This window comes from Lemur catta, chromosome 4, assembly GCF_020740605.2.
Source record: "Lemur catta isolate mLemCat1 chromosome 4, mLemCat1.pri, whole genome shotgun sequence".
NCBI lineage: Eukaryota > Metazoa > Chordata > Mammalia > Primates > Lemuridae > Lemur > Lemur catta.
The window spans coordinates 97,070,784-97,142,872 of NC_059131.1; positions in this window are offsets into that span (position 1 = coordinate 97,070,784).

The window sequence follows — 72,089 nt, forward strand, 5'->3', positions numbered from 1 at the left end:
CTTCCTAACACTACAAATAACTTGGCTGAATTCAACAAAGCTTCAATTAATGGTTGAATGCTCAGTGTGACTGTAGCTGCTTTAGAATCCTAGCTAGATTTCTTAGGGTCTCCCTACCTCTGGAGAGCCAAGGCAAGCTTAAGGGACTGGTAAAATGCTTTATAGATTTGTTTCTAAAAGGCCTATACATGAAATGATTAGCTTAACACAGCATGTAAAAAGTGGGTCATACTCACTTTTTCATGTTAGTTCAATTCAACCAATATATGTTAAACATTTGCTATATGTAAGACACTAATAGGCACTTGGTATCCTAATGTAGTTCAGTTTATTCAAATGCAAGAGATGAATACATCAATGGGGACTTCCAATTCACATTAAATTACACAGTATAAATGCATGCCAGGTATGAGGGAGTGGAGTGGAGCCTAGCCTAAGGAGTCAGGGACAGTTTCCTGGATGAGATGATGCCTGAGGAGAAGCACTGAACAATGCAGATGGGTAGCCTTTCAATTACTGGAATTAACTGCTTTTGCCATTTTCTTAATTATTCCTATGACTACCATTCTACAATAAAACCTTGGCATTTGCAGATTTACTGTGTGTAAGTCCAGCTGTTGAAGAGTGACCTTAATGTTTAAAACCATGAAATATCTAATTCTCCTTAAATAAGGTTAAATTGCTTTCTGTTAGAAATACAGGTAATATTAGAAAAAAAAGTGAAACCTGTTTAAATAATAAAGAGAACTTTAACTTCAAAGTATCATATATGCTCTAGAATTTTGGTTTTTATCTTGCTTTATTTAGTTCTGTGCTTTGACTCTGTTTTGCTGTATCATCTGATGTTGCCTTTGTCCTTATGTATGTTTCAGACTCAGGTGGCTTTTCCTATGGCAGTGAAATGATTTCAGGTGCTTCAGTCCACACCCTTTGTAGTAAACCATTCAGACAAAGAAATAATTTCTCTATTCCAACCATCAAATACAAATCCTGAACATCAAGATAAATGTTGTAAGTTGGGTCCACCAGTGAACCAATCTCTTTTGAAGGAGGAACTCACAGAGAGATCACATCAAGTCTTGATTAGTGCCATCCGTCACAGAGACAAAAGAATGGGTTTACATCATTGGTTAGAAGACTCAGGGTTCAGTTCTAGGCCAGAAGATGGGGAGGTGCAATCTGACTGAAATGGAGGGTAGCGGGACAGAGAGAATGTTTTGGCCCCTGGAAGAACCTAGAAAATTGCCCAGCATCTATATCACAATTCCTTTTTAATATTCTCTACCAATTTTAAATTCAACACCTATCAACAAGATATATTCTAAATGTTTGACTGTGGAATGTGATATGATGTTTTGCTGTATATGAATGAGGAATTTTTGAAGGTCTTCAGTTGTATCACTTATAAGTCTCCATGAAATTCAGTACTTATATTCAATTTGAGAAAATTGACTTCTAAGATGAAGATGGCATAAATTCCAATATTGAAACCTTTATTAGGTTATCACTTGATGCCCCAATAAAATACCTCAAGTTTAATGGCTAAAAGAATACATTTATTTTATTTATTTTTTTTTTTACTTAGAACTTCATGGGCCAGAAGTTAGAAAGGTATGTACGCAGGCTAAAATAAAGGTATCTGCAGGGCTGTCCTTTTTTTATAGGGCTGCTAGGGACCAATACATTTTCTGCTCATTTCCTTGTAGTTGTTGGACCAAGGTCCCCATTTTCTTGTGGAGGTGGGGCCTGGTGGGAGGTGTTTGGGTCATGGGGGTACATCCCTCATGAGTAGATTAATGCACTCCCATGGGGGTGAGTGAGTTCTCTCCAGTTAGTGACCTCCAGACCAGGGTGTTAAAAAAGAGCTTGGCTTCCTCACTCTCTCTTGCTTCCTCTCTCACCATGTGGTCTCTTTGTACATGCCCATTTCCCTCACACTTTTCATCATGAGTTGAAACAGCCTGAAACCTTCACCAGATTCAGCTGCCCAATCTTGAACTTTCTAGTACCAGAATCATGAGCCAAATAAATCTCTTTTTTCAATGAATTACCCAGCCTTGTATATTCTTTTATAGCAGCACTAGATGGACTAAGATGTCTTAATCACATCTGCAAATACCCTTTTGCTATATTCACATGTTTTAAGGAGTATGACATGAACATCTTTCAGGGAGCATTATTCTGTCCACCATAATACAGTAATTTCCACTTTATTTCCAGAACGATTGCCTTAAAATCATTAGTTACCGTGTTAGGGTTCTTTAGAGAAACAGAGCAAATGAAACGTGTGTGTGTATGTAGAGAGGCAGGGGATTTATTTTAAGGAATTGCACATGTGATTGTGGAGTCTGGAATGTCCAAAATCCGCAGGGCAGGCCAGCAGGCTGGAAACCCAGGGAACAAAGGATGCTTCATTCTTGAGTCCAAAGGCTGTGTAGAGGCAGAATTCTCTTTCTCAAGCTACTTCAGTCTTTTCTCTTAAGGTTTGTAATAGACACAGGATATGCTTTGTTTCCTATGATTCTTTGTATTATTTTCCTATGGCTGCTATAACAAATTACCAAAAATTTGGTGGTTTAAGACAGCAGAATTTATTCTCTTACATTTCTGGAGGCCAGAAGTCCAAAATCATTTTCACTGAGTTGAAATCAAGCTGTTTGCAGTGCCAGTGCCTCCTTTGGAGACTTCAGGGGAGAATCCACTCCTTCTGGTAACTAGTAGCTGCTGGCAATTCTTGCATTGTGGCAGTATTGCTCCTCTTTCTGCCTCTTCTTCTCTGATTGTGGGTCAAGTCTTCCTCTGCATCCCTTTTGTAAGGATAGGTATATAGCATTTAGCACCATCTGACAATTTCCTTTTTATAATTAACAAATAAAAATAGTATATATTTATGGTGTACCACATGATATTTTGTGGAATGGCTACATCAAGCTAATTAGCATTACCTCATGTACCTATTTTTTTGTGGTAAGAACATTTTAAATTTATTCTCTCAGCAATTTTCAAATATGCAATATATTAACTATAGTCACTGTGATGTATAATAGATCTTTTTCTAATTAGTCTATCCAGTCTAATAGATTTCCTCCTGTCTAAGTGAAATTTTGTATCCTTTTGGCTAAAAGCAAGTGTGGAGCCATTTGCATAATCCAAAATAATCTTCCCATTGAAGCCCTATTTCCTACTCTGGCTGCACTCGTATAAATACACATACTTTTCAGTTACTACAACAGCTTCTTTCTTGCAGCCCTGTTTATTTTTAACCTTAAATTTCTTTTTCCTACTTCCTCTCAGTGCATGTTAGAGCTTTGCAGGGAATATGGAAAGAAGGTTGTTGTGACATCCACACTGCCTCTCTCTGTTTATTACAGCTTCTTCATCTGATATTGGAAGAGTGCAGAGGACAGTGGCAAAACATAGACCCTTTCCTTGTCTGGGTAAGTATGCAGCTCACCTTCAGTGCAGTTCAAGTTTATTATCTATGATTTCAATGTGTATAGATCATGGTCTTCATGGGTCTAAACATGGTACACAGACAAAAGACTTGGTCCTGGGTACAAGCATTCTGAAATTTGTCTAGAAGATTATATTAGGGTTCTCCAGAGAAGCAGTACAATAAGAATATATATATATATATATTTAATATAATATAAATAAAATCTCCTCTCTCTATATATATAGGTAGAGAGAGAGAATTAGAGAATTGGTTCATTATGGAGGCTAAGTCCCACAACCTGCTGTCTGCAAGCTGGAGACCCAGGGAAGCTGCTGGTATAATATAGTCTGAATCTGAATGCCTGAGAACCAGGGAAGTCAATGGTATAGATCCTAGTCCAAGGGAAGAAAAATAGAAGATGAGATGTTTCAACTACAGCAGTGATGAAGAAACAATAAAGGGCAAATTTCTTCTTCTTCTGCCTTTTGCTCTATTTATGCCATCAAAAGACTAGATGATGCCCATGCATACTGTGGAGGGCAATCTGCTACTTTACTGAGTGCACTGATTCAAATGCTAATCTCATCTGGAAACACCCTCACAAACACACTCAGAAACATTACTTAATGCGGCCTTTGTCAAGGTGTCACATATAATTAACCATCACACACACCCTCAGTTCATGACATGAAAACAGATTTACCCTTAGGTAAAGGTGATCCCCTTTTTCATGCTAATTGTGGGTTTCCTGAAATATTATGGGCTCCAAACACACCTTCCATGGTCAAATATCAGACCTATATATGCATGCATAATCTATATTCCATACCCATTTGGAGCTAAAGATTCAATGGGAGCTCATCCATCAGCCTGGTTATTCCCCCACAACATACTTCTCCCTAATTTTCATTTCTCTTACTTTATTAGCACAAGCTGTAGGTGTACAATTATACTAGGTAAGAAATCATAAAATCAGAGAATCAAATGCCAATTTTTCCATCTCAAAGGAACTCCCAATAATCTTCCCATTGGATAGCAATGCAGTTTTAAGAGCTCCTGGAATAGCTGACAAAAAGGGCATTCTAGGCTTGCTAGTATTTGATAGATACGGTGTCGTCTAGAAGCATATCATGACCAAAATGCAGGACAGTGATAGGAGTGGACAGTTTGACTTACCTTGTTCTAGTAAATTTCTCTAAGAAATCAAATTCAGAATTTTTTTTTAATTCTCATTGTTCTTGTATTCCCACATTTTTCATTTCCACACAAAGTTTTCAATTAATGTAATTTTTGCAGTTGCAGCTCATAAATAATTTCCTGTACAATTCTGTTTTCATTGTTTACCATGTTTCCTATTGTTCTAAAATCTTCTCTATAGAAAGGAGAGAAACCAGCCCGTGTCAGGGCTCCCAGCTTTGTACTTATTTTTTCCTTTCATATTTTTACAGATTTAAGGACATATTTCAAATATAAATCATGTATGTTCATCTTATATACTGCTGCCTAATAAATCCAAGGATTTATATACCTTTGATTATGATCCCGTCAATCAATTGGTACTCACAACTATTCTTCAGAAAACGTATAGTGAAGAATTAAACTTGTGATATATAGAGCCTAATTTTACTGCATGTGACCATAGGGTGTATGTAACATATATATTTACTTACAATGCATGTGCAGAGCCCCCTTCATGAATATTCATAGTTCCCACTATAACCTATTAAATATGTATTTTAGCCAATCCGTTTATCATAAAACTCCTGCAACACCTTCCTGCCTACTTTCGGTCCCAGCTAGAGGCTCCATTTAGCAGCCTGGAGGTTGTAACCAATCATGGGAAATAAAGTTCTCCTTTCTGAATTTATAGCTGTTATGATTTTAAGTCAACATCTGGTTGGCAGTAATCGGTTATAGTCACACATCCTGGATGGGAAGGTACTGCTGTCTACAACTCCACAGGGAGAGAACAACTGGAAGTTCCATGGCTGGAAATTTCCAGGACTCTGCTGTATGCAGTTTTTTCCTTGGCTGATTTAAATTTGTATCTTCTAATGTAATAAACCATAACTACAGGTATAACATCTTTTTCTCCTAACCACTAGATAATCAAGGAGCAGCTTTTACTGAATTCTGAGAGTTGTTCTGACAAATTAATGAAAATAAGGATAATTCTGGGGACCCTTAACCTTGCAGTTAGGAATCAGAAGTAAGGACAGCCTTGTAGACTGCGCTCCTTCTAGCTTTGCTGCTCCCTGTTTATAAACTTTACATTATTTAATCCAATATTTTACCATCTAGTTTCTATATGTAGCCCCAATCTTATTTCCAGGTTTTCCCAGACATGCATCCTCTATTCTAGACAAAATGCTTTAGTCAAAGTGATTCTAAGCCTTCTGCTCTGGTATATTATTACAGTAATGTCCTATGTTGTTTATATCTCTTTTTATTCACACCTTGGGTAACTATTTCCCATACTAGCTCAGGGTTTGGCATATGCTTTGATAATGCTAATGGGCGGACAGCCAATATAATTTAAGTTGAGATGTTAAAAAAAGTGCTCACACATTGGGACTTGTCCTCTTGATGCTCTTAAAACCCCTGTGCTGCCTTGTTAATAAGCCCGCTCTAGCCTGCTGGATGAGGAGAGGCATATGGTGACCCAGTGGCCCCTACTGCCCCAGCTGACAGCCTGCCAACCACCAGACCTATGAATGAGGCCACATTAGATTCTCTAGTAGTCAGCTGACCTGCCAGCTAAACATAGATGCATAAGCAAGCTCAGCTGACAGTATTTAATCACATCTTAAATCTCAGGAAAGGGAGTGGAATTGATTAGTTCTGACACAGGAATATATTACTTATAAGGGACAAGGAGTATAAAGAGGATGATCTGTTTCTGGGTCATGTTGTCCTCACAGAGATTATTCGAGGAATGGAGAAGGAAGGAGCTGACTTCAGTTTCATTGACCGAACAGAATTTGTATTCAGTGGAAGATGTGCATGAATGAAAGAGGTACTAGATAAATGTGTTACTTATCCATTACAGTTATTGATACCTTTGGAATTGGATTTATGGTTTCTAGGGTACACTATAGTGCAGTATTTTTTCAAGGAAGACATGTTAAGAAAACTGGTTGTTCCACGAGGTCTAGTCATATTCTCATTAGACCCATAATCTATTAAATTTTTTTATTGGCTCTTCTAAATAGGGGCCATGCTTGCAACCCTTTAGAGGGCAATAGAAAAGTAGTAGTTTCTTGCTAATGGGCTATTGCATCAGTGAATATATTAAGAATGGTGAGGTACATAAAACACATTAAAGTATAGATGTGTTTTATCTAGTGCAATCTGTAACATTTTAAGTTTATGTTTAAAATTATAATGCAAGGCTTTCTAAAATTTAAATATTCAAGACTATTGCATGATATCAAAACCTCCTTCTTATGGACTGAATTGTGTTCCTAATTAAATTCATACTTTAAAGGCTTAAACCCAATGTGACTGTACTTTGACGTAGAGTTTTTAAAAAGGTAGTTAAGGTTAGATGAGTTCTTGAGGATGGTTTCTTAATCCAATATGACTCGTGTCCTTCTAAGAAGATGAAAAGACAACACAGACCTCTCTCTCCCTACAGAAGCAGAGAGGACAGGCCACGTGAAGATACAACAAGAAGGTGCCCAACTGCAACTCAAGGAAAGAGGCCTCAAAAGACATCAACCCTGCTGGTACTTTGATCTTGGACTCTAGCCTTCAGAACCATGAAAAAATAAATTCTTGTTGTTTAAACTACACAGTCTGTGATATTTTGTTACAGCAGGGTAAATACTCTGTATTGGTTAAAGTGAATCTTTAGACTTTCCTCATCATGGCTTCTTGCTTTTTACCCATCCAATTTTACTTTGTTGTTGTTAGGAACTGATGATTCTTGCCTTCCTAGAAACTAATTGAAGTCTGTACATCATTTTAATTAGAGCTTTCCATGAAATATTGAATAATGGAAAATTCATTATCACCAGCCTCTTTAAAAATGATAATTAAAACTTTGCTAATCCTTTAATTATATTTATGCTTGTTTTATGTGCTTAAAATAAAATAAATGATAAATACTATTTTTCAAACTCCACGTACATTCTGAACATTTGTATCTGGACTTAGAAAAACAAAAGGAAAATTGAAATAAAGACTGATTTCTATGTGTGGCACATTACATTTGCATGGTTTTGCTTTTCATATACTTCAAAATTAATATCCCACAAGTAAAAGGTAATGGGTACTATAATATTACCATACAAATTAGTGAATTAACTATTATTCCTAAATCTGCTTTGCCATTTTGTTCATTCTAAAACATATATAAAGCACTGAGGAAGTGATATCTTCATATCATAAATGTAAATTGCTGAGGTGTCTGACTAGACCTTAGTAGGAAAGAGGATGAAATGGGTTAAAAAAGATTTGCTGCTCAGAATAATTAAAAAAAAATGTTATGAATTAATGAGAATAGTACATCATTTGAATGAATCAACAAAGAAATATTAAAAATATATTTTTATTCAGGAATCTGGATATAGTAAAGGGCTTCTAAGAGGCAAAAAATATCTGTGACTTGGTTAATGTATTAAAACAACAAATAAGATGTGGAAAATTTGTTCGAAGAGATTTTCTTTTTAGAGCAGAAAAACCTATAGGCAAGGAATTTATATGTTAGAAGAAGAAAACAGAACTTTGCCTAAGTTTTTGACTTCCTGGATAATAGGAATAAGGTAGATCACTAGTATTATAAAACCACTCCACTACTTTCAGGCTCTAAGGGCTTGTTAAAATCTTGTCAAGAAAGGCTCTCCCCATTGGGACCTATCTTAATCTGGTTTGTGGTGCTACAACAAAGTACTACACACTGAGTAATTTATAATTAACAGAAATTTATTGGCTCTTGCTTCCGGAGGCTGGGAAATCCAAGATGGAGAGGCCAGCATTTTGCAAGGGCCTCCATGCTGTATCATTACATGGCAGAGGGCAGAGAGAGCAAGAGAAAAAGAGAGAAAGACAAAAAGGGGCTGAATTCATTCTCCTATAAGGAACACACACCCATGATAAAGGCATTAATCCATTTACGAGAGCATAGCCTTCATGGCCGAATCATCCTGTCAAGGTTCCACAGCTTGATACAGTTACAATGGCAATTAAATTTCAACATGAGTTTGGGAGAGAAAAATCATTTTAACCATAGTAGGACCCTATGATTCTTATCTGAAGTAAGTTTTTCTCCTCTGTATTTACAAACCATTTTGTGTAAAAAGTCTTATGTCTTCTGCAACATTGCATGAAAATAATCTTTTTAAATATCTGTATTTATCATAACATCAAATATCCGTAAATATTAATGATTAGGGTTGATCTCATCTTTCCTGGCACATGGTCTTAAGCCGAGTAAGTGTTCAGTGTCTATAGAAATAAACTTTGAATCTATCATATGATTAACTAAAATACTTTTTACCAACAATGGACATGGTACACTGAAATAGTATTTTAACAGAATTTTAAAGACATATTTAAATAATCTGTACAACTAAAATCCAAAATGACCCTAGAAAGACAAAGGAAATCTACTTTTTCAGTTTGAGAATTTTTAAGTCACTTTATTTTATACCATTTTGCTTATTACTCTATTAATTAGATTTCTTTGATTTCTGAATTCTTAAAAATTTCTGCACTAACAATTGATTTAACTATTGCTTTTTATATGTATGTTTTCCTATAAACAAACATAAATCTCTATTTGTGTTCTGAACTCCCAGCACTTACTATTTTGTTGTTAATACATTGAGTGAATTATCAAACTGCTGAAGTACTTAAATGTCAGTATCAAGTACTTCAATGGCATTAATTAACATTTTTTAAAAGCTCTGATCATGTAATTTGTTTTGATTGCAATTTGCTCTGAGATGCAAACAAACTCAGTTATTTTTTATAATCTAAGTTATAAGTGAATGGAAAAATAGATACTATGACTATATTCAAAAATAAAGAAATTTATTGATAGCTAAAATTAAATACACTATAAATAAAGAAAAGGTTTTCAATATGAAATAGAATATACAATATGATGATTTAAAATATTTTAATTGTTGAAGATTTAAAAGTAACACTGAAGAGGTTGAATATTTTTTTTTTTTTTGCCAAAAATATACAGTTATGATTCTGCTTTTAACTAAAAAGGGATTGTGGAATGAGCCGGGAATGCACTGAATGGATTCTCACAGATTTAGGAAAGATTTTTACAGGGAGCAAACACACACACACACTCTTGCAAATACATATAAAAGCCTTTTTACTTTAAACATTTTGTTTTGTATTATGCAATTTTTCTTCTTGTATAGAAAAAATAAATCTGCTATTAAGGAAAATATTTGGCTTGTGTTAATTATTCCTCAATATAACAGTTTCCTTAGAGCATTGCACATAGAATAAATTAGACAGATTTTAAAAATGAACTATCAAATCATATCATTAGAAAAGGATATAGATATACATTCTTTTACCTTCATTTATTTATTCAAACACATATTTGTTGAGTGCAGAAGCCACGCATTCTCTTGAGCATGCATGGACAGCAGAGTACAACATTTAAAAAATTTACAAAATTAATACAAATTTATGTGTTCATAAATATACATTGTATTGTTTTCATAATTTTGAAATCTTTTAAATGATGATAGAGACTTAATACATACTTCTATTTTCAGCAACTTTTAACATTTTATTAAATATACCAGTTTTGAGAAAACTTATGTTAATAGGTAATCCATGTAGCAGAATGTATAGAATTCCCATGTAAGAATAGATCACATGTATACACCTACTAATAGAATATACTACATGTATTCATATATTATGTATCCTTATTAATTAGTCTTTTTTTTTGTAATTAAAACCATGCCGCGATGAATATTTTAAACATGACTTTCCAGACACACAAACTTTAGTTGTATATATAGGAGAGAAATTCCTGGCTCAAAGGACATATAGCTCTTCTACCTTAGCTAATATTGATAAAATGCTCATCAAAGTCTTTGTACCAATTTATTCTCCAGATAACAGTGTGAGGGTCCTTCCTCCACCATGTGTTTATTGTCTGTTATTCTTCTCAGTTTTTCCATTGTGTAACTTTGATAACACAAAATGCTGTTTTAATTTGATTTTGAATTGGACTTTATTGATTGCAAGTGTAATGAGCATTTTTCATATATTTATTGGCATATTATCCATAAATTGGATAAACCCTTGCTTATTTTGGTAGTTTCCCTTTTGTTATTAGTATTTAGCTGTTACAGGCATTGTATACCATTAGTTAGTTTAAATTTTCACTTTGTTTTCTATATGCTTTTTGGAATATAAGTTTTAATTTTAATAATGTCAAATTAATTTTTTATGCTTTGTGCTCTTCATGCCTTGCTAAACCAAGATTATAAATATATTATCTAACATTTTATTCTGGATATTTAAAATTGTTGCTTTTCTTAATTAAATAATTTATTAGCCAGACTAATAATTTAATTTTTGTGAGAAGTAAAAGATAAGAAATTAAGTCCTTTGTTATATGCATGGATAATTCATTGGCTTAGTGCTAGTTGTTAAACAAATAGTGATTACCTCCTAGATCTCATTCTATATCAATAAGCCATCAAATGTCAATGCATAGATTGTCTATAATCACTGTATATTTTTTTCCATTTATCTATTAATCTATCCCCGAGTGTCTTGCAAAATTCTCTTATCTATCCAAATAAATGTTCTAATATTTTCTTACATTTTTTGCATGGTGAATCCTCTGTGCTTCGGATGTTCTGGGGTTACTGCGTTGGCTACCCAGGGCAATTTTGGACATACTCAGCAATACATGACAGCATATAGGCCTCAGTAACACATTTTGAATACAGAACCATCTTAGAATCCTGGGATAAAACCCATGAGGTCATGATATATTTTTTAAAATTAATTGCTTGATTTTGAAGACATCTTTAAATTTTTAAAAAATATTTCATTAAGAATATTTGCATTTGCAAGTGAGAATGACAAAGTTTTATTTCCATTAACACTTTTATGCAGTTTTGTGCTATCACAGTTAGGCTAGAATGATACATTAAATTAGATAATTTGCTTTGTCTTTCCTACTAGTGAAACATTTTAGTAGGATAGAAGCTATTAATATCACTCATAAAACTACTTGGTCTGCTAATTTTTTAAATTTTGGGGTTAAATGTATAAGAAATTGCTATTCCTTATCCAAATACTTTTCTGTTTGTTGTTATGTATAAATATTAAGAATTCTGCATGGAAATTAATTCACTTATTCAACAAATATCAAGAGAGAGAGAGCGAGAGAGAGACTTTAAATATCAAGAATAAGGAATGCCTGAAACATATTTGATGCTCAATATTCATTGAAAAACAAAAAAGAAAAAATAGCAAATCATGGAACAATGAAACTGGAGGAATAAACAGAGAAAATTGAGGACTTTATTTCAAATAGAGTTCATAGTTCATTACATAGAAATGATAAACTATTGAAGGGCAATAGGCTAGTAATGACATTGCTAGATTTTTACTTCAGATATAATATTTGGATAGTTTTTGGATTGTAGAGTTAACAACTAAGATGGTATTATGATCATCTTAGCAAGAGTTTTATCACCTAAACTTGGTCCTAGTAGTTGAGATAGGGAATAGGGTGTACACTTTATATATACGCACATAAATGTAGAGACAACATCTATAAATAGGAATTAAAATAGCTAAGCTTATTATGTGATTAGATTTAGGGAATGAGAGAGAAAAATGAATCAAGAACCTGTGCCAGGAGTTCTAGTTGGAGTGACTGAGTGGAAGATGGCAATATTATCAAATGGAAAAATAATGAAGTAGGATCAGAAAGAGATCATTATAAGTTCAGTTTGGGACATAGTGATTTTGAGACTACTCTAACTAACCATATGCCCATATGTTAGAAAAATCAAATGGGTTAAGGAATGTGAAATATATTCAGGAAATTTAAGAAATTAAAATAATTTGGCTATATAAAAGATGTCATTATTGTTATTATCAGAAAAGGGAACTATGTATATCATAAGTAATGAAAATTATTTTCTTTTTACCTGGGCAGAATGGACTATAGAGGTGAGATGTATTATCTAATTAAATTAAGATGGAATCTATACATGATGATAAATTATATATATATATAAAATATATATGTAAATTTTATATATATATAAATACACTTTAAAAAGTCTTTTTTTATTTTATAAAGAAAAGAGGCTTATTTGGCTCGTGGTTCTGCAGGCTGTACAAGAAGCACGATGACAACATCTGCTTCTGATGAGAGCCCCCGGAAGCTTCCACTCATGGTGGAAGGGGAAGGGGAGCTGGCATGCTCACAGATAACATGGTGAGAGAGGAGGTAAGATGGAGGGGGGAGGTGCCAAGTCATTAAATCTTGATTAATTATTTTCTCATGAAGTTCACTTCTATGGTAAAATTACCACACTTTGACGAGAAGCCATCAGACTATATCAACGGTAAAAACATAAAATACTATTACGAAACTCATCATTATATCTACTATAATGTAAGGAAACTACTTTGGTTGCTAATTACGGTACCCAAGGTCATGCTTATCAGTTTCCTTAAGGAAAAAGTTTCATCAACCCTTAGAAATAATAATATTTCACATTTGTTGAACAGGTTCAGAATCTTAGATTAATGCTAAATTGTTTACAAGAATTATCTCACAAGGCAGATGATATTAGTATACTCATGTTAAGATGATGAGACAAAGCTTAGAAACAATATTTTGGAAATCCACTTGAAACCTCAGAGTTGGTATGAGGATATTTTGTACTGAAGACACTTGAGCAGAAAGAAGCCTTCTAGAAGCTTCTCTTGTCTGACTAGAGACTAAAGCAGGAATTTCTTAATCCATTCAGGATGCTACAATAAAATACCATAGACTAAGTGGCTTATAAACAATAGAAAATATATTTCTCACATTCTGAAAGCTAGAAAGTCCAAGATCAGGGTGCCAGCAGATTCAGTGTCTGATGAGGGTCTGCTCTCTGATCCATAGGTGGCACCTTCTTCTCTGTGTCCTTGCATGGTGGAAGAGAGAAGGCAACTATCTGGGGCCTTTTTAGTAAGGCCACTAAACTTGTTCAAGAGGGCTCCACTCTCATGATCTAATCAACTAATAAGGTTTCCACCTCTTGATGTCATAACAATGGTGATTTATGTTTTTAACATATGTGTATTGTGGGGACATAAACATTTAGTCAATAGCAAGCAAATTCTGGGAAATGAGGTTGCCATAAATTACCTATTCAGGGTGGATCTACTTCATCAGAGGAAGAACAAGAATAAATGTATTATAAATTCCTTCTCAAGGGAGTTTTATGGCCCTAAAGAAGGTGGAAAGACCACTCGTACCTGTACCAGCATTATCACACATTTTCTTATCTTCTGTTTCTTATACTAAAAAAAATATATATATTTATGTTTTCAAAAACAAGAAGTCTTTTCTCCATCATTCCTTTCTCATACTGTTAGTTATATAAACCTCTAACTTTAAACATTTAATATTCCAGCCACTTATTTTGCCGGCTCCTGTATGTGTATGTATAAAGCTTTTCTCCTGTTAATCTGCCTGCTGTCAGTTTAATTTGCAGGCCCCAGCCACTGAAATAAGAGGTCAGAAGAAAAGTTTTTTTGTCTTCCCTATTGTTCCAATATACAAAACTAACAATTAGTGGTAGTAAGTCTTGAAAACTTTCTGATTTTAGTTTGTGTCTTCAAGTGGCCACATTCTAATATTTTATTTATTTATCTTCTTATCTTTTAAATTTCAGCTTTTATGGCTCCTGGGAATGGTGTCACAGACTCACTGATTACTAGAATGGTTTGAAATAATTGTGTAATCTATTACCAATAAAATATTTAGGTCAGTAATCTAAATCTCAAATTCCCGTGAGCATATTATCTCAGTAGTCTCTGTTTCCTTAAGAGCAAAAAAAAAAAAAAAATACTAAAAATTAGTACTTGACAGCAGGTATGTGAGATTGGTAGTTAACTCTGACAATGCAGGTAATCCCTGTTCATGGGATAAAGCTAGGGAATTTTCAACTATAATGAAGGCAGACTTTTATGTAATAAAATATCAGCAATATTGAAAGTTTTTTGTGAAAATAAATAGCACTTCAAGGTTTACAGGTAAAAACCATTCCTTTGAGGAGTTAATATATAAAGAAAATGAATGATTCTGGCCATATACATGTTCCTATGTGTATATTTTGTCAGTGATAAGGAATAAACACACCAGCATGGAGAGAGGGGCTGGGCTAATCAATTTCAAACTTACATTTCTTGGCCTCAATTCTGGTACTACATTTGTGTATATATATAGATATATATATATGTATATTTTATTTCAAAGTATTATGGGGGTACATAATACTTTGGTTTTTGGTTACATGGATCACTTTGTAATGCTCAAGTCAGGGTTAAAAGTGTGTCCGTCATCCAGGTAGTGTTCATTGTACCCATTAGGTATACTTTAACCCGTCCCCTACTACCCCCTCCCCCCTGCTTGATTTCCTTTGCAATTTACTTCCCCCTATGCACGTGTATGCTCATCATGAATATAGATGTAAAAATCCTCAATAAAATACTAGCAAACTTAGCAGCAAAGCAAAAAAAATAATCAAGCATGATCAAGTGGGCTTCCTCTCAGGAATGCAACTATGGTTCAACATATGTTAATAACTGTTATTTACCACATAAACAGAAGCAAAAACAAAGATCACAAGATCATCTCAATAGATGCAGAAAAAGCATTTGACAACATTCAGCACCCTTTCACATTAAAAATCCTCAACAAACTAGGCATACAAGAAACATATCTCAAAATTATGAAAAGCCATACGACATATGAAAGCCCTTATGACAAACCCATAGCCAGCATCATACTGAATGAGGAAAAGTTGAAAGTATTCCCACTAAGAACTATTTATATTTTTTTATTTTCACTTGTAACTTTGGTTATTTTATTATATTTTAAGTTTCTTTACAAGAAAACTTAAACATTTCCTAAAAGTAGGTTGGAGAGAAAAATTAATGAATTAACAAATTAAATGCATGTTATGTGTGTATATATGTTATATTGATTAGGGAAACTCCCATCTATTACTTGACACAGCAGCCGCCTGAGACCCCCACCCCGCACGGAGGACCCGCATTAGCATATCACTAACCTGACACCTGGTACATTAACATATCACTAACCTAACATTTGGCGCATCAGCATAACACTAATCCTATTGTCTAGTTCAGACACTAAACTTATTACCTGGCGGGCATTGTCACCTGAGACACCCCCTCCCCTTGGATCACCCCAACTTAATAAAAATGGGAAAAATTAGGTAGACGGGGCTCCGAATTTGGTGGCGAGACCCCTCTGAGCCCGCTGGCGAATAAACGTTGATTCTCTGACTCTCCGTGTGCCACTCGGTTTGTCCTCGGGACCACTCGCTGTAACACTTGCAGTAACAATATATACTATACATATATGTATGCATATATATGTATATGTATATGCATACATATGTATGCATACACCTACATAAATATATGTATATATTTTTTTCCCTTTTTCTTGCCCATAATTGGGACCATTTCCACCATGGAGACCCACACTACACAGGAATATATAAAGAACAGACAAGATCATCGTAATTGATTTTTATTATCATCTTATTATTTTGTTAATCCTCTACTGGAATGTGATGAGTATCAAAATAATTCTCAGGGACTCTTGGATGCTAATAAACAAGAGATGGATCATATAATATATAAATTCTTTAAAATATGCAGGCTGATGTCTGGCGCTATTGGGAACAAAGACATTTTAAAATTTTTAATATTTTTAAGTTTCATAGGCTCTTTTCTATAACATTTTATAGATTTTTTTCATGCTTTCAGAATTAAATCACTAATACGATTTTATTTAAAATAATTCTTGAGCTTTTAAATCTACTCTTTAAACAGTACAAATTCATATTCAGGATAATAAGCAGGTAAAAAAGGCATAAGAAGGAAATTGCTAATTTCTGTGTTATATTGGAGGTTCCTTAATTATATAAATATGAAACAAGAAGAATTGTTTTATGTTTTTTTCTTTTGTAGGGAAATTTCGAGAATCAAAACCAGTAACTGCTTTTGCAAAACAAAGAACCTATTACATGTTTAGTCAATAAGTAAAGAATGGCTGGTTACATACTTTGTTTTGTTCATTTATTTCCCCAGCTGCGTTTACAAGATTTTCTTTGAAATTGCAATAAAATGAGATGGTCTCTGGGTAGAGAAAAGAGAAAATAGTGTTTCCTGTTTTTCATAATGGTCCAGCAGTGCCGTGTATGATGCAGAAGCAGGCTCTGAATTGCAAAGGAAGCTTTCCTCCGGTGGTGGTTATAATCTATTTAGCAGGTTCACTGCGAGAGGAACTGGCCTATACATGTGCAAAGCGGGTGAGTCTGGGGAGGTGTTAAGGCAAGAAGAGTTGCTAGGAAATATGCACATTGGACAAAAAGAGGAAGAAAGGCTATGACCTTTAAAAATTCCCCCTTTTCAGTGATCCTCTCCATTGTCTTCTTACATACACTTTGGCTATACTTTCCAGGCCATTTGTACAAGGAAATCGGCTTAACAAAGCTCATGGACCTAATCAGGAAAAGCACGTAGTCCAGAACAGGAGCTCACACCAGCTCCCACAGTCACTAGTCACCAGAACAGAGCTCCAGGCTGTCACCCTTGCTGCTTTGGGGCTTGAATATCGCAGTATTTGTGTTTGGGAAGAAAGGATCCTGACCCGGCGGTTTTGCAGCAAAGAGCACTATGCTTGGATGTTATGCTAGAAAACCTACTGGTTTTCAGCTACTGGCTGAGTTTAAAGTTGTGACTGAGCTCCCAACAACTGTTGTCATCTGAAGTTCCACTAAAGCGAGAAAGTGTCATTTTACCAAACTGACTTTAGTCCTACCACAAATCTATAGTTTCTACATGAAATATTAAGACTCAACACTGAAGGTACGGTCTGCCCTGGAGAAAAGACCGGGGAAGTTAACTCCATTAGAGCTGCCAGGGAGAGAATAATGGACACAGCTTACTTCTTCCTGGTTTAGAGAAGGCATCAAAAAACCAAAAAGTTTTTGAGGTGGTCTCAGAGTGGATGGGACGGTGGAAGAATACAGGTTAGCAGCTTGTTTGACAAAAAAAGCCTAGAAATTAAGTTAGCAGATTGTAAGCACAACCTTCCCCCCACACACACACATTTATGCAGTTTAAAGATTGTTGTAGTGGTTTAATACATATTCACCAACCTCTTTGGGGGTAACTCAAAACCGAAAAAATGAAAACATACACACATATCCAAAATAATATGTCAAAATTTTAACCGAATATTCTCAATATTCTTATTATCAGAAAATATGAGAAAATAACAATTTCTGGATTTCTTTTGTTTCATCTTTTTTTCTTTTTCTTGTTTGGATAAGAAATGTGCTTTTTTGTACTATAGCTTCTGTAAGAATAGCCTGACATATTTATCCAAGTATAACCAAAAATTGTTTTGGTAATATGGTATTAGATTTTTATATTTACACAAACACATATATATGGATATATATGTGGAGATATATACACACATTGAATACCCATATATACCCATATTGAATAGATATGATGGCATGTTTGTAAAATATAAAGGATTTAGAATTGCACTGGATTATTTTACATCGATAGTACTTTTAAAAACTGATTTTGAACAAAAACCATTGTATCAAAGAGGCTTGCGAAGTTGGGACCTGATATTTCAAACAAAAACATTTTTCTACATTTTTGAGAGAATGAAAGGGTTTCACTGTGATTCAAACGGAATGACAAAGGTGACTTAAGGATTTCTTTTTTGATTTTATAGGGAGTGCTCTCTTTGTTATCACATCCTTAAAGATCTCAAGTTCCATAAATCCGACAGTAGATAATTTGCCTTAAATCTAAGAAGCTTAACCATTTGGAGTTTAAAACTCCTGCATCAATCTGCCCTGCAGTCACACTGGGATGAGTCAAATGGTCAGACACTATCTCATTGGGAAAGAAAAATGATCATGTCTGAGTACCAGGAATAATGATTCTAAAAATGGACAGGACTATTTCATTCAACTTTTCAATAATGGCAAAGTGACACATGCTGGGAGGGCTCAACCTTTACAGCTGGGAGCTTAGCTCTTTGGAAATACGTGGCAATGCAAATTTGTTGAAGATGAATGACTTATCTCTTTTCTGGAATGAATGGATGGCTAGTCAGACAGAGACCTTTTGGAAATCTTAAAAATTATGCCACTTTTACCCCCTTAACTGTTTCTCTTCATCCAACAAAAGTACTGGGCCCTGCTCATTCTCCTATCACATATTTATTCTTGATATTAATTTTTTAAGTTTTGTCATTTAAATATATTACTATAAATACCCATATTTTTTCTCCATTGGGCAATTACATTTTCCTTCTTGTTCAAGAACTATAAAACCGAATGAAAAAAATGTTTTAAACAAAAATTATATGAACATATATATTAAAGAGACTTTCAGAACTACACAAAATAATGTAATATCTTCCATTTATCCTTCCTCACCAAGGCAACAGGTTAAGAGCTAATCATAGAGTCAACAAAAGCAAGATTATATATTGCTGTTGGCAATATCTCTGGTGTTGCCTAATTGGCTGTGCTTCAAACCATTTTCAGAGAAGAAACATCTTTAAATGTACAGTTCTCCACCTCTTTCTGCCACAGAGGCCAATAAGGCACAACTGATGAAAATTAATGTGCAGGGAAAAGAATGGCCTGACAAAATCAACAACACATCTGGATTTTTTACATGTTCTAAGAAAATAGGAGATGTGTTCAATTTTTAGTGAATTTTGGTGTCTCCTTGGTTGATCACAAAATAAATTCTGTAACACTCTCTCTGCAATCCTTCTAAGCAGAGACTTGTGAGAGGACAAATGAAAGTATATGTAGATGAAGAATGCACACACCAAGTACAGCTAAACTTTTAAAACCAAAGTTGCAAGTTCAATACATTTATAAAAATGGAAATTTCATGGAAAAAATTGCTATGCCTTATTATCCTCCTATATTTGTAGGCATCATAAAAATTGTTTCTGACTGTGTGTGCATTTTATAACAATGAAAGGATCAACCATTCCCTAATGTCTAAAAAAGAGGTGAACTACTAGCTGGAAAAAGACTTTGGGAAAATTTTGTTTTGACTAAAACAGTTCATTAGTGGACTTGAATGAACAGACTATTTAGATTTCTTTATGAGTTTAGACTACTTATCATAAGTTTTTGTCATAGGAATATAGTCAGATATTATTTCTAATGTATTTAACATGCTTTTGTTTAGCATCTACTATATGTTTGGCACAGTGAAAGATACTGGGTATGCAGCAATAAACAAAATATAATTTGTTTCTATGTGATTTGATTATATTAATTTTTACTTAATTTAATACTTATGAAAATTTGTTAATATAAAATTTTTGATTTACAAAATACTTTTTATAAGCCTTATCTCTTTGCTATTTTTTATGATTCTATGAAAAAGTGTAAATAGTTATTATCACTATTTCCATTTAACATAAGAAGGAATACAGCTCTAAAACCTTAAGTAATTTAAAAATAGTTTTTGTCTTGTAAGCAGTGGAGTTAGGACTTAAACATAATTCTGTACTCATTGCATCATACTTTGTAGTTGCTCTCTAAAATGTAAAGAAATGTTTGTTCATTTTCTAGATCCCCTTTTTTCCTTTTATTCTTCTTTAGTGGAAAGTTCCAGTAATATCTCCCATGATAACATGTTATTAGTTATATATTAAATAGAATTTTAATTAATATGCAAAATTATTTATAGTATCATAGGGTAAGAAAGGATTGCATTAAATATGGTCTAACTCACTTCCTCAAAATAAGTAAAAACATCAATAGTCCCAGATCCTATATAATTCATCTTTATTAATATTTTTAATTTTAGTCTTTGGTATACCCATTAACTGCCTGTTCTAGGACTTAGTCATCTTTGGAGTAAAGAAGTAGATATTCTGAACAAAATTTGCCCTGGATACAATTGACATCTATTACTTCCTCACTTAAAGTTGAGAACAATTGGTAAAATCTTACTAGAGCAAGATAAATTTCATCTCTGTCACTCCAAATGCCAATAATCTAACTTCTTTAACTCTAAGTATTAATAATTTTTAAAAGTCTGTACTACATAAATAACAGTTTAAGTTGTATCCTATTTTACTTTCATCATTTGAGTCTCATATGCTTAAATTCCATAAATTGCAAACTTGTTAATGCATTATATTTTGCTGTATATTTCTGTACTTAGTGGCATAGCATGCAGAAATGAGGTTTTATTTAGATGGGTCCTCAGCAGATTATATAGAGTCTGAAATCCAGAATTATATTTAATTTCCATTTTTCTATTTTGGCCTTCGGCTAAGATCCATTATGTCTAATGGCTAATGAGGAAATCTGTGGGCAATGCCTCATTCTAACTAATAAACTCAACTACAGCTATTCTCAAAAGCTCCTTTGGATTAACATCGTTTAATTTCATTTACTAGGCATACAGATTTCCAAAATCAGTGTCATCTTTCCCAAAGTGGAAACTGAAACTTTTACAGTTGTTTGGCAAACACCATTTCGTACACTCGAGCAATTAGACAATAAATGAGAGATATTAGATAGCAGAAAAACCTTAAACGTCATCACAGTAGAAGCATCCAATTTTAGAATGGAAAAATGCATATGTTGCATTGATTAGAGAAGATTTATTGGAAAAACGTTGAGGCATCCTTGAAGGATAACTAGGGCTTGGGTGCGTATTAATAGAACCACGGCAGCTGTGAGAGATCTGCAAGACAAGAAATAGCTGTCATTGAATTCACTGGTGTGGACAGGATTACACTATTTTATGCTTGTTTACTCTTTGGGGGTAACTTCACCATCTAAAAAATAAAAAGCTACCCTTGCCCTACATGTTAGAGGGACAGTAATGTAGAGGAAAGCATTTTAAAAAGTAAAAAGAATTAGGTTATCTTCCTTATTTTATTTCTAATTACTTAGTTTTTTTTATTAAAACTGTGTGGGTTCTCCAAAACTCATTTTTCACTTCTGCAAAATAAATGCTTTTTTAAAAAATCTAACCTGATTTTGAAATTTCAGGCTCTTTTTCATTGCTCTTTGCGTATGTTCTCAATAATCCTAGATTTAACAATGATGGATATTCACTTCACACTATTCCAATTTGACTCATTGGAACCTGGGCCAATAGAAAACAGGTAAAAGCAAAAAGGTGAGAAAATCAAGGTGAATTCTGATAACTGGAAATATTTTTGAGTGCCTGGCTTGTAAGACTTTAGGCAGAGATGTGTAAAAGCCGTGACAGGCAAGAAGGGATATGCCACGTCTTGCTAAAGAGGTTGGATTTAATTCTCCAGAAACCAAAACCCATTGAAATGTGTTAAGTGGAGAAAATGGCGTGATAATGTTTACATTTGAAAAGCTAACTTAGGACTTCTTGTTTCCAGTTTGGCTTGTAAGGAACTTTGAAGTCACCAGTCCATCCCAATGGTTAAAAAACTGAACAAACTGAAAAATCAAGTCTTCTTAGATCTATGAGAGAAGTGAAATGATAGGACAAATCACTGCCCCTCCCCCCAAAACTGGAACAAGGGAGAGGTAGATACAGAAAATCACAACTTACCAGAGCAGAAACCTCCATGGGAACCAGGGCCAGGGTAGAGAAACCGAACTGTAATTGATGAATTTCTGAAGGCTCGGTGCAGCCAAGTCTGAGCACCTAAAACTCCAGGGTTACACAGATATAGGGGGCTTTACACTTTTGTGAATTTTGCCTCAAGGAGCTCGACCAGGTTCTCATGTTGAATATCAGAAAAAAATCCCCTCCTCCTTCAAGCAAGGAAGAAGGGGAAAGTAATCATTTTGAAATATACCAGAGATTTCTGTTCTCTTAACAAGGTTTGGTCACAGAAGAAACTATTTAGCCGGAGCCTGTTCTGCTGGAGTATTATCACAGTCTAACTGAACTGGGGGAAGGGAAATACCTAACTCCAGCCCCGTCGTATCCAATCCCACCTATGTGAGTGGGGCTGGAGGAGTGAAAATTACTTTTTAAGTTTATAGTCCAAAGATGCACATACACTACCATACCAAGACCTACAGGATTATAAAATACTTCCTGTGCCCCTATACCTTCCCACCACATTACTAACAGTTTATTTACAGCAGTTTCTTTTTAACCTAGTACATCATGTATGGGTATCAAGAAAACATTATAAGACACACTAAGTGGCCAAAAATAGTTTGAAGAGAGAGAGAAAGCATCAGAAGCAAGACTCGGATATGGCAAAGGTGTTGGAATTAAGAGAATAGGAATTTAAAACAACTATGATTAATCTGCTAAGAGCTCTAATGTATAAAATTGATAGCATGGCAGCACAGATAGGCAATACTAGCAGAGAGATGGAAATTCTAAGAAAGAATAAAAAAGCAAATCTAGAGATCCAAAGCACTGTACCAGAAATAAAGAATGCCTTTGATAATGTTCATTAGTAGACTAGACAAGGCTGAGAAAAGAATCTGTGAGGTTAAGGATATTTTTATAGATACTTTCACCAACAGTGCATAAGTGTTCCTTTCTCTCTGCATCCATGCCAGCATCTATGGTTTTGGGGCTTTTTAATAAAAGCCTTTCTGACTGTGGTTTTGATTTGTATTTCCCTAATGATTTGTGACGTTGAGCATTTCTTGACATGTTTATTGGCCATTTGTCTGTCTTCTTTTGAGAAGCTTCTATACATGTCTTTTGCCTACTTTTTAATGGGGTTGTTTGATTTTTTTTCTTGCTGATTTGCTTGAGTTCTTTGTAGATTCTGGTTATTAGTCCTTTATCATATGTATAGCTTGTGAATATTTTCTCTCATTCTGTAGGTTGTCTATTTGCTTTGCTGTAAAAGAAGCTTTTTAATTTAATCAATGCCCAAGTATTTATATTTGTTGTTGCTGTGATTGCCATTGGGATCTTCTTCATAAATTCTTTGCCTAGGCCAATATCTAGAAAGTTTTTCCAACATTTTCTTTTAGAAGTCTTGTGGTTTCATGCCTTACATTTAAGTCTTTTATGGTGGGACTGCAAATTAGTACAAACTCTATGAAAAATATGGAGATTCCTCAAAGAAATAAAAGTTCACCCTCCATTTGATCCAGCAATCCCACTACTTGGTATTTACCCAAAGAAAAATAAGTCATTTTATCAAAAAGACACCTGCACTCCAATGTGTACTGCAGCACATTTCACAATTGCAAAGTTGTGGAATCAACCCAAATGCCCATCAGTTCATGAGTAGATTAACAAAGTGACAAAGTGTGATATATGTATAGCATAGAATACTATTCAGCCATGAAGAAGAATGACCTAATACCTTTTGGAACAATTTGGATGGAACTGGAGACCATTATCCTAAGTGAAATATCTAAAGAATGGAAAAAATATAATACGTGCACTCACTATTAAATTGGAACTAACTGATGAGCACACATGTACATAAAGTGAAATAAATCTCAAAGGAAATCAAGCAGACGGGGGGGGAGAAGATAGGAGAAAACTTACCTAACAGGTACAATGAACACTATCTGAGGAACAGGTATACTTTTAACCCTGACTCAAGCATTACAAAAGCAATCCATGTAGCCAAAAACATTTGTACCCCCATAATACATTAAAAAAATAATAGATACTTCCCAAACTGAAAATCAAAGAGAAGCAATACTGAAAAAAAACCCATAGGACAAAAAATATATTACATGTAAATGTCTTTTATATTTGAAGATATAAAATATAGAAGAGAAAAAAACATATAAATATGAAAGAACTGTGGGATAACCACAAAAATTTCAAAATACCTATAATCGGAATATCAGAAGAGAAGGAAGAGAAAAGGGAACAGAAGACTTATTTGGAGAAAATAATGGCTGGGCATTTTCCTCAAATTGATGTCAGCCACCAAATCAAAGATCAAGAAAGCTTGGAGAACACCAAGCAGGAAAATACCAAAACAAACAAACAAACAAACAAACAAAACAACAAAACAATGCTGCACTTAAGCACATCATATTTAAATTGCAGAAAATCAAACATAAAAAGACATCCTGAAAGATGCCAGAGGAAAAACACCTTATCCATAGAGGAAAAAGATAAAAATTATATCAAGCTTCTCAGAAGCCATGAAAGTAAGAAAAAGTGGAGTAAGATATTTAAAGTATTGAGAGGGAAAGAAAGCATAAACCTAATATTGTGTACCTTGCAAAATTATCCATTAAAAGTAGAGGAGAAACAGCATTTGTGAGACATTGAATCATTGAAGAAACTTGGTGCCAGCAGACTTGCCTTTAATGAAATGTTTTAAGCAAGTTTTTTAGAGAAACTAAAGGAAAACAATATGAGTCAGAAACTCAGATGCACACAAAGGAAGAATAATGTAAAAAGAGTGAAGGTAACATAAAAGCTCATGTTTTTATTATTAGTTGATTTTCCAGATAGTTATTTTCTAAATAATAACAGAATAATTGTTTACGTGTGCTTATCTGTCTATATTTATATATGCTTTTGTAGAACTGAAATTAAAGGAATTGCAGTAATGAGACAAGAAACAGCAGAGAGAAATTAGAAATATATGTCATTATAAAACCCTTGCACTAAGTGTGAATTGGTATCATGTTAAGAAAGTGGACTTGGATTAGTTGTAAATGTCTGCTACAAACTCTAGAACAACCGTGAAAATGTAATACAAAACAAAACAAAACAAGTATAACTCATATGCCAAGAAAGGAGAGAAAATGAAATGCTCAATTAAAATCTCAAAGGGCATAAAAAGAGTAGAAGACAAAAATAGAAACAAAGGACAAGAGCAACAATGACAGTGCAGTAATAAATATGGTAGATATTAATCTAACCATATCAATAAATAACTTTAAGTGTCAGTGGTCCCAATGCACCAATTAAAAGCCAGTGATTGACACAGTGGATCAAAAAACAAGACCCAACTGTATGTTGTCTACAGGAAAAAAACTTTTAACACATTAACTCCCACGTGAGTTGTATTTAACTCATGCTAGTTTTGATCCCTGGGCCTTATGAAGCATGTGTAACAGTTTGTATCGAGTTTTTTTTTTTTTAATGTATATGTGGTATATAGAAATGGAGATTTCAAATATTCCAAAGACTAAATTAATTTTCAATTAAAGAGAGTGTTTTTATGTGTGAATGTAAATTGGGGATTCTTCCAATAAAAGTGATATATGAAGGCACGATCATAAAATTACCATTTAGAGAGATAAATTGAACGAAAAATCATATCATTGAATTTGCCATTTAATTCCATGTAATTCCAAATATTCCAAAAATAATTCCAATGAACAGAATGGAATAATGAGTAATTCAAATATTTATGGGAAATGTACAGGATGAGGGAAATGCTATTCTTTTCCCATGTCCCATCAATATTAATTTCTACCAAACAAACTCCTATTAAGTTTATTGGTCCCACTTGCCTCAGTCCCAGTGGCTTAAATTGTGTCTCTTGGCACTTTTCCTGCACCACTTCCCAAAATCCTCTTCTTCCATTTCTTACACATTATAAATCTCCTTTTATTTCCTTCTCCTTCATTTAAAATCCTCTGAGACGTTTTTTATGCCTGTCCTACTCATCAACTGATTGTGTAAACCAACACAGCCTTTTTCTCCCCACAAGAAGAGATGAGAGAGAACAAGGAAGGAAGCACTCAGGAACTGTCCCCTCTTTTTTAACCATGCAGGGGAGACAGAATGGTTTTAAATAATCACATTTATAATATGTGTGCTCAAACTGAGATCATTCATTAGTTAATGTACTTCTAAGTATTTATTCAATATCAGACATGTATGAGGAACTCCCGTTTTCATTCCTTTAAAAATTTTTTTTATTACACATTGACAAACTATAGTTTTACATATTTATGGGATACAAAGTGATGTCATGATTTTTAATACAATGCAGATTGATTAAATCAGGCTAATTAACATATCTATGTTATTTATATATACTTATATATAAAATTATATCTATATTTTATATATAATTATTATAATGTCACATATTTAACATTCATTTCTTTACCTGGAAGCTATTTACTAAAATACTTTCCTTTATTAAACTTTTATTTATTTCACCTAATGAAATTAAGCTAATCCCTAGCCTTGACTATCCTAAACACTAACTTTTACTGAAGACTCTACACGTTGAAAACTTGAACCATTATCAGTGTCTACCCCGTGAATACCAGATGTGGAGTTGAGGTTTGTGATTACTTTTTTCTTATTAAGAAGTTGCTACGGAGTTCTAGGTATCTTGATAGTGCCTTCTTTCTGTGTTTTACATCATTGATTTCCTTTCAAAATTTTGGCTTAGTTTTATTCCCTGCATGACTTTTCTATTTTTTCTTACTGATCTTCCTTTATTCATCATCCTATTAGAATATTTTGTTATACTGCACCATCTCAGTACTTCATTCATGGACTCACTGAGTTGTTCAACACACGTATCAAATGCCTACCATGTGCCATTCACTCTTATGCCAAGGGCTGACAATTCACCAGAGATGACGAGAAATCATGTCTGCTTTCTCAAGTAGCTTGCATTAACTCATTGACTAAAATATAGTAAAAAGACAAAAAGCAAACAAAGAGACAAAAAGCAAATGAAATATGTGTCAAATTTTAGAAAAAAAATAAAGAAGAAGAAACTCACATGGACTTCATTACATAATAGAGAAAACCCAGAGAATTTTTACAAAACATTAATAATAAACCTAAGTGTGCTGAATTATATAACAGAAATACATAAAATATACATGGTAAGGTGAAGAGGGAACAGTGGACTCTTTTTAGGTGCTGTATATAGGGGGTGATGGAGTTGAAATAGGAAAACTTTCATGGAACCTTAAGATGGATTATGAAAGATAGCTTGATGCTACAAATATTTTCTATTCACTTTTTCATTCTCCATTATCATAATGCTTAGTACAGAAATGGTATTCAGAAAATGTGTAATGGTTGAGGAATTCACATCTCCCAGATCCATGTGTATTTCAACTAAATGTGGACATTGTTGATGACTCAGTACTGATATTCTTGATGTCCTCTTCACTAATGTGACATAGAGATTTATCAATGAGGAAAGCTTTCATGTTTTATTATTTCATTTTTAAAGTTTTCAAATAAGAACTAAATAAAATAAGATTAGCTTGCTTCTAGAAAACATTTTTAAGTTATTAAAAGAAACTCAGTCAAGCCCCTAATTAATAAGGAGTTAACACTGGATAATATGCTGTTTATAGATGAATTAATAAGTCAATCTATTTTCCATTGAATTGATAAATATTTTCTTCTGACTCTGCTTTGGAAACAATTCTGCATTCTCTCTGTCTCCCAGCAAGAATTCTGTTAGTTACAGGTCATCCCACTAGTTAAGGGACCCCCAACTGTCACACATTATAATTAGCTATTGAATTTTTACTGATCCACCTTTTAATCCCATGCTTCATTAGTATGAAATTATCTCTCTATAAGTGAGTGGAATTCTCAAGGTCCCCCAGAAAATGTTCAGACATCTAATCAAAGAAGCTTCATTTTTTCATGGAGTCAATGGTACTTTTTATTTATGCCTTCAAATTTTGGCTCAGATGGACTTGGAAAATGGATAAGATATTCTCAGGAGTAGAAAGTACAACCACAACTCCACTACAAGGAGAATACTTGTAGACAAAAAGGGCTTATAGCCAAAAAAAAAAAAAAAAAAAAAAAACCCACAATATTGAGACTTTCTTAAAACTAACCAGTCTTTTAAATTACAGAAGTGATTAATCAAAATCAGGGCATTATGGAGAAAAATTTGTAAATATTATTGAAAACTCATGTTTTGAAATTTTATAAGATCTCATATTGTATATATGCATTTATTGACATAAAGGTGATTCATAATGGATTGTTACATGATAAAAACAGGTTATAGATAAGTCCTCTTCTCATTCTTTGAAAATAGGGTGTATATGCACAAGAGAAAGAAAGAATGAGAAAGAAAGGTAGAATCTACAAAAACAAGAGTTTCATCTGTTTAGTGATTTTCCCCTAAGTACTGTATAAGTCCAGAGTTCTTGTATAATAATTGCAAAATCATAATTTAATAAGAAAAATGGTTTCCAGTAATTTTAGTTAATATTTATAATAATAATTGAAATTCTGCTTTCAAAAAATTGTTTAAATATGTTTTATTGTAATTTAGAAACTCCATAAGGCAAGGAACTTTCTAGATGATGCCCATAAATATCAGAGGAGCAAGTTGCAGATAGAAATAATATTTGCCCCAAGACATCTGAATTATTTTCGTCTTAACATGTCAAATCAAACACTGAGGTTAACATGGGCAAACCTAAGCTTAGGAAGTGAATCTGAGCAGTGGAAGCCACACATTTATCTGAGAGCAATAGCTGAGGATCTCTAACAGGTGAAATAAACTCTTGAAACAATCCAACTATTTCTGATGCTTTTTGGTGTGTGTGTGTGTGTGTGTGTGTGTGTGTGTGTGATAGGCATCAAAACATTCAGTCTTTCCAAGACACAAGAGTTAGATGAAATTAACCAGGCTGGTCTATAAATGGCTTTCTAGTTCTACAGCAGTGCTTTGCAAAGTGAAGTCCCCTTTGTAGCAGTTATATTTCATGGGAATGTTAGACATGCAGATTCTTTGGCGTCAACCCAGACCTACTGAGTTGGAAATACACCAAGCCTTCCAGATAATTCGATACATAGTTAAGTTTGAGAATCTCTGATCTACAGGATGAATTTAGATGCTAAATTTCCTGTATGTGATTTTTTCCCCTTTTGTTTGTTGTTATTTTACTTACAATTCTACTTAATATAGATGTCCAATAATTTTCCCATTATTCTATTCCTGTTTCCCTTACCTGTGCAAAGATATCATAAACCATTTAAGGGTTGGAACATAACATGTATATCTTTTATATCCATTCATGGCCGAGGGTAGTGCTGCTAAAAAATATTCAGTAAATCCTTAGTGAAAGAAAAGAAAAGTATGTGACACACCTACTAGTTGAAGCTGGTTTTTGCAGACAGTCTGACCTGGATAGAGCACTTCTTTCTAGATGATGCTGAATATAAACATGAGACCACTAAGTTCTATTACCTGAAATGGTTCCCATTTATCCAGAGACATACTGTCCCATTTATGATTATGCCAGGAACTCTTGTTCTCACCCCAGCTACTATATTGCAAGTGTACAAAAAAGAGGAAAGGAAATAAGCTGTTTTATAGGAATGTTGCTATTTAGTATCAGTTCTGGTACAAAGTTTCATGGAGGAGGAGCTATGAATATTTGATAAAAACTAAGGATTCTAAATAAGCAATTGGTACATTTCGTTTATGAGAGTTATTTCTGTAGCCCATTGGAGCTGACAATGAAAAATTGACTGAATATAATTCATGTTATCATGAGGGAAAAAAAAAAGAGTGCAGGCAAATCCTACCTTTATTCTGAAGTACCCAAAGAGTATGTACTTGGATCTTACCCAGAACTTGTTCATTTCTCTAACTCACTTTTGGCTGTGGAGAGCCTGAGACCTGTAAGAACCAAAGAAACCTGCTTTCCTGTTGGAATGAGTCATTTATAATTTTGTGAACCTTCAAAATAACAATCCAAATCTATGCTCAGATCATGCTTTCTTCTGGTTTACCAACCATGAAAACACTCTGAATTTAATAATCTAGTATTTTAGGAAGCAAACTACAATTTGTTAAGGTTTTATTACGTATGTTCCCGTTCTCAGAAATTTTCATGCATTTAATCTACATCTATGTGATGACCTGATAAGTGATATATAGTTATTGATTTATGAAAAATGGAGGCTCAGAAAGGTGTTTTAACTTTCAACAGGGCACACAGCTAGTAAAGAGCAAAAAATAAATAAAACTCTCACCTCTATTATGGAAGAGAACATGATTTTTCAAAAATATCTCAGACTTTATGAGAATATTTATTTCATTAGAAATTTAGGGAATCGAGCCTCAGGTGCCTTCATGTGATTTTTAAACATAAAATTCCCTTTTGGTGGAAATCTCTTTTTTTTTTTTTTTTTTGGATTGCAAGTAGCAATTGTATTTACTGTTTCTTTACTGATCTAGTCTTCTGTGAATTTGCTATTTACATCTCTGACCAGGGGAGAGAGGGTTGTTTGCTAACCTGGTTATGTGCTTCATTCACTGACCTTTTAGTACCACTTCAAATTCTGGTTGCTGGACATTGTCCCCTTCCTACCTGCCTTTGTTTGTACTCCCTGAACCACTGTTTGCATTTAATCTTAGAACGTTTCCTTCTATTATCTTCTCTAGTTTTTGAGGTTTTTATGCTACTTTCATTTATATTTCTCATACTTTCCATTCTATCTAAAACATTTTTTAAAAATATAGCCAAAAGTATAAGGGAAGATGTCAACTGGGAGTGAATTCATGAAAGAGAAAAAGAAGAAAAAAGCTAAAGTGGCAGAAATGTAAAAGAGACTGAAACACAACACATGTTGAGTTTACACAAGATGTTTGGACCTGAAAATGTTCTTAAGCAGAAGTAAATGCAATAAAGTGAAAGTGTGGAAAATGACATGGTAAAGGGTTTGGTACAGCAGTTGCATGGATAAAATTGCAATAGATAGGCCATTGAATCCTAGAAACCTAAATTGTGGATCAAACTGTGTCTATGTAAACAGGAAAGAATGATATAAATTGACTTTCTGTTTAAATGCGAGAATGAACAAAAATATACACAGACATAGCTATTATCTGTAATTTCTTATAATCCTGTAAAATGGGAGTTTGACCTAAATAAATTTACCCAATACTGTATACATTAAGGAGATTCTCCCATTCATTCTCATTTATTGAGGTTGGTGGAGATGATAGGGCTAATTTCTGTCTCACACTGACCTAATCCAGCACAAAATTGTGTAATCAGTTTCCATACTTTTTATTTTTCAGTTTTGTACTTTCCTTCTCTTTGTTACTATTCCATAGGATTCCAGTGACTTCATATTTTCCCTTTTAACCAAATTCCCCTGGGCCTCTATCTTAGTTCTTTCCTGCTGCAATAACAAAATAACTATGACAGATTGTATAATTTATAAATAATAGGAATTTATTTCTCACAGTTTTGTTTGTTTGTTTTGTGAGAGAGTCTCACTCTGTCACCGAGGGTAGAGTGTAATGGCATCATCATAGCTCACTGCAACCTCAAACTCTTGAGCTTAGGCGATCCTCCTGCCTCAGCCTCCCAAGTAGCTGGAACTACAGGTCCCAACTACAACGCTCAGCTAATGTTTTCTATTTTTGATAGAAATGGGGCCCTGCTCTTGCTCGGGCTGGTCTTGAACTCCTGACCTCAAGTGATTCTCCCACCTGCGCCTCTCAGAGTGCTAGGATTATAGGCATGAGGCACGGTGCTCTGCCTCTCACATTTCTAAAGCCTGGGAAATCCAAGATCAAGGCACCAGCAGATTCAGTGTCTGGTGAGGATTTGCTCTCTGCTTCCAAGATGATGCTTTGTTTCTGCATCTTCAGAAGGGAACCAACACCGTGTCCTCATATGCTGGAACACAGAAGGGGAAAAGGGAAAAAAAAAAGGACTAGCTAGTTCTCCAGAGAACTTTTGTAAGGGCACTAATCCCCTTATGCGGTTGGAGCCCTCATGACCTAATCACCTCCTAAAGACCCCATCACTTAATACTATTACCTTGAGTTTAAATTTCAACACATGAATTTTGGAAGGACACATGGCAGTCTAACTTTATTAGGAGCCTCAACAGTTCATTAAAAATATATTAATAAATGTTTATTGTTCAGTTTTTTCGTAATATATTATTTAGCCTAAATGCATATATAGTCAGTCAAGAATCCCATAATAATGCTTTGCTCAATTACAGTAATTCCATATGATCATAATGGAGTTGCCCTAAATAGGTGCACTATTTTTTATCTTTTAAACCATAGTTTTACTGTACCTTGTTTAGATATGGTTAGCTATATAAATACTTACCATTGTGTTACAATTGCCTACAGTGTCTAGTTCAGTAACATGCTCTACAGGTTTGTAGCCTAGGAACAATAGGCTGTATCATACAACCTAGGTATGTAGTAGGCTATATTATCTAGGTTTGTGTAAGTGCACTCCATGATGTTCACACAATGACAATATTGCCTAACAAAGCATTTCAGAATATATCCCTATAATTAAGCAATATGTGATTATATACAGAAAATAGAGTTACACTTGTTGGAGTTGGGGTACAATATTTTGGTGCCTACCAAATAAGGGTATGAGAAACACTCTCCTTTGTATTTTATGTCTGTCATGCCATTTACTTAACACAAAAATTTCACATAGTAGATATTGTTATAAAAAACCTAATTCCTTTGAAATATTTCCCAAGTTAAAGACAGTGAAGGCTAAAGCTGTGTGTAGATTCAGGTCATTCTGGCTTCAAAGCCTGAACTTTTAGCAGGGGTAGATCCAGGTTACGTAAACCCTGAAGCCTACCCAATCTGAAGAGGCTACTTTATTTTAAAAATTTATATTATCATTGTCTATAGAGATAATAGATATAATTCACACTTTTCACTATCAAGGTTGATCATATTTGACATTTTATAAAGATTTTTTAAAAGCTTTCAGCTTCACAACTCATTATTGGTATATTAATCTGCTCGGGCTGCCATAATAAAATACCACAGACTGGGTGGCTTAAACAATAAAACTTTATTTCTCACACTTCTGGAGGCTGAAAGTCTAAGATCAAGGTGTTGGCTGGTTTGGTTTCTCCTGAGGCCTCTCTCCTTGGCTTGCAGACAGAAGCCTTCTTGCTGTATCCTTGCATGGCGTTTCCTCTGTGCATGTCCACTTGACACCTCTTCTTCTTATAAGGACACAAGCCCTATCAGATTATAGGCCCACTCTTATTACTTCATTTAACCCTAATTACATCCTCAAAGATCTTATTTCCAAATACAGTCACATTGGGAGTTAGAGCTTCAACCTATACATGTGCAGGGCACAATTCAGTCAATGACAATTGGTATTGTTATGCAAATATTTCAACTTGTCAAACTTTGAAAAATTAGTAAGTTTCTTATAAGTAGGAGAATCATATAAAGATATTTCTTTCATAGTAATGCTAGAAATTTGTGCTCTATGAAAACAGGAATTTCAGGAAAGAAAAAATTATTTATGGTACACTTATAGTAACATACGGGACATTATCAAGTAGACTACATATAGAAGATATGTGTTTAGCATAGTCATAAAAATAACCAAGAAAATTCATAAATTACTTAATCTAATCTCTCTGGGACAATAACAAGTGGTACAAAATTTACTCGTAGGAAAGGTACTACTTAATTTTACTTATACACTGGCCCACATCTCTTAGCATGTTCTCGGCACATTATCTCATTTCATCTCATTCTCTTTTCATCAATTGCTTATAGGTCCCAGTTATGCTGCTTTTTTTCTTCCTCAAACATAAATCCTCTATCAACTTCTGAACTTCTCACTAATTGTTTTTTCTATGTGGAATGTTCTTCCCCCAGATCTTCATATGGAACTTCAACAAGACGTTTTCAAGTAATCTCTACTTTCAGGAAAGTTGGGGTAATGGGGATCTGATTTACTCAGTGCTTAAACATATACTTCAGACAAAATATATAAATAATTTTTAGATATTAGATCAAGTAGGACAGTGTTCACTTAGATAAGGAGATGAAATGAAGTTATTCCTAAAATTGACTCAACTTACTAACTAAAGAATAACAGTAACTAACTTAACAGTCTGCTTGATCTGAGAATTTGGAGATGGATATCTAGGGAAGTCAAAGCCACCAGAATATTTAGGGGATAGTGCCAAATTGGAACAAATTAGCTATTCTGGTCACATCTAACAAAGTTCAAAAGCACACATGTCTCAAACGAGCAAACAAATTTTATGTAAATTAACTGCATCATAGAGCAAAGCTCAAGAAATTTATAGAAATATAAAAATGTCCTACTGCCAACATAGTAAAATTCACAGTTTCTATAACCCAACAATATTTACAAAGTATAAAAAAAGAAAAATATATACCATATTAGGAGAAATTAGTGTATACATATACACCCAGAAATTAAACATATGATAGAATTAGCTAAAAAGTATATTAAAATCATAATTGTAACAATAATCCATACGTTTAGGAAAGAAGAAAAATTAATATATTAATTAGAGATATGGAAGAAATTACAAAAATCCTCTTCTAGAGAAGAAAATAATGCCAAAGATTTGCAAAATTACAAGGCTTGGATTGTGTGGTCAGGAGATTATACACTGTAAAAGAAAAGATTATTTAACTTTAAAACATAACAATATAAGGTATCTAAAACAAAATAAGAGACAAAAGACAGAAAAAATAGTCAGAAAGCTAAGAAACAACTTTACATATCTTAATATATGTTTAATTGAAATTTCTAAAAGAGGGACAGGAACGGAAAAAATATATGAAGATAGAATGCCTGAGAATACTCCAAATTTGATGGAAATGACAAAACTACAGGTCCAAGAAGTTAAAATACCCCTAGTACAAAAAATAAAAAGAAAACTGCATGAAACACAGTAAGAATAAACATAGAAGATACACACACACACACATAAACACACACACACACACACACACTATATACAGAGGAACAAAAATGAGGGTGACAATAGATTTCTTTACAGAAACAATGCAAATCAGAAGACAATAGAATAACAAAGGATGGAGAGAAAAAAGACAACCCAGAATTCCATAATAAGAAAAAATATTTTAAAAAATTAAAAGGAAAAAATAACTTTTAAGACATAATAAAAGCTGAAATAATTCAGCTCTGTAGTCTGATGTAGAAAATGTTAAGGGGATTCTATAGACAGAAATAAAATTATAAGAGATGGAAATCTATACCTGTATCAGGTAAAAAAAACACTAAAATGGTATACATATGGATAAAAAAGTACTTAAAAACAAAGCTAAATATAAAATATTTCACACATATTTTTAAAATCACTCTTGAAAAGATATTTGACCTTTTCAAGCAAAATAATAATGTTGTATTGTGGGGGCTTAAGATATGTGGAAGTGAAATATAAATATCAATATCAGAAAACCAGGGAATGAGGAAATGGAGTTAGCACTCTATGGTAATATCTTCATACTATAACCAAAGCAATGTAAATTTACTTGAAGGTAGACTGCCTGAAGTTAAATATGTATGCTACAAATTATAAAGCACCCAATAAAAGAATAAAAAATAAAGAGATGGCTATAATCCAACAGAGAGGATAAAATAAAATCATAAAAAATAAGCCAAAACAAGGAAGGAAAAGACAATTAAAAACAATTAAAAATATGGAACAAGTAGGAAAAATCTTGCAAAATGGTACATTAAAGGCCAGCCACACCAATAATCAAAATTAACATGAATGGCCTAAACTTGTTACTTAATGGAAGAATTGTCAGTATTGATAATAAAACAGTACCTAATTATGTGTTTCCTACAAGAAAACAAATATATATAAAGACACAAGTTGGTCAAAAGTAAATGGCTGAAAATGATATACCATGCTAACATTAATGAAAAGAGGACTGAAGTGTTTGAAATAATCAAACAAAGCACATTTCAGAGGAAGGCATATTACCAGGGATAAAGAATAACATCTCATACTGATAAACAGGTCATGTGATCCAGAGGACAAAAAAATTTCTGTGTTTTATACCTAATGAAAAAATCCAGAATATCTGAAGAAAAATGTTATAGAATTTTGATATTAAATAGACAAACCCACAAGTAACATATTTCAGCATCTCTTTCACCAAAATTGATTTAAAAAACAGACAAAATATCAATAATGATAGAGGATTTGAACTTTACTAATGAGTTTGATCTAATTGACATTTATAAAACAATCCATTCAGCCATAGCAGAATATGTATCATTTTTAAATGCACTTGGAACATTTAGTATTACAGTGAATATATTAGCCATAATAAAAATCTTGTAGACTTGAAATGATTCAAATAACACACAATATGATCTTGACCACCATAGATGGCTGAAATCAACAACAGAAGTTCTCTGAAAAATTTCTGAATATTTGGAAATTTAATAACATAAATCTAAATAAATGATATGTCAAAAAATAAAGAGGAAATAAGGAAATAGTTTGAACTGAATGAAAATGAAAATATAACATGTCAAAACTTGTGACATCAACCAAAGCACTATGGAGGAGAAAATTGATGGTCCTAAATATCTACATTATGAATGGTTACAGGTCTCAAATCAATAATCTCACTTCACTTAATGTTTTTCAAACTTATATTTATCACCACATATCAGGACTTCATGTCTTTATTTCTGGACTGTCAATTTTATTCTACTAAACTACATGTCTATCATATGTCAGTATCAAACTGTTTTGATTACTGTCAATTTTTAGCAGGTTTGGAAATCCAGAAGTGTGAGATTTCCTATGTTGTTCTTTTCCACGATTGTTTTGGCTGATATGGGTTCCTTGCAATTCCATGTGAGTTTTAGGATCACCTTTCCATTTCTGAAAAGTAGATCAATGGATTTTTGATAGAGATTATGTTAAATTTGTAGATTTCTTTAAGTAACACTGTCATTTTAAAAATATTAAATTTTCCAACCCATGAACACAAAGTATCCTTCCATTTACTTAGGTTGTCTAAGTCATCATAGGATGCCATAACAAAGTACCATAGAGTTGGTGGCCAGAATGATAGAAATGCATTTTCTTACAGTTCTGGAGGCTGGAGGTCTGAAATCAGCATTCCAGCACAACAGTTGGGTTCTGGTGAAGGCTGTCTTCCAGGCTTACAAAGGCTATCTTCTCTTTATTTCCTCATAAGGTCAGGGGGCGGGGGCGGGGAGAGAGAGAGAGAGAGAGAGAGAGAGAAAAGCATTAATTCCATCATGAGGGCCCCAGCCTCATGACCTCATCTAAACCTAATTATCTCTCAAAAACCCCAGCTCCTAATACCATCCACACTGGGGGTTATGGCTTAAAAATATAAATTTTGGAAAAAACACAAAGCAATCTATAGCCTAAGTCTATAATTTTTTTCAGTAATGTTTTAAAATTCCAGTGTTAAAGTCTTGCATCTCCTTGTTTAAATTTATCCCTTAGTATTTTATATTTTAATGCTATTGTAAATGGAATCTTTTTTATTTTCAGATTTTTCTTTGCTAGTATATAGAAATACAAATGATTTTTATGTGTCAAAGTTGTATCCGGCAACTTTTCTGAATTGATTTATTAGTCTTAATAATTTTTTTAATAGATTCTTTAGGATTTTTCTTTATATAATGTCATCTGGGGACAGAGTTTTACTTTTTTGCTTCCAAAGTGGATGCCTTTTGTTTCTTTTTCTTTCCTAATTGTTCTGGCCAGAACTTTTAATGCAATGTTAAATAGAAGTCACAAAAGCAGGCACTCTTGTCTTGTTTCTTCTTAGGGGGAAAGATTTCAGTTTTCTTACTATTGAATATTTTGTTTGCTTTGTTTTTTTTTTTAATCAATGATGTTTATCATGTTAGAGAAGTTTACTTTTATTTCTGCTTTACTGAATTCATTTATAATGAGATAATATTGAATTTTAACAAATAGGAGATATCTCACTGGAGAACTGGAGGTGAAGGGGAAAAAGTAATCACCGGAATAAGATAGCATCAATGAATCAGAAGGAGGAATATATTAGCTTCTAAGAATCATTCCCCACTAAAAAGAAAAAACACAAGTGCTCTTTGGAAAAATGATTACTTCCTAGACCAGAAAAGAAAAATATTATTGTAATGCTGGGACACCTTATATCAGAAAGTAAACAAGAACTCAAATACTTCATGCAAACATGCTGAACAACAAAAAAGTCTGACACAGTTGAAAACCAACACTAGTATTTTATTACTATCATTTCTGTAATTGATTGTAAAAGATTAAGTAAAAAAGAATCTATGAGTCTTTTATATACAGGGGAGTGTGTGTGTGTGTGTGTGTGTGTGTGTGTGTGTGAGAGAGAGAGAGAGAGAGAGGGCGAGAGAGAGAGAGAGAGAAAGAGAGATAAAAAGGGAGAAAGAGACAGAAATTGGTGCTAAAACCAATGACTCAAGGAGCGCAGAAAACAGAATTTTAGAAAGTAACAAAGGACCACAGCATAGATATCTAAGAATTGTAAAGGGGAAAAATAAGAGGGCCCTTTTCTTTAAAAGATAGGGGGTTAATTGTTTTAAAAAGTGAGTGAATTTAGCATCATTAACAGTTGGATTCTGGTATAGGAAAAAAACTATAAATTTTGAGAATAAAAAGAGAAAATTGGATATGGATTGATAGTAGATGGTATTAGGGAATTATTGCTGATTTCCTGTGTAAAATGAACCAACCCTTTGAATAAACTACTGAAAATTGTTCATAGTTTAGGAGATGCATGTAAAGTATTTTTGGGTAAAATCTCAAGATTTCTATAACTTACTTTCAATATTTTTTTCAAAGAAAATCTATTTAGATAGATATATAAATAAACAAAGAAAATGTAGAAAAATATTAACAGTTATTGAATCTAGATCTTTCAAATCAGGGCGATCATTGTATTATTATTTTTTAAACTTGAAGGTACTAAAAAGTTTTTTCATAATAAGTGTTGGAAAAATTAACATTTAAATTAAAAAATAAGAAAATATTGATGTATTCTTGAGTTTTAAAAACTTAATATTAAGGAACCACAGAGTAAAATAGTCATATATGACTCTGTAAAATAAAAATATTTGTATAGTACAGAAGTTAAATATAGCAATAATAAACCAATTTTTTAACTTACAAACATGAAGAATTTTTGGAAACTCATTAAAAATATCAAAATCCAATAAAAGTTAACACTTTATAAATTGGTAGTTCACAAAAACAAAGAAAAGAAAAGAAAGAAAAACCCAAATGGCCAAAAGGTCATAATAGACATCTGTTCAACATTATTGACATTATGGGGAATGAAAATGGAAACAGTAAAAACAGTACCATTTTTTAATGTATTCTATTGGAAAATATTTTAAAAATTGATAGTACTCATGGCTTTTAAATGTGTGAGGGAAAAACACACTTATACACTGTTGATAGATGTGTATATAGAAATAACATTTTGTGAAAGAAAAATACCAATATCTACTAAAAGTACACTTTGCTAAAAAATAAAGAAAAACAAAAAAAATGCTAATGTTATTTGTACAAGGATAATTATTGAAGCAAGTTATCTAACAAAAGCAACCTGAGTGACCAAAAAAAGTAATTATTAAATAAATTACACTGTATCCATAGTTAGAAAATGCAGTAGTTAAATAAATTAGTTTGTTATTTATGTTATTATTGACCTAGAATTGTGCCTATAATATATTAATATTATTCAGCAGTGGATAATTCAGCTTTTAAAAAATATAAAAATGTAGTAAAATAAAATAAACCATATATCTGTATATATTCATACAATCATTAAAGAAAAAAATATAAAGTTTGAAAGTAGGAATATCAAATTGCTGACACTGCTTAGCACATCTCAAGGTGGAAGGAGACACAAGGAGGGGGAAATGAAACACTATTGACAATTTATGAATGTCTGTATTCTTTGAATTTTTACAAATATGTATTGATCTTCTAATTAAAAAATAAGAATAAAGATAAAAAGAAAACCACATAACAATAGCATCAAAAGAAATTACTGTTGAATGAATTATATCCATTCAGGCACAAATTACTATTTTCTAACGTGCAGAAGTTTGACTGCAGGCAGATAGCAAAGAGAAAGGATTTATGAATCTTTTCATGTAAAATTAATGATGCAGTATAATATGTGGCATTTTTCCTTTAAAAGAAGGTATCACAATGTGATACTTTATTGCTATGTCATTTTAATTGCTATATCTCTGTGTGCTTTACTGTGAATATTTTGGTTTTGCATTTTTGACCTTAGGCAACTTCATTATGAAGTAAGTTTCCTTTTCAAAGATTAGAAAATGTTACAGATCAAAGGAATAAATTATAAACAAAATGAATTAAAACTCACCCACTTAAATTTTCTCACAATTTCTTCTTTATGCTGGTGGAACAAAGTGAACATTCAGTAAGTTAGTGTGAAATGAATTAATGAAAGAAAGAGCTCCAAAGTTTTATTAGAAAGAAGTTTAGGGGAACTATTGCTTCAATTAGCAAATTAGAGAAATCAAGAAGCATATTATCTCTTTAAGGCTAAACCATCAAATATAACCCAGGGCCTAGAAAAACACAACGTTATGATATCATATAATAACTAAATAAGTGTAATTTATAAAATTAGTAGTTCTTCAAATCCCACAATATAAACATTAGGGTAGCATTTTAAGAATAATATTTATATGAAAGCCTCTTAAATCAGGCCTTCTTATTCCTCTATTATCCTTCTCACCCTTCAAGATCCAGCTAACATTTTAATCTCTTCTGTCAATTTTCTCCTTTGCGCTGGGTTAGTAAATAAATTATGGTTGAGTTCTTTCTTCTCCTGGATGTCACAAGACACAGGATCCATAAATCCTATTTGCAGTTACTTTTTCACTTGATATACTGACCATCAAACTAAGAAATTTTGAGAGCAATAGTCATGTCATTGATCTTGGTAACCCCAAGATTTAGCATGGCACCCAGCTCGTATCACGTGTTGGGTAATTGTTGAGTTCAATGAATCTATCATCTATCAACACTGGATATTGAGTATTTATATAAAATGGAGAATTAGTAGATTCTGCTTAGTAGTCCTTGATTTGATGTATGGGATGCAAATATTTTCTCTCTTTCGGTAGGTTGTCTATTCATTCTACTGATTGTTTCCTTAGCTGTGCAGAACCTTTTTAATTTAGTCAGGTCCTATTTATTTATCTCTGTTGTTGCTGTGATTGCTTTTGGGGTCTTCATAAATTCTTTGCTCAGGCTGATACCTAGAAGGAGTTTTCCAACATTTTTTTCGATAATTCTTATAGTTTCATGTCTTAGTTTAAGTCTGTTATCCATAGTGAATTCATTTTTGTAAGTGGTGAGAGGTGTAGATCCTGTTTCAGTCCTCTACACGTGCCTATCCAATTTTCACAGCACCATTTATTAGACAGGGATTCTTTTCCCCAGTGTATGTTTTTGTCTGCTTTGTCAGAAATCAGATGGCAATATGAAGATGGTTGTATATCTGGATTCTCTGTTCTGATCCATTGGTCTGTGTCTCTGTTCTTGTGCCCATACCATGCCATTTCAGTTACTCTATTCATATAGTATAGCTTGAAGTCTGGTAAAGTGATGCCTCCTAATTTGCTCTTTTTGCTTAAAGTTGTTTTGCCTATTTGGGGTCTTTTGTATTTCCATGTGAAACACATTGTCATTTTTTTTTCTAGATCTGCAAAAAATGATGTTGGAATTTGAAAGGGGATTGCATTGAATCTATAAATCATTTTGGGTAATGTAGACATTTTAACAAAGTTGGTTCTGCCAATGCATGAGCATGATATGTTTTCTTTATATCCTCTGTGATTTCTCTCCTCAGTGTTTCATAGTTCTCCCTGTATAGGACTTTTACCTCCTTGGCTAAGCGTATTCCTAGGTATTTTATTTTCTTTGTAGCTATTGTGAAAGGTATTGAATCTTTGATTTGATTCTCAGCTTGACTGTTGTTGGTGTATAGGAATGCTACTGATTTGTTTACATTGATTTTGTAACCTAAGACTTTGCTGAATTTATTTATCAATTCCAGGAGTCTCTTGGCAGAATCTTTGGGATTTTCTAGATATAAGATCATATCATCAGCAAAGAGCAATAGATTGACTTCTTATTTTACCATTTGGGTACCATTGATTTCCTTCTCTTGCCTGATTGCTCTGACTAGGACTTCCAGCACTATGTTGAATAGAAATGGTGATAATGGATATCTTGGCTGGTGCCAGTTTTAAGCAGGAATTCTTTCAATTTTTCCTGGTTCAGTATGATATTGGCTATGAATTTGTCATAGACGGCTTTTATAATTTTCAGCTGTGTTCCATCTATGTCTATTTTGTTAAGTGTTCTTGTTGTAAAAGGGTGCTGAATTTTGTCAGATGCTTTCTCTGCATCTATTAAGGGGATCCTAAGAGGATCTTTGTTTTTGCTTCTATTTATGTGGTGAAAGACATTTATAGATTTGCATACATTGAATCATCCTTGCATCTCTGGAATGAAGCCCACTTGATTGTGGTGGATTATATTTTTAATATGCTCCTAAATTCAGTTTGCTAGAATTTTATTGAGACTTTTCATGTCCATCTTCATAAGGGATATTGGTCTGTGGTTTTCTATTTTTGTTGTGTCCTTTCCTTGCTCTAGCAAATCAGCAAGACTTGTATATGAGCCCATTAAAAAGTGGCCAAAAGACATGAACAGAAGCTTTTCAAAAGAAGGTAGACTAATGGCCAATAAACATATGCAAAAAAGCTCAAAATCTCTAATCATCAGGGCATTTCACATCAAAACCACAATGAGTTACCACTTAACTCCAGTGAAAATGGTTTTTATCAAAAAGTCCCAAAACAACAGATGTTGGCATGGATGCGGAGAGAAAAAAACACTTATACACTGTTGGTGGGACTGCAATCCAGTACAACTTCTATGGACAGTATTATGGAGATACATCAAAGAACTAAAAGTAGATCTACCATTTGATATAACAATCCTATTATTGAGTATTTACCCAAAGAATAAAAGACATTCTATAAAAAAGATATCTGCACTCAGATGTTCATAGCAGCACAATTCACAATTGCAAAGATGTGGATATAACCCAAGTGCCCATCAATACATGAGTAGATTAATAAAATGTGGTATCTGCATACCATGGAGTACTACTCAGCCATGGGAAAAATGGTGAACTAATACCTTTTCTAACCTGAATGGAACTGGAGATCATCCTTCTAAGTGAAGTATTGCAAAAATGGAAAAACAAACACCATGTGTACTCAGTATTAAATTGGAACTAATTGACCAACACTTAGGTTCACATATTGTAGTAAAACTGAATAGAAATCAAGTAGAGGGGAGCAGGGAGGACGTGATAGCTAAATTTACACCTAAGGGTACAATGCACACTATCTTGGTGATGGACACAGTTATAACTTTGACTCAAACTGTACAAAAGCAATTCGTGTAGCCAAAACATTTGTAGCCCTGTAATATTCTGAAATTTAGAAAAAATTAAAAAGTAAAATAGAGAATTAAATGAAATATCTTAATGCTAAACCAAATGTGACAATTCTTTTCTCCTTGGGAAAAACAAACCTACTAATTTCTCTTAGTATGATATCTTTCCTACACTGTAAAATGATAAGCTCATACCTACTCTTCTCTCTTCAGTTATCTCTTTATCCCCTTTGCCCCTCATTCTCAGCATATGACTTTGTGTATATGTCATGAGAAAAATTAATGCATTCCAACTGGAACTCTCAAATCTTTCTACATGTAAACATGCTTTCTGGTTTCTTCTCTTTACACTGGATGAAATGTCCTTATTCTTATCAAAGGCTATTTCTGTAATTTACTTTGAATCTCCTCCCCATTTATCTTCACAGGATTTTTGTTAATGTAGTTATTACCTGTTAGACATCATTAATACCCCAACTATACTGCATTATGCTGTTAGCTTCCTATTGTTTCTGTAATGCATTTCTACAAATGTAATGTCTTAAAACAGCAGAAATTTATTATCTCATATTTGTGAAGATCAGAAGTTCAGAAAGAATTTCACTGGACTAAAATCAAAGTAAAATCTGGTGGTGTTAGGGAAGAATATGTTTCTCTACCTTATCCTACTTAGAAAGGTTGTCCATAAATCTTGATTCATGACTACATCACTCCAATATCTATTTCACAATCACATTTTCTTCTTTGACGCTGACCCTCTGCTTTCCTCCTATAAGGACACTTGAAATTTTGTTGGCCCCATAGAGATAATCCAAGTTAACTTCTGCTCCTCAAGATCCTTAAATTAATTGCATCTGCAAAGTTCCTTTTGCCATTGAAGTAACACATTCACAGGAAATTAGGATGTAGACATGTTTGGAGGACCATTATTCAGCCTACCATGATTTCTATCAACATAAAACATCCTTTAGCATAATTGTCTTAAATAAGCTCTCCACTGATGCTATATTCTCTTCCAGTTTACTCCATTTAAATCTTCTCCATACATGTGAACTTGAAAAACTTCTTAACATTCTCTCAAGCTTTCTGATTCAGTTCTCCAATTGACCCCCAATAAGTGCTATTTGGGTTCCTCCACTTCTCTCATTTATCATACACGAAGGGCACAATAAACCTGCATGTTGCCGTACGTAATGACCAATTCTCCATTCTAATCTTACTAGACATCTCAAACCTCTGTCTTAGGCTCTCTTCTCTTTGATTTTTACACAGCTAACTTCAGGTTTCTATTTGAGTGTAACATAAAAGAGTTTCCTTTTTTGACACTTAAATTAGCACCCTCACCAACTCTCTATTCTAGCCTTCAGTTTTTAACACTCTTTGAAATTACCTTTATTACTCATTTGTTTACTTAATTATCATCTCCTGTGTCCTCCTACAATAGAATTGAAGGTCTATAAAAGAACAAAACTACATCTACTTTCATTACTGCTTTATCCCAAGTGTCAAGTTGTGCAAATATCTTAAAAAGTGAATGACTGTCCCTTATAATTCACAAGAAATTACTATCAAATTTTTTTATAATGGATATATTAAAATTTGAACTTTAGTAATCAAGAAACGATGGTTTTTCTTCATTTTTTTCTTATTCTTTCTCAATAAGGATGAACTTGTCTTTTTTTCTTTTTCTGTTTTTTATTTTCAAAATTTTTCAATAAATATGTATTTAAATTAGAGTGGTGTTTCCCACAACTAAAATTAATTATATAAATTAAAAGTTAATTACATAAATTACTTGATTCCAGAAAAGTTTGTGTAAAATTAAAAATAGACTCCAATGATTAAAAGAAATGTGATAGCCAAAAGAGAATGATTATATATATATTTATTTATTTATTATATGTACATACACAGATACCTGCATGTGAGTGTACACATGCATATGTTTGTGTGTATATATATACATATATATATGCATATAATGCATACACATATATAACCACATACATGTACATATATACTGATGTAATTTTTTGTGGCCATCATGTAATATTGTCAACTTGTAATGGTTTTCTGAGGTTAACTGTAAATATATTTAACTATTTAAGATACATTGATTTTTTGTGTGTGCCTGGATTTGCTGCTGGAATAATATGCATTGAGTACTAAGGTTATCACTACTTGAACTTAAGCTAAATTTAAATCTTTGGAAGGAATTAATATTATAATCTGACAGTTCAGGTTACAAAATTACCATACATTTTTTAATAGATGTTCAAATGTCAAGAAAAATTTCTGCCTGATCTCCTATGGGTTAAAATCATGGCGAGAACTTCTGCAGTTAGCAATGACAAGAGAGAAAATGAGCTGAAGTTTCAAATTGCTACCAGTACATAGTGATTAGGATAATGGGCAAAAAGGCATATACATAACTGAGGCTTGTCAAGTAAAGGCTTTCTAAGTGTCCTATATCATAGAATTTCTAGAAAATATGTTTAATTTGTGCCTTTTTGTATCACAATTTGGAAAATATTGAACATAGGGAAAATAATGTAGTTAAAGGCATCTGAAACATTAATAAAAAGACAAAATGTTTAAACCAGAAATGTATTTTAGAAAGAGCAACTTTGATTTAATAGGAAGTATAGTTTAATATTTTAAATATATAAATACAATCAGGAAGTATGGGTTTCATTTTACTTGCTGTAAGGACTACCAGTCTATGCAGTGATTCTCAAAGTGTGCTCCGTTGAACTCCTGGTGCTTTCAGTACCCTTTCAGAGAGTACGCAAGGTGATGTCAAAACTATGTTGAAATCAGCACTAAGACATTATTTGTCTTTATCACTGTATTAACATTTTCCCTGACGATGCAGAAGCAATTAGTAAGCAAGACTTCTGGTGCCTCAGCATGGATTAAAGCAGTGGCACTAAACTGTACTAGGACTCAATCTATTCTTCACTGCCATGTTCTTACAGAAACACATCCTTGCAGATGCATGTTCACACACACACACTCACACACATACACTGACAACAGTCTCACTTAACAATTTTCTGCAAGAAGCAGTAAATGTTTATTTATAAGACCTCGACCCTTCAGATACTCTCTGTGATGAAATGGGAAGTACATAGAAAGCATTTCCGCTCCTGACCAAAGAACATTGTTTATTCAATGAAAATTACTTTGTAGTTGTTTGTATTCCAAGCTGTACTAGCTACTCTTTTCAAGGAATACCATTTTTGGAAAACAAAACTGACAAAACATATGGTTATTTGGGCTTAGGTATTTGGCAGACATTATTTATAGATGAACATAGTGAACCTAGCACGTTTTAAGACAAACAACTGACAATATGTATTACCAATGATAAAATTCAAGATTTGAAGCAACAATTAAAGTTTTGGAAAACTTGTATTGCCAATCGGAACTTGACAGATTCCCAACAGTTACAAGATTTTTCTGCTAAGGTCAGTGGTAGTATCAGTAATTTTTATATTCTATAAAAACACAACTTCTTTTGGAAAATCCACATAAGTCAGTGAAAAATGTTGTAATTTCATGCTTGGGTAAAATATCCATTTTAAGTTCAAGGTAAACCAATGGATTTTAATGCTATGTAGTGTGAGAAGAAGTTTATTAACATAGTTTCAGATTCCACATTGCAAGCAACTTTAAGAAATTATCATAGCATAGTTTTGGTATAATATCAAAAAAAACATTCAAAATTATCTAAAAATGCCATTAAAATATCCCTCCATTTTCAAAATATGTATTAATATCTATATGAGGCTTCTTTTTTATATACTTCAACCAAAACATTTTATTCCACATTGCATGCAGATGCAGATGTGAAAATCCAGCTATTTTCTATTGATATTAATTCAGAAATTAAGGTGTTTTAGAAAAACAGGGAACAGGGTCCTCCTTACTTTTTCTTTGTTAAATATAGTTATTATTTTATGACATATATTATTTATATTATCATATTATGGGTTTATTACTATTTGTAAATAATAAATGTATATATATATGTAAATTTAAAAACAATTTAAAATTTTTAAATCAGATTTAATTTCAAATTCAACAAATATCAGTAAATATAATACATACAAACAAAAGCTCCTTGGGGTCTTTAATAATTTTAAGAAATGTATACAGATCTTGAGAACAAAAATATGTGAGATATTGTTCTTAACAATAATAGTTTTAAAACATTGTTGAAGTTTAAAGAAAAATCAATATTCCTAAAAGTTTCAGCAACAAAAAAAGATTGTGAAGCTGCTCTTCTGGAAGTAAGTCCTACCAGATAATTACACACACACACACACACACACATTTACTAAGTAGGAAGATACAGGTTTATATGGATATATTTCATTCAACTTTGTTCAAAAATGGTTAAAGGGATTTGATAGCAGGGCAAGTACTTGTAAATTTGTAAGGATTATATGAACTATTATGTATATTACATGAAACTTCTTACTGGAATATAGCGATACTTACATTCACTGTGAATATCAAAAGGCATTTATTCCACATCGGCCTGATTACAGAGAGGTCAACCATGTAGTATATAGGCAGAACGAAACCATCTGAGCACAGGCAACAGATTGATGAAGGATTTGCATAATTAGTTTAACAAACGGAAATACAACATACTTTTACTTAGTGAAAAAACAGTAAATTCAAAGAATTAAGTTAGTAAACAATCTTATTTTGAAATCAGATGAGATTCTTTCTACATTAACTCACTCTCCACATAATGTTTCTCTTTTAATATAATCCTTGGTGGGGGGAATACAATATGTATTATGTTAAGATCCTAGATTTTTAAGTTCTTAATCAGATTGCAAGTTTCTTACCAGAGAATTTGTAAATTTCTAAGCATGGATAATAAAGAATATACACAAAGGTATGCAACTAGGTAATATCTTATTCGATTTTGGCATGATGCTTTCTTTTGGCTCACAGAGGATTTTGCTCTACTGATCTGACGGTAGGTTGGTCTAGGTCACATTTTAACAAGTTTTATTTCTGCTAACAGACGTGTTATCATTCTCTAGAGCTTTCTTCTCTGCACAGTGTTTTCCAGGGGAAATGTGTGCATGTTTGTGTGTGTGTATGTGTATAAAATGCTACTCTTATACTGCTGAGTATTCAATAAGCAAGGTCACTTTTAAAAGCAGCCCCTGTAGTATTGATAGAGCTGTCTCTTCTGGCTTGTGGATGAATACAGGTGATTTTTAAAGTAAGAACATTAGTCAGGGATTAAAGTGCTATAGCTTCCCTTACCTGTGTGAGAAGATGCCAGTCTGATGCGTGATGAATGGCCTTACTAACTTTAGGAGCATCTCTCTCTCTCTTTGTATGCAATGTTCTTGACCACATGAGAAATAAAATCAATATATGAGGACATGGTGTATAGCATAGGGCTATTAGAATAACTTGTAGACTTAATAGTTTTAAAATGGTCGCTATATAACAAATGCCACAAAGCAATACTAATAGTGTAATTTCTAGTTTTCACAATGTCATTCAGGTGACTGGGGAAGCTCTGTGTGGTTTGAGGGGGTGTGGGAAGAGAGCTCAGAGAGCTCAACTCTTCAGAGGAGCCATTTGGGGAGATTTCTTCTGAATGGGGTGTTACTGGTGAATTGTATCATCCCAAAGTACATATTAAAGACTTGTCCACCAGTATCACATAATGTGACTTTAGAGATAAGATCATTTCAGATGTAATTAGTGAAGTTAATATGACCTGAGTAGGATGGGCTCCTATGTCTGTGTGACTAGTGTCCTTGTAAGAGACGATATGAAGAGACGTGGTGAGAATGCCATGTAAAGGCAGAGGCAGAAGATAGAGGGTTGAATCTATAAGCCAAGGAACGCCAAGGATTGCCAGCATTCACCAGAAGCTGGGAGAGAGACATGGAAAACCTTCTCCTTTAGAACCCTCAGAAGGAGCTAACACTGCTGACATCTTCATTTCACACTTCTAGCCTTCAGAACAGGTTAAGTTCTATGGCCTTAAGCCACCCAGTTTGTGGTACTTTGTGACAGCAGCCCTAGGAAACTAATAGATGTGTTTTCTGAGAGGATTATGTGCTCTAAAATGTGGAAAGAGAAATGAGATGCATAATTTATTAACACAATCATCAATTAAGTTATGACTTCAATATAACCTTTTGGTATAGATGAGCAATGAGGGTCCTATGGAGCAATTTTCCTCTAAAGACCTAACAGTGCAATCTAGATTAAAATTCAGAAGTACTGAAGATTTTTGCACTTGTATGTACATATATTGGCATAAAATCTATATATAAAGAAAAATATAGTGCAAACAGGGCATGGAAAACCTTGTAGCATGTTTTAATTCATTAAGTGATAGAATATATTGTCTCCCTACTCTGAGAGGAGAAATAAGTGTTGAGAAAAATAGCTAAAATTAACTTCGAGCGGATGGTTGCCAGGCCTTTTATAGCCAACGTGACCCAGAATAAAATGTGACACTAGAATTCTATGATTCAAAAGCTATAGATAATGAGAAATGTATTCTTTTTTCCTAGGTATCAGTAATCTCATATATGAGTTCTCTGAAAGGTCATCAGCCAGCACTGTGGCCAGAGTAGGAAGACTCCCTTCTCCTAGCAGAGCTTTTACCTTTACCCATTAAACTGACCTTTTTCTCACTGGTGCATGGATGAAAAGGACTCATGAGAAGATGAGTAAGAGTGGGAAAACATTCAGAAGTCTATTTTCATTGGAAAATGCAAAAGTAGAACATAACTTGTAAATTGACAAAAATCTTTGATTCTGACACTTGACTTACAGAAATTATTTAGAGGAATAAATAAATTACTTCCTTGATTCAACTAATTTTTTTCTATTGTAAATTTGTACATTTCTTCAATGTTTTGTGATTTCATTTTTCTAAGGTTATTCCAAAAGGGTGGCATTTATTATGAATAATTATTTGAATCACCAGGTCTCCATATCAGCCGTGGCTTTTCATTTATTTTTACTTTCAGCAGTTTGATGAAGAAAATCTCATAGTCCCCTGGAAATGTAGTATCATTAATTTTTTTTGATACCATATAGATCTCACAAAAAATGTGAATACCTCATTCTTAACATGCTTAATATTATAAAATATGCTGTAATAGAAATGTTAACTATAGATGGAAAGATACTTTGGAGATCATCCAATTCATTCCCTCCACATTCTAGATGGGTGAACAAACGGGCTGAGAGAGGAATTCATGCAAACTAAAATTTGTTGATTATCCATGATGTAGCAGGGTGTGGTCCAGGAAATTTACTCATATGATTTCAAGTAATCCTTAGGACAAATTTAATTATCTGCAATTTATGAATGTGTGAATGGAAATTCACATAAGTTAAGTGACATATCAAGGGAGTGCAAAAAGTAGTGCAAATTGCAGTAGTGGCAAAATACAGTTTCCTGTTTCTCCATACTATGACCATGGCAAACATTTAAAAAAATTAAAAAGTAAAAGAATTAAAATTTCCAGCAGTAACAACATTGGTAATTGCTTTTCTATCCAGATGCCCTTTTACAGATATTTAGATAATTGTAAATCTAGTGATTTTGTGGTTTTTATTTTCTGCTTTTAGGTTACATGCCTTTTCAATTCAAATAAATATGCTTTCATATTTCATACAATTATAACTTTTCATTTTTACATGTTTCCTTTTTATCAATGTGCCATAATTTTTCTACCTATACTAAAATGAGATAATTAATCTATTTGATATTTTCATTTATATAGTTAATTCACATACATACTAGTATAAAGTGTCTATATTTCATAGTATTTTTATGATTGAGATTATCATGCTAAAAATATAAAATATTTAAGGATCATATTATTTCTAAAATGATAGCATCAATGTACAAAATTATTTATTTATTTATTTATTTTGAGACAGAGTGTCACTTTGTTGCCCTGGCTAGAGTGAGTGCCGTGGCGTCAGCCTAGCTCACAGCAACCTCAAACTCCTGGGCTTAAGCAATCCTACTGCCTCAGCCTCCCGAGTAGCGGGGACTGCAGGCATGCACCACTATGCCCGGCTAATTTTTTCTATATATATTTTAGTTGGCCAGCTAATTTCTTTCTATTTTTAGCAGAGACAGGGTCTCACTCTTGCTGAGGCTGGTCTCAAACTCCTGACCTCGAGCGATCCACCCATCTCGGCCTCCCAGAGTGCTAGGATTACAGGCGTGAGCCACTGCGCCCAGCCTACAAAGCTATTATTAAATAGTTACAAAACAAATCTTTTATATTATATATTACATTAATGAAATTCTTACAATTATTTCATGAGATAGGCATTATTTTGTATATATATGTATAAAATTATATATATATATTATCTCAAACTGACATGTAATGTCAAAGCCTGCATTTAAACATGACTCTGTGTGATAATCCTATTATATTCTCTACTCTAAAGCTGCCTTTCGTATTTATCTATGTAAATTAAATATCTAGGTTGGTCTTGAGGACCCCAGAGATCCCCTGAGAGATTTATACATGCAATTATCTATTCCTCACTCATTAAGTATTATCAATAAATATTCTAGCACTCTGAAATGTAAACTTCAATAGTAATTTTGGATTGTAATTTTCTGGAAATACTAACCCTATTTTATTATGCTAGGAGAAATTTTTGAAGTTAACATTAAATTACTGTCTGAGGAGAAAAAAATGCTCTGTGCTCCCGACATATGAACTAGCAGCAGTGTATGCACTGCATATTTGTAACTGACAGTGCCTATGGCTCCATTTAGGTTTGATTCATCAGTCATGTCATCTTCTGAAAGTACTAGAAATAGCAGTGAAGCTAGAGTGCCTTTTGATGTCCTTTCACACTTCCATAAGGTTATTGTACGTCCATTAACTTGAATGACAAAGGAAATGTCATCTGAGTTGAGTGAATGGATGCCAGGACGCTAAAAGCCCTATTGTCTCAGGTGAAGGGGCAAATGTGCAGCCTTGGGGGATAGAAGTTTCTGATTCTTTATCTATGTAGTCATATATGATGCACATTATCCTTACAAATTTATGGGAAAGACGATCATCAACCACCAAATAGCATGACACATATAACCAGACCTCAGGGTTGACTCACATTATTCTTCATCTCCTTATTACTGATGACCTCTCTATCTTATAATAAATATCAACTGCTGGGAGTGGGAAGTCACAATGGGGTCAGGACAAAGAGAGGCCCCCAAGTAAAGGCATACTTTGAAGAACATGTGAAAAGATGTCAGAATTCTGAGTGTGATATTACAGCAAACTTGATAGAATAGAAATAGAAGTGCACGTTAGGAGTCACATTTGGGTAAAACCAACTGTAGAAGAATAAAGAAATGAAAATGAGAAAATATAGGATATTTGATGTCAATGAACCTAATAAACAATCTCAAAAACAGTTAGAAATAAGAATATATGGAATAAATAAAAGTGATGGAGAAATATCTGAATATTTGTAGTCTTCTTGGATAAAATGAACCAGAAGTCCACTGAACTAAGAAAAGACTTTGGTAACAATAAGGACCTGTATTACCTAGACCAGTTTTTGTCAAAGGTCGTTCATGACTCACCCTTAGAGCCAGTTAAAAATTCAGAATTCAGGGCCTCATCAGATCTAATGAGTTTGAATTATTAAGAATGAAGTCTGGGAATCTTGATTTGAAGTGTGCTCATAATTGATTCTTCTTGAGATTCATTGTGACAGACCAAGGTCTCAAGCTCTCCTTGGCTCAATCATTCCCTCCTTCCATCACCTTCTTCCTCTGCTGTAGAATTCACTGTCAGCTCCATTCCACAGTGCTCATAAAAGGAGACATTGATGCAATCTCCTCCAGGGCTACAGTGAAATAGGAAAATTTCCAGTGATTTGTGCACAAAGATATCTGATGGAAAATGTGCATAATATAAAGTAGCCAACATATTAAAAGAGAAGAGTGTGGTTTTGTGGAGATTATAAAGTGCTTACATCTTCACAACACTATCATTTAGGACACTGAAGATTAATAGGTAGGATGCCGGCAGGTACCTTTAGTAAAAAATAAGTTAAATACAATCTCTGAGTAAAATGGAAGGACATTTTCCCTCTTCTAGATCTGGAGTCAAAGAGTTAATAGGAGTTAAAATAGATGAAGTACAAGAGGATTGAATATTATTAAATTGGGATCCAGGGACAAGATTTGTAAATAATATGTAAATAAAAGTCTCCTTTTCATGGATAAGGTTCAAGTTCCATCCTCTGAATAAAATCCAACAAAACCCAGAGATATCACAAAATGTTCTAGTCAGTGTTTCTTTTCTACAACCTCCAATTACTTTTTACAAACTAGCTTTAAGGAGAATATCACACTAGTGTCCATTCTACATACCAAAAATAAACTGTAAAATAATATTTGCAGAAATTTAGATTACTGCTTTAAAGTCATATTTACACTCTTTATAGCAAAGAGATTTGAATTCATTTTTGGTAATATATCACCTAACAAAAAACAAAACAACTAATAAAATTCAACTATATATGTTTATCGATAATTTATATGAATTATAAAATTGATGGGTAACATTAGTTATATAATGACATTAATAATAACAAACATTTATTTTCTGCCACTATCCTAAGCAATTAATATGCACTAACTCATTTAATTTAATGTAATCAAGTGGTTAGTAAGATTTCTGTTATTTGACAACTTGAAAATATTCTTCATGTTACTTGATTGTGATATATTTTGTTCTATAATCCAAAACAAATAAACAAAGTAGCAAATATACAAAGCCACAATAGCAACTGTAGTAAGAGAATTAATTGTTAACAAGAGAGAATTGTGTTTGTCGTGGCTGTGAATTTGATGTGTCTTTCTTGTGGGGTTGCTAGAAGTGAAGAAGCACTAGCAAGCTAATGACATAGCTCTTTAAGCTTTCAGAACTGAAAGGGATACAGCTTGTTCATCTACTCCAAATCTTTTTATAACAAGTGATTACCTATGTTTCTTCTAATCACCTTCAATAATAGAAAACTTTTCTTAAACATTCATAATTAAAATATTTGACACACTAGATAAGAGCAGTGCATCGTCACCTCCCCAAAGGATAATTTGGAAGCCCCAAATGTCATACCTGTCTAATCTTATACCATGATGGAAGACAGACAGGAGGCAGGAGGACTAAATCATAATGGAGCAGTAGTTATAAATTCAGACTTAGAGATTTTGGAAACTTGTGTCTCCTTTGTCATTCAATTCGAAAAATTGTTTGATTTCCATCTGTATTTCATCACTGACCCAAGGATCACTCCTCAGCAGGTTGCTTAATTTCCATATATTTGTGCAATTTTGAGAGTTCCTCTTGGAATTGATTTCTAATATTTTTCCACTTTGATCTGAGAAGGTATGATATCAATTTTTCTAAATTTGCTGAACCTTGGGTTGTGGCTTAATGTCTTGAAAAATGTCCCATATGCTGATGAGAACAACGTGTATTCTGCCCTTTTTGGATAGAATATTCTGTAAATGTTTGTTCAGCCCATTTTTTCTAGAGTCCCATTTAAGTCTAGTGTTTCTTTGTTGATTTTCTGCTTTGATAATCTATTTCTGTCAGTGGAGTGTTGAAGCTCCCAGCTATTATGACATTCGTGTTTATTTCTTTTCTTAGATTTAGTAGAATTTGTTTTATGAATCTGGAAGCTCTTGTGTTAGGTGTATCTATGTTTAGAATTTTTATATCTTCTTGTTGAATTGATCCCTTTATCATTATGTAATGACTATCTTGTTGTTTTTTTTTTTACCATTGTTGATTTAAATTCTGTTATATCTGAAATGAAAACAGGTACTCCTGCGTTCTTATGGTTTCCATTTTCATGGTATATTTTTTCCACCACTTTACCTTGAGTCTATGAGGATCTTTGCAAGTTAAATGAGTTTCTTGGAGAGAGCATATATGTGGGGTGTTTTTTTAAAATCCATTCAGTCAATCTATATCTTTTAAGTGGGGCATCACAACTGTTTGCATCCAATGTTAGTATTGATAAGTAAGATACTGTTCCAGTAGTCATGTTCATTGTTACCTAATAGTTTTGTTTTCTCCCTTGTGTTCCTCTCTTATGATAGCTGTGAATTTTAATTTTCAGGTATTTTTACACTGGTGGATATCAGTTGTTCTAGTTCATGTATAGAGCACTTTTAAGCATCTTTTAGGGCAGTTCTAGTGGTAATGAATTCCTTTAGTGTTTGCTTCTCTGGGAAAGAATATATTTCTTCCTCATTTATGAAACTTACAGGGTATAAAATTTTTGACTTGTAGTTATTCTGTTTAAGACAACTGAAAATAGTACACCATTCCCTTCTGGCTTGTAAGGCTTCTGCTGAGAAGTTCATTGTTAGTCTGATGGATTTTCCTTTTAAGTTACTTTATGCTAGCATCTCACAGCTTATAGTGTATATTCCTTCACTTTGATTTTGGCCCAACCGATGACTATGTGCCTTGGTGATGTCCTATTTCCCTTGACTATTACAGGTGTTTGCTGACCTTCTCATGTCTGGATGTCTAAAGCAAGACCAGGGAAGTTTTCCTCAACTATTCCCTCCAAAAGTGCTTTTTGCTTTTTCTTCTTCCCCTCAAGGGATACTTGTGATTTTTATATTTGTATGTTTTACATCACCCAGTTTTCTTGGAAAGATTATTCATTCTTCTTGATTCATTTTTCTTTATTTTTGACTAACTGGGTTAGTTCAAAAGCCTTATCTTTAAGTTCTGGCATTCTTTTTTTTCTGTTTGTTTAACTGTATTTTGACACTCCCTAAATGACTCTTTCATTTTTAGAAGTTGTTATATTTTTTCTTATATTATCCATTTCTTTAGTGACTTTTTCATTCATTTCTTGACTTATTTTGGGGAGGTTTCTTTGTGTTGTTTTTTAACTTTCTCATCCTTCCCATTGATCTTACTTGTGATTCACACTCTGAATTCCATATCTGACATTTCAACAATTTACTTTTAGTTGGATTCTGTTGCTGGAGAGCTAGTGTGATCCTTTGGTGGTGCCAAAACAGCCTATTTTTTATTATTGCCAGAGTTCTTATGCTGGTTCTTTCTCAACTGGAACCTCTTCTCTCAACTCAAAACAAATAGCTTTGCAGTACACCTGTCCTCCTCTGCTGGGATGTCTGTTGCTTATTGAAGAGAGGGAGGGGTCCCTGGATTGCTTGTCTGAGTCCTACTCTGGAAGATTGACCAGGAAGACAGGGTAGATGCACTCTGAATCTTTAACACTGCTGCTTTCCTGCATCTCCTCATTCCCCTGTAGTTATCAAGGGCAGGCAGAGCACTGCAGGTGTGTGGCAGTGGTGAGTACATGGCAGTCAGCTTCTCCCATGTTTGGTGGTGGCAGTGGCAGTGGCAGCAGTAGCAGTGGCAGCATGAATGTCCTCCCCACCTAGGCAGTGGTGGAGGGAGCTGGGGGCTGCTGGTGCATAGTCTACCTGGGTCTCATGGCAGCTGTGTATGGGAGGCCCACCCAGGCAGTGGCAGCAGGGCACAGGGTCCATGGACACCTCTTCTGTCTGGGTCCTCTGGTGGAAGTGGGGACACACACACCTGCTCCCAGGTGCAAGAGAACACCCGGGCCCTCCACACCCTCTCTGCCCAGGTATGGGTGATGGGGAGGTGGCAGCAATGGATCTGACCCCTGGGTCTATCCAGTGCTCTGGGGCTGGGAACTTTAAAAGGCTCCAGCCATAGTGCACAGGGCTCAGAAACCAGCAGGACCCCGCTGTGTCTTCTTTCCAGAGTAAGGCTGCTGCGCAGTCTACAGTCAGCATCTTGCATCAGAGTGAAGGCCTGCTGCAGTGGAGGGGTCCTCCTACAGCTTTGATTGCAATGTATGTCAGGGAAGTGTGGGGACCTGTTGTTCTCTCCTCTGTCCCTTTCCCATGTGCAGGCAACCATCCCTGGGTACCTTAGATCTTGCTACACAGGTCCCCTCCTTCACTCTCCTTCACTTTGATTTCCTCCAATTGCCTCTCTGTTGGTTCCCAATGCTCTCTCCCAGTCAGTCATTCTAAAGGTGAATATCTATTCACTGCTCTTCATCCTCTCCGTGAGAGTGGTGTGTGCAGGCTGCTGCTAGTCTGCCATCTTGGCCCTGAATGGTCCAGTAGCACAATCTTTTACATTCAGGTTCCCTTGGTGGTGTTAGCCCTAACCATGTAAGCAGATTTTCCAGGGAGCACTAGGTGACATGTATATAGGTCAGATATTTTCTGCTTATAATACTAGGTGATTTGGGAATTAGAAATAGCAGCATCTCATTATAGAAAGCATTATTTTAAAAAGACCAATTTGGCCTTTTGCTTAAATGATCTACTCAATATTCTACCAGTCACTTGTGACGCATGTGTTTTTAAGTAAATTTTTGCTACAAAAGTCCCTCGAATGCTCTAATGAAGAAGTATTCCACCTTTCCATTAAAAAGAAAAATCAATGGTCTTTGCCATGGTTTTACTACTGGAACGATGTTAGTAGTAATGTGAACTGAATTTATGGAGATATGACATCTATGCATATTTAAGAGAGCAGAAAAATATTCCATAAGACTTATTGCCTCATTTAGCATTTATATTTTCATAGCACTTTACATCTATTAAGAGCATGGCCATCACTTTTATTAGTTAACAGTAAGGTCAATATTATTTCTCTGATTTTTCCAGAGAAAATATTTAAGCACAGAGAAATGAAGTGAGTTCAGTCATATAATAAGAAAGTGGTGATTTGTAAGTTGTATTGTCAGCTTTAAAAATATTTTCAAATTATTGCACCATTTAAATTGACAGTCAAATACCTATCTCGTTCTCACAAAAGAATGAGGAAAAATTTCCCAAAGATCATACTTAAAGTCACTCTTGTTTCAGTCCTACCTCCATTTAGAGAGAACCTATAACAAACAAACAAACAAACAAACAAACAAAAAACTAGAGCTAAAACTACTGAATATGCTATAGCCATATCTTCTTTAGATCTTTTCCTGCTTACAATACAGTTCATGCCTGACATGCTCTAGATTCATGGAACATTAAGAAGCAGGAAACGAAATAGGGAACTACAATAATTAATTTAGGAATGAACTGTAGACTAAGATGATCATGTTATTAGATGCACATTCTAAACTGTTAAAAATTTAATTACTTTATTTCATTTTAAACTCTAGTAAAATCTACTTTCTAAATAAAATATCCAAAACTTGCTTTTGATAAGGGTGAGAATGTGATTAGCCAGAGATTCGTCCCTGTGAGGACCATAATCAAGCACAGATATCGAGTAAAACCAAATAATATTTCTTGGTAAAAAAATAAATAAATAATTTGCTTTAGTACATTTCAAAATAGCTACAGATTTTAGACAGAAAAGAAATTACAACTATTATCAAACCTGAGAAGCCGAATTTCTGGAGCTATTTAATACTCAGTGTGAAAGCAGTGTAGTCTTCTCTAAATTATCTAAAATTATGCAAACTCATTCATGTTTGTTGGACACTTACCATGCTATCAGAAGAAAATATGTAGGTAATAGGTAAATAAAATTATGGTTAATATTAATTATGTTAATTAATGTATGTAGAAGTATGTTGGAAATGGCATTATTATAATATGCTTACTTTTTCTCAGAATCACATTTGTTTAAATATTCGCCATTTATATTGCAAGTGTATTGCTAATGCTCTGGGTTACCAGGAATACTGCAATGATAGTTTATTAGAAGGAATGGTGTGACACAAAAAAAGCAAAAAAATCCTTTAAGGTGAAATTAACACCATAATTTTCATTTTAGTCTCCATAATGCTCTTTTCCTTTAGATCTAGATTTGATCTTCCAATATGTAGAGACTACTAGTCCCCATTCCTACCTTTATACATTCCAGAAAAACATTGAAGTAGAGTAGAAAAAAGGGTGAAAAACCTAAATACTTATCTCTACTCTGTCATGAATTAATCAATTGACCTTAGGCAAATCAATTAATGCACTGGAAATTCAGTTTCTGCATTACCAATATGGAAATACTGATATCTTCCTTGTGCCTCAAAGAGTCTTTTTATAAAATTCAAAGAATTTTAGAAATAGACTAATATTGAAGCTCTGTATCTAACATCAAAGAACATAAATGGTGGACTCAGCCAAATGACATGAAATTTAGCAGGTTTAGCCTGTGGATTTTAAGATCTCTACGATTTCTAGTATTTTGGTTGTTTTTTTTTTTTTTTTTTTTTGCGCCAGCAGGAAGTAAAGCATTTTTACAAAAGTATATATATATTCACATATATATATTTGTGCTAAAATTTCCTTTCTTATAACCCTTCAAACTATCAAAGATTTATATAATCCTCATGATTAAAGGCAAATCTGTTGACCTGGTGTCATGTATACTGATATTTAGAGGTAAGGCTGAAAAGAAAAGTAGTATCAAATAAAAAATGTTAAAAAATTGAACAAAAATATATTTTATGCTAGATGGCTAGAGACAAAAAGAAGCTATTGAGTGGCTTTAAACAAGGAAATTGTATAAACAGATTTGTGTATATCATTTGGAGAGAAAATTGCAAAGAAGATAGAGTACAGTCAAATGAGTGTTACATTAATTCCATGAGAGGTTATGATGGCTTAATCGAGGTCATGATCAAGAAACCTGGAGAGAATGAAATAATATTTAATAGATAGGAAGAGGTAGCCTTGACAATACTTACTGATTGGTTGCTATTAGATATAAGGGTGAAAAAAGAGACAAGAATAATGCTTATATTTCTCGTGTATGTAACTGGTAGTGCTTTACATAGAACAGGAAAGTATAGGAATATCAGGTTTGGAAGGAAGTATAGTTAATTCATCCAATTTGAACTTTTATGTGATGAGATGGTCACAGAATATCAAGAACAGGTATTTAGTTCATATTTATTGATATATTTGAATATTAAGAGAGAGATTTGGACTGGATATAAGAATTGGGAATTCTAATCATATGAAAAATATATTCAGCTCTAATGGTGAATTAGATTCATCCAATAAATTTTATCGATTGTCTATTATGTGATGAGCCTTAATCAAGTTTTGACTTCATCATAATAGAAAAATAAAATGTAAATGTGGTTTTTGCTCTCATGATTCTACTATATCACCCAAGGAGAGCATATATATGCTAACAGACAAAGGCTGTGAGCAGAATCGCAGAAAGGTCAAAGTTTTCATATAGTTAGGAAATAAAACCAATAACAACAGAAAGTTGTCTGTCATAAATTCTTTTTATTTTTTGTATTTTTAAATTTCTATCTGAATTAAAAATAATTATTTCATTATTGTTTAGACTGAAAATTCAGAGGTCTTGTTAATTCACTAGTTTCTTAAAATTATTCATTTATTCTTATTGTTTTCTTCAAACAAGTACTTTTGAGTACCTCTGAGTTTCATTTTTGGTATTGTCCTGGTTGTTGAAGATACAAAGGTGACTAAACACATTCTGCATGGTAGGAACATGCATAGCTCTTACTCTGCTGAAATTCTGTAATTGGTTGCCTTTGTTTCTATCAATATAGCAATTTTGGTGGCAGGAAAAAAATGAGATTACATATGGGCAATGGAGCAATGTCTAAATGATGAGAGTAATGATAATGGAACAGAATGTTTCTGAGGGAGAATTGACCTGGCCATTATTGCTATTCAACCTGTTTCTTATTCTCCCCCCACAGGGCAAGCATATGGTAGGATTATTCTCCCTAACTCCCTTTGAAGTGAGATACAACTATGTGATAGGATTTGGCCAACCAAATGTGGGCCTTTAAGTATTAGCCCACAATTTAGCTTGTTCTTTGTTAGCAATAGTCCAGATAATGGAGTCTCCATCATTTTGGGCACCCGAGTGGGGAAAATATGAACACCCCTCTGCTTCCTCAAGGTGGATATGTATCATGAGAGAAATAAGATTTTGTTTTTTCAACCCTCTGATTTGTGGGATTCACTTGCTGCAACACCATATGTTCATCTATCCATATGAATATAGAAGCCAAATTACAAATAAAAACAAACAAACAAAAAACAGCAAATGATATGGGTAGTGGGGAGGCAGAGAGAAGGTGAAGAGAGGCGTCAGGGTAGGAATTTTCCTGCTTTTTATCTTAAACACATTCATGATTGATTTGAGAGATGTCCTATGCTCTCCATAGCCAGCACATCTTTAGCTAACTTGTTTTGGCAACACTCCAATTTGCCTGCAAAATAGTGGAGATAGGAAGAACACTGAATTGAAAAGTTTGATGAGTCACTTGATTTGTGTTCTCCAGAACACAAACTTCGCTGATGAACTAGTTTCAGTAGTTTTTTGCTAATTAATTATTTGAAGCATTGCAAAAAAAAAAAAAAAAAAAAAGAGAGAGAGAGAAAGAGAATGAGAGAGTAGTTGATAGTAAGACATTTTTCTCTATATGCAATATTTCATTCAATGGATACAACATGTCCTGACAAACAGAGATCTTACACTCATTTTTATTTCACCAATTTGGAGGTATAAACACCAAATGTGTGACATTCTTGATGTAACATCTTGGAAATTGCCTGCTTGTTTGACTCTAGGATAAGCTAACAGTCAAGAGTCTATTGATAACTAGCTAATATCAGAAAAAGCTTCATTTCATTAGCTTTTGGATACATATAATGGTTTCCTGTTTTAACCTGCAGGCCAATTCACTTCAAAGTATTGGTAGTTTAAATATCACCTATGCACATATAATAAGAAAATAATATCCTCAATAGTGAGTTCATGGCAGAGATATCAACAAAAGCAAGTACAGAAACATTAAAGCTATGCTCATTAACTTTAAACCAGGGCAACAGATCAGCACACTGATATTTCATCTTTCCATTCTGCCATGTGGATGACAGCAAATCTTTGGCAGATAAAATCAAGAGAGCAAGAGATAGAATAAGAAGCCTTGTCATCCATTAGAGGAGTAAATGAGAAGTTCAAAGTCTTACTTTATAAAATGCTAGAATCTTCTAGAGCAGTGGTTCTCAATTGAAAATTATTTTGCTCCAAGGGTAATATCTAAGGACTTGGCAATATCTAAAGGCATGTTTGGTTGTCACTACTTGGAGGGCCAGGATGGGTGCTACTAGCATCTAGCATATAACTGAGAATATACCCCCCAAATAACAATAGCACCACTGTTGAGAAACTCTATTTTAGATCAAGCTTTTCATTTTACAGAAATTATATTTATGGCTCACTCATCCATACCAAAATAGTTACTAAATGTTCTTATTAGCCAAAGGTCTATGTTGAGTATATAGACTACAAAAATGAGCCAGGAGAGTCAAAATCCTAGTATCAGAAGATTCCGGGGTAGAGGAGGCAGAGAAAGATATTATGATCCTTGGAAATCCTCTATATCTCCCTCCTATTCCATAAAAGCCTAATATATGTTAAGTGAAAGAACTAATTAAAACTATTAATATTCATTAATAGAATAAATCCCAAAGTATAATATAATTATTCAACTACTTATTTATTGAGCAATAATAGATTCTCTAAATATTCAGCATATTAAGATTAATAAGAAGCAAAATCCTTCCTCTCATGAAACTTACATTCTAGACACAGGAGATATAAGGACCAAATAACTAAGTAAATTATATACTATTAAGGGACTTAGCCAGAAGAATAAGAGCTAAAGAGAAATAATGAGAGGTTATGTGCCCAAAGGATTGACTTTTAGCAAAAATTCTCACTAAAAATTACCTGAAATTTCCATGAGAATTGCTAACAACAATATTTGTATTTAATAGAATGTTTAAGCTTAAGATAGAAAAAATAAATAAATAAATATTAAAGTTGCTGAATAACCAAAGCAATCCTAAGCAAACAGAACAAATTTGGAGACTTCACTTTACCCAACTTCAAATTATACTACACAGCTATAGTAACCCAAACTGCATGGTATAAAAGTAGATCTATGATCTGTCTACTTTTACCAGTAAAAAGGTAGACACGTAGATCTATGGAACAGAATAGAGAACACAGAAATTAAACCAAATAACTACAACCAACTGATCTTTGACAAAGCAGACAAAAAATACTCTGGGAAATGACACCCTCTTTAATAACAAATGGTGCTGGGAAAATTGGATGGCCACATGCAGAAGAATGAAACTGGATCTCTGTCTCTCACTGTATATAAAAATTAACTTAAAATGGATTATAAACTTAAATGTAAGACCAGAAACCATAAAAATTCTAGTAGAAAGCACAGGAAAAACTCGTCTAGACATTGGCCTAGGCAAAGAATTTTTTACTAAGACCCCAAAAGCAAACACAAAAAAACCCCAAAATGAATAAATGAGACTTAACTAAACTAAAAAGCTTCTGCTAAGCAAAAGAAATATTCTCAACAGGGTAAATAGACAATCTACAGAACAGGAAAAATATTTGCAAACTATACATCTGACAAAGAGTAATATCCAGATTCTACAAGGAACTCAAAGAAATCATCAAAGAAATAACAAATAATACCATTAAAAATGTGCAAAAGACATGAACAGAACTTTTTTGAAAGAAAATATACAAATGGCCAACTAACATATAAAAAATTCTCAACATCACTAATCATTAAGAAAATGCAAATGAAAACTGCAAAGAGATACCACATTACCCTTGTCAGAATGGCCATTACTACAAAGTCAAAAAACAATAGACGTTGAAGTAGATGGAACACTTATAAACTGTTGGTGGAAATGTAAATTACTACAACTTCTATGTAAAACAATATGGAGATTCCTCAAAGAACTGAAAGTAGAACTACCATTTGATCCAGCAATCCCACTACTGGGTATCTACCCAAAGTTAAATAAGTCATGTAAAAAAAGACACCTGCACTTGTGTGTTTATTGCAGCACAATTCACAGCTGCAATGATACGGAATCAACCTAAGTGACCATCAATTGATGAGTGGATAAAGGGACAAAAAAATATATATATATATAGACATATATATATATACACATATGTGTATATATGTAGATATACACATATGTGTGTATGTGTGTGTACACACATACACACACATACCCCACAAAATACTATTCAGCCACGAAAAAAAGAAATAATGTTTTCAGCAACTTGAATGGAATTGGATACCACTATCGTAAGTGAAGTATCTTAGGAATGTAAAAAGAAGAATGCAGATTCTCACTTTTAAGTGGGAGCTAGACGATGGGTACACATGATCATACAGAGTGGTATAATGTATATTGGAGACTCAGAAGCAGGTACAGTGGAAGGGAGTGAGGGATGAAAAATTATCTATCAGGTACAATGTACACTATTCTGGTGAGAAGTATACTAAAAGCTCTGACTTCTTTGCTATACAATTCATCCATGTACCAAAACAAACAAACAAACAAAACCCTATAGCACCAAAATCTATTGAAACTAAAAAAAAAAAAAAAAAAAAATGAGGGTTGGGAGTTCTGAGGCAGAAACAGTTAAAATGTTAAATACAATGGGTGGGGAATAAATCAAGAAGAAGGTGACATCTGAGCAAAGGCCAGAGGGGTAGAGGCAGTGAACCATGTAGATATTGCGAAGCATCCCAGAAGGAAGGGATGATGAGTGGTATACAAGTAAGCCAATGTGCCTGGAGTGGAATCAACAATGGCCAACAGACAGGAAATTGTCTCCTAAAGACAGTGGGACTGCGGGTCTGGGGGGCAGGTGAAGTTAGAATCTCACAGCTCGTCATTAAGATTGTTTTTCACTCAGACTGAGATGAGTAGCCACTGGCAGTTTTCAGTGGTGGAGTGACAGATTGGACTCAGGCTATAACAGAATCACACTTGACTACGGTGTTGAGAACAGTCTGAAACAGTGGGGATGGACAAGAGTGGAGGGCCAGAGGGGAAGAAATGAGACCAGTTAGGAGGCACGTTCCCTATTCCCAGTGACTGATGGTGGTGTTTGTTATCTTTTACTCATTTGTCCCTGAGTGTCACTTTTGCATTTTTTGAATAGACTAATTCTCATATATTATATTTCTGATTGGGGTTTGTCTTAAGTTTGAGCTCCGGGACAGGTTTTTCCCAATATAGCAAAATGATCACTTCAAGTTTCATCACATGGCAAGGTTATAAATATTGATTAAGGCATGAGCAAAATGCTTCAGAGGACCGGAAAATGCAGGTGCTGTAACAGTAACCTGGAGCTCACCAAATTTGGGGTAAAAGAATCCGACAGCTGGAATACTATATTTTTACACAGATTCAAAGAATTAAAAACTTCTCTTCCTTAATATCTAACAAATCTCTAATCACAAAATTAAATATTTCTCACTTTGTTGCATTATTGATTCACCGTGTTCTAGTTTTCAGTTTCAGGTTTCACAGGCGTAAAGCTCACATGTGTATGAAAACCTGTAATGACAGATCTTCTTGAAGAAATACAAAGAGAGCAGACAAGATTATTTCCTAGAGGCTTACCTTAGCAAAAACATGGTTCACACATAGCTCAGGGATGCACATTACATACCACTATAAAAAGTACCTTAGAAACCACAGCATTGTGCCTTGACACTTCAGGCCAGTACAGCATTTTCTTCTGAGTGCCTGACATTGATAAGATCTTGTAAAAAGTCTAGTTTATAGACCTTCATAGACAAGGACAAATGGGAAAATTTGCAAGGCAGTGAAGGTTGAAGATATGAACTACTTTAACATTAAAATTGGAGGACCTTAAAACTCTTCATCTTATTTTTCTTCTATTCTCATTTTAAGAGAAACATATCTGGGCTCTACCCCTGCAGTGCAGTGCATTTATTTTTAGGGAAATTGTTTGGTAACATATTAGGACTGTAAACCAACTCCCTCAGGCCCTCTGATGATGCATATTTATATAAAATAATGGTATCTGCTACATCCTGGATGTCCTGAGGAATCATGAATAAAGTGAAGAGAAAAGGAGAAAGTGAGAGAGATAGAGGTAAAGAGATAAAGAGACAGAGTGAGAGAATGACAGAGAACAGCCTTAGTCCTTTTGGGCTGCTATAACAGAATGCCATAGACTGAGTGGCTTATAAACAACAGACATCTATTTCTTATAGTTCTGGAGCCTGGGAAGTCCAAGCAAGATCAAGGCACAAGCAGATTCAGTGTCTGCTGAGGACTTGCTACCAGCTTTATAGATGGCCATATTTTTGCTATATCTTCACATAGCTGAAGGGGCAAGGCAGCTCACTGGCAGTTCTTTTATAACAACACTAATCCCATTCATAAGAGTTCTACCCCCATGTATTAATCACCTCCTAAAAGCCTCACTTGGGAATTAGATTTCAACATAGAAATTTTGGGGAGGACACATGCATTCAGTCTATCGCAGAGAGAGAGGGAGACAGTGAGAGAGAGAGATTATGTTGGGACATTTCTATGGAAAAGCAATAGTGCATGAGTTATAAAGAGGCAGGGAGTACAATCTTTACACACATATCAGTTAGAGGCTGAGCTTCCTCCTGATGAGGCCAGCTGCTTATAAGTATTAATTCATGGTGTATTTTGTGATCTGTTTAACCTAACAATATGACAGTAAATGACAATCAGTGGAAATCAAGCTCCTTCACTAAGTATATTAGCTGACATACTTGAGCATCTAAGAGCACCAGAAAATTCCTGCTTCACTAGTTTTTACAAACACAGTACAAGGGGCCTAAGAATAAAATTCAATTTTCATTCTAAAACTGGGAAGATTAGTATAGAATTCATTACAGTTAACAGTAAGAACATAAAACTTATGTAATGAATGGTTTGACAATGTCTAACATAATCAGATCAAAGTTAAAGAAAAATCTGCAAGAGCCATAAAATACTTTGGGTTAATATTGCACTATTTATTATGAGGCATCTTCAGATGGTTAATGCTAATTGATATCTGGCCATCACTACCAGATACTGATAATATGGTTTTGGAATATATAAAATAAAAAATAAATGAGTGCCATCAAAAGAAGAGAGAAGGCTCATACATAAACTCTTAAAAATGTAATTTCACCACTACATTGTTATATTCAATACTAATGTCTGCAAAATAAATATTTCTCTTCCTCTATACAGTTGTCCCTCAGTATCCATGGTGAGCGATTGGTTCCAGGACAACCTCTTCTCCCCCTGCAGATACTAAAATCCAGGAATGTTCAAGTTTCTTATATAAAATGGTATCGTATTTGCATATTACCTATGCACATCATTCCATACACTTTAAATCTTGAGATTACTTATTGTACCTAATACAATGTAAATTCTATGTAAATAGTTGTGCTATATTCTTTAAGGAATAATAGCAAGAAAAAAATCATTTATACATGTTCAATAGAGACACAACCATTGGAGGCCTACATAAATACATTTTGGATCCATGGTTGGTTGAATTTAAGGATGCTAAACCTGTGGATATGGATAGCCAATTCTATGTGGAACTTTAACAATAGTTTGAACTAGCAATTAGACTGTGGTATAGATAATGGATGTCTTTAACAATTCTTGCATAATTTGGTTAAATGTTTACTAAAAATGACTTTAAAATTTTTTGAAACTACAATGTATCCCTATTTTTCTATATCTCAATACAGATATTCTACAGTAGGCCCCTTCCCTAGAATTGAAGCATTTCAGATCCAGACATGTCATAGATTTATTTATATCCTCAGCAATGGGTCCAGCCCCATGAATATAAAAAAAAGTAAGACTTTGAGCCAAATGGCCAAATAGAAATCACCAGCAATTGTCCCTTCCCATGAACACCAAATTCCACAAGCATCCATGTAAACAAACACCTTCAGAAGAACCCAAAATCAGGTGAGCAAACACAGTACTTGTTTTTAACATCACATAAAGGAAAAAGGCATGGAAGAGGGCAGAAAAGACAAAGTGGAATTGCGTACACCACCACTCTCCCACCTGCCAGCAGCAACACGCCAGCATACTGAGAGGTGAGAGAATCTGTGTGCTGGGGAGAGAGAATGAAGTGAATGTGGGATGTCACATTGGAACTCAGGCCCACTTTGTCACAGGGGAGCACAGCATTGGGCAGAATTCTACTGGTGCCCACAGAGGGAGCATTTAGACCAACCCAGCCAGAGGGAAATTCTCTGCCCTGAAACCCCAGTTCCAGTTAGCCCTACCACTTGCTGACGAAAAGCAGCCTAGAGCCTGGAATAAACTTGTAGGGCAGTCAGGCCACGAAGGCTTCAGTTCTTGGGCAATTCCTGAGGCTGTGTTGGCTCAGAGCCAGTGGTCATGGGGTGAATATGATCCAGTGAGATACCAGTGGTGGTGGCCAAGCTAGTGCCTGTGTCATTTCTCCCCCAATTCCAGCTAATACAACTCAGAGAGAACCTTCTTCCACTTGGGGACAGGAAAGGGAAGAGTCCAGACGACTTTGCTTGGCAACTTAGGTACCACCTCAGTCACATTAAAATAAAGTACCTCACATTTAGCCTGAAGCCCCTGAGTCTAGGCCTTAGGTTCCCAAACAGCATTTTTAGACCCACGTTGGACAGAAGGAAACATACTGTCCTGAAGGGAAGGACCCAGTCCTGTTCAGGATTTACCATCTGCTGACTAAAGAGTCCTTATGCTTTGAATAAACATCAGAGGTAGCCAGGCAGCATTCACCACAGGCATTGGGTGAGACTGAGCTGGCTTCAGATCTGACCTGGAGCAGTCCTAGTTGCAGTGGCTATGAGGGAGCACCCATGTCACTCCTCCCCCAAGTCCAGCCCTTCACAGTGAGGGAAGAGAGTGAGATACTTTGCCCTGGTAATCCAGATAATCCTTCCATATCTTACCCAAGTCCACTAAGGAGGGTACCACCAAGAGTCTGCAAGAGTCACAGTGTTACTGGACTTGGGGCACCTTTGGTGCTAATACAGCTGTACTGATCAAAAATTTAGGTCATAACATCTAATTCCCTTTGAATATTTGGAAAGCCTTCTCTAGAGGGACAGGTTCAAATAAGACCAGACTGCACAGATTAAAATAAATGCTTAATTCTTCAATGCCCCAATATGTATGAACATCCACAAGAATCAGGAACATCCAGGAAAATGGGACCTCACCAAATGCACTAAGTAAGGTATCACACTGAATGGGGAACAACTGAAAGTCTTTCCTCTAAGATCTGGAACAAGACAAAGACGCCCACTTTCACCATTGTTATTCAACATAGTACTGAAGTTCTAGCTAGAGCACCCAGACTAGAGAAAGAAATAAGGGTATCCAAATTGGAAAGGAAGAAGTCAAATTACCCTTGTTTTCAGGTAATATGATCTTATATCTAGAGAAGCCTAAACAGTCCACAAAAAAACTATTAGAAGTGATAAATTCAGTAAAGTTGCAAGACATAAAATTAACATACAAAAATCAGTACCATTTCTAAATGCCAACAGTAAATAATCTGAAAAAGAAACCAAAAAAGTAACAATTCTAAATATATATGCACTCAACACTGGAGAAGCCAAATGTATAAGTCAAATATTATCAGAGCTGGAGAAAGAGATAGACCCCAATGCAATAATCATTGAAGACATCAACAGTACACTTTTGGCATTGTACAGATCATTCAGACAGAAAACCAACAAAGAAACATTGGGCTTAATCTGTACCATAGACCAAATACATCCTATAGATATTTATAGAATGTTTCATCCAATCACTACAGAATGCACATTCATCTGTATTGCTCTATTTACAATAGCTACAAATAAAATGATATGCCTGGGAATAAACTTAACCAAATAAGTGAAAGACCTCTATAATTAAAACTATAAAACATTGATGAAAAGTATTGAAGAGAGCACAAAAAAATAGAAAGATATTCCATGCTCATGGATCAGAAGAATCAATATTATTAAAATGCCCATACTACCAAAGCAATCTACAGATTCAATGCAATCCCCATCAAAATACCATTGACATTCTTCACAGAAATAAGAATCCTAAAATTTATATAGAACCACAAACGACCCAGAATGTCCAAAGCTATCCTGAGTAAAAGGAGAAAAACTGGAAATATCATATTATCTGACTTCAGATTGTAGTGCAGCAAAACAGCATGGTAGTTGCATAAAAATAGACACACTGAGCAATGGAATAGGATAGAGAACCAAGAAATAAATCTACACATCTGTAGTGAATTCATCTTCAACAAAGTTGCCAAGAACATACAGTGAGGAAAGGACAGTCTTTTCAATAACTGATGCTGGGAAAACTGGATAACTATATGCAGAAGAAGACCCTTATCTCTTGCCATATATAAAAATCAAATTAACATGAATGATGGACAATAGACAGTGGAGTGCAGGATGGCTGTACCCACCTCACCAACGAGTGAGGTGGGTTCAGCCCCACAGCAAAGTGGCTTGTTCTCCCCACTGATCTCCACACCAACTCAATTAGGGATCTGCCTGAAGTCAGTGCAGAATCACCATGGGAGACGTGGAGCTCTGTGGACAGTGGCCCTCTAGCCAGGGAGCTACTGTGTACTCCTGAGCTCGCCAGGCCCCTGGCTCTGGTGCCTGCCGGGCCCTGAACATTCTCCCCCAGCGCCGGTGATCTGCGGGCGGGCAGATGCCATTGTGGGGTCCAAGGCCTAGCTGCTGCGGAGCCACAGGGTGCCAGGCAGCTCCCCAGGGGGCTCCCTCCCCTGGTCCGTGGACCCTCTCTAGGAGCCCCGCCTTTGTGTGAACACTGAGTGCTTCCCCAGACACGAGAGTGTGGAGCCTGGACCTTGGGGACATTGGGCCAGGGCAGACCTTTGCCCATGGAAGCTGCAGCAGCTGGGGCACTGAGCGAGCAAGGGCACAGCCTCCTCCCCCTAGCCAGTGTCTTTCATGCAGAAAGAGGCAGAAACCACCCCTCTAGAGGAAGAACCAAAAAAAAAAAAAAAAAATAGAGAGACTTTCTGCCTGCAACTAGTGTGAATCCTGCCTGCTAACTGAAAGGCCACAACACGGTGACTTAAATTGCCAAACCGGT